Genomic DNA, 72,089 nt, shown 5'->3' with positions numbered 1-72,089 from the left:
GGGTTTTATTCTTAAACCAAGAGGCGGAACAAGAGAAGATTTCTTATTGTATAAATCCTCATAAAGGGGATTGAAAACACAGTTATATGCAGGGTTTGACTCATTTGAATATAGTTTTGTTACATACTGTAAAGCTAATTTTATACGTCGCTGCTCAAGAGATAGTTCATCAGCCTCGACATACAGGCTGTCAACAGGTGAAGTTCTAAAGGAACCAAGACAAAGTCTTAAACCTTGATGATGGACTGAATCTAATAGAATTAAGTTGCTTTTGCAGGCTCCACCATAGACAATGGAGCCATAATCAAGTTTGGAACGTACGAGAGATCGATATAGATGGAGAAGGGTAGCTTGATCCCCTCCCCATTTAGAATTTGAAACCACTTTCAACAAGTCAAGTGCTTTCAGGCATTTAGTTTTAAGTGATTTAATATGCGGTAAAAACGTTAAGTGTGAGTCAGAAATGAGACCTAAGAACTTAGCTTCCTTCACAACTTTAATTGGTGTGCCATTTAGAGATAGTTCAGGGTCTTTATGTGGTTTATATTTACGACGAAAATGTATGCAGTTAGTTTTCGATTTAGAAAATTTAAAGCCGTTTTCAAGACACCATTTATTAATCTTGTTTAAACACAACTGTAGTTGTCGTCCAATGGTATGCATATTTTTACCACGACAAGAAATATTAAAATCATCCTCAAATAACGATCCATCAATTGAATCGTTTAAAACTTTTGATAAACTGTTTATCTTTATACTAAAAAGTGTGACTGATAAAATACTGCCTTGTGGAACACCCTGATCCTGATTGTAATGATTAGACAGGGTAGAACCCACACGGACCTGGAATTGTCTGTTATTTAAAAACTTGGCCATAAATTCAGGCAAACGACCTCGCAACCCGAAGTCATGTAAATCTCGTAAAATGCCATATTTCCAAGTAATGTCATATGCCTTCTCAAGATCAAAAAAGATAGACACAGCGTGTTGTTTGTTAATTAGTGCGTCTTTTACAAATGATTCCAAACGCACTAAGTGATCGATAGTACTTCTGTTCTTTTCCGGAAACCACATTGTATATCTGTTATGAGGTTATTAGTTTCCAAATACCAAACAAGTCGATTATTTATCATGCGTTCCATGGTCTTGCAAACACAGCTTGTTAATGAAATCGGCCGATAATTGGATGGATCCGTATGATCACGTCCAGGTTTAGGTATTGGTACTACTATGGCATCAAGCCATGAAGAAGGAAATTTCCCGGAAGTCCAAATATCATCAAATATATACAAGAGCGTCTCTAAACAGGATTCTGATAAATGTTTCAGGAGTTGATAATGTATGTTATCAGCCCCTGTAGCAGTGTCATGAGCTTGATCAAGAGCAGTATGGAGCTCATGAATAGAAAAAGTTTCTTTATAATCTTCCCCATTATCAGAATTGAAATTAATAGTTTTCTTTTCTTGTTGTTTTTGATACTGCTGGAATTCAGGTAAATAATTTGAAGAGGAAGAGTGTTTAGCGAGGGTTTCGCCTAGTTTATTTGCGATATCTGATTTATCAGTAAGTAACTGATTTCCATGTTTAAGATGATGGACGGTAGATTTAGTACCCTTGCCTTTAATTTTTTGGACCATGTTCCATACCTTGGACATGGGTGTCCGAGAATTTATTTTGGATACATAATTTTGCCAAGATTGGCGTTTGTTCTGTTTAAAAGTACGCCGTGCTTTAGCATTTAAAATTTTAAATTTATTTAAATTATGCACCATAGGATGGCGACGGAAATAATGTTCTTCTTTTTTCCTTGCCTTCCTAGCTTGTTTGCACTCATCGTTGAACCATGGTTTTCTTATGTGTGGAACTGCAGAAGAATTAGGTATACACTCATCAGCTATGGAATTCAGTTCATCAGAAAAGTTCATCACAGTATTTCATATAAAGCCCAGTTAGCTTTTTTAACATTTCGTCTTGATGATGGAGGAACATCGGATGGAGTTACAGCTTTGAATACAGTAGGAAAATGGTCACTTCCACAGAGGTCATCGTGGACTGACCATTCGAATTCAGTGAGTAGTTCTGAATTTGTCAATGACAAGTCAAGAGCAGAATAGGTCCCTGTCCCAGGGTGTAAATATGTGCTGGAACCATCATTATAAATACATAAATCATTGTCAGAACAAACATCCTCCAACAATTTCCCTTTAGTGTTGTAGTTACACTACCCCAGAGTGGGTTGTGCCCATTTAAATCTCCCATTATAATACAGGGCTTCGGGAGTTGGTCATACAGGGCTTGAAGATCAGTTCTGGCAAATGTCGAAGACGGCGAAATATAGAGTGAGCATAGTGTAAACGCTACATGTAAAGTAATTCTCACAGTAACAGCCTGCATATTAGTATTTAGTGAAACAGGGCTTTGAATAACGATTTGTCTGACTAGAATGGATGACCCGCCAGTGGCTCTCTCATCCGGAGGTGAGAAACAATGATATGCATTAAAATAACGAAGGTCAAATGTATCTGTTTGTTTTAAATATGTCTCATGGAGACATATCGCTGAAGGTGTAAAATCCTGGACTAATAGCTGTAATTCATGCAAATTAGTCCTCAATCCTCTACAGTTCCACTGTACAATATTATTGGAATAAACTATCTTTTGGGGGGATTTATTGGGGATCTACCCCGCACTCTTTTGGAGGGCGACAAGCTATGTGCCCTAGAATGGACGTTTTCAGAAATGTCCATGTCTTCAAGAGACCCATACTTATTGTACAACTGAATTTTATTTTGTGACCCTTTAGGAGCTCTGCCACTTTGTTGCTTTGAAGCATCAGGCTTTGTCTTCGGTTTACTTTTCACCGTTTGTTGACTATCAGCTGTCGATTGAGACTTTGAGTGTGACTGAGATGATGATGATTTGTGATCAGAGGAAGACTTTGATGTACTAGGAAGTGATTCCTCAGTCTGAGATGATATGGCAGGGTACAAAGGCTGTGGAGAATCGCATTTTACCCAAGTCAAAGTAGTTTGGCAGGCTGTGGTTGATTTTGTTATTTTAGACGTAGACTCTGATGATGTTTTTGCTACTGTAGCATAACTTTCTTGAAGATCAGACCTCTTTACCAGTTTTTTTGCCTCAGAAAAGGAGATATATTGAGTAAACTTTATTCAGTTTATCTCCATTTGCTCTTTCCAAATAGGACACTGTTCTGAAAATGAGGAATGCTCTCTTGAGCAGTTGGTGCATTTTTTGAGGTTACTGTCACAATGTTCTGTTGTGTGTGTCTTTTCACTGCAGTGAGCACACACAACAGACAATGTGCAAGTATTGACACCGTGGCCGAACTTTTGGCATTTGAAACACCGAAGGGGATTCGGAATGTACTTTTCCACACTGATATTAGAGTATCCAGCTTTAAGTGATGTTGGAGCAGTAGGTGATGAGAATGAAAACAGATAGGTACTCGTTTGAATAGTTGTGTTGTTTTTACGGGTTGTAAAACGTTTGACATATAATACATCCTGGTCTTTCATTTCGGAAGCTATGTCAAGTTCAGACATGTCTGCCAGTAAGCGATCTCGATCACGTACGATTCCCTTGCTCGTGTTCAGTGTTTTGTGGGCCGTGACAGTAACCGGAGTGCCAACGAAAGTATCAGTGTTCAAAAGGTTCGTTGACTCTTGCCTTTTGGCGCACTCGATCAACAGAGCACCAGAACGTAATTTTCTAATGTTCTTTACATCACCGGCAATGCCCTGGATACCCTTAGACACCGCAAAAGGGATTAACTTTAAAGGTGCATTATCTTTGGTCTCAATGACAATAAAACGTGGCCAGTAGTCAATGTGTTTAGACGGTCTGAGGTCATCAACAGGGTCATTTTCAAGAGGACGTTTGCTCTTTTTAGTGAGGGTTTCGTAAGCCACGGTGAGTTATTTAGGTTTCATCATCCGAGCTACCCACCCACCACGGAGTATCACAAGGACAATGCTAAAGCAAGCGGGCCTCCAGCCTGCAGCACCAATGATACCCGGATGATATACTCCAGCAGAAGAATTATGAATAATTGATCCACCAGGTTGGCCTGTGAGCCATCGGCTTCTGGGCATAAGACTCTAGGCAAAGTTCTAAACGTCATAATTCAAATCAAACATGTTTATAAAAATGTAACCAAGACCAAAATTACATCAATTTCAAATTATACTTGTGCAGTGATAAATATATATAGATTCCATGCACAAGGCTTGGCATGACCAGCCGATTGGTTGAACCGGGCCCATTCAACCTCCCGTCTAGGTGAAGTAAGGGTCGAAGGGGTGTGTTGAGCAAAGGGAACGCAGTCACAGGTCCCCAGTGCCCTCAACCCCCAGGCTCCCGTCCTCCACCGACACAGGGCCGCAACCCACGGCAAACGGGTTGGTGGACCAAATATCCCCCCGGGTCCACTACGGGGGTGTCGGCGAGCTCTTGGCGTTACCCAGCACCCACCACGAGGAGGTGGCTCGCCACGGGTGCCACAGACACAGGAGACGTCACAGAAGATGACTCGACAGCGATGGAGTTGTAACATCAGCGATTCCATCACTCAACAAGTATGGACTGTTGATTTATGTACTGATAGAAATGGTCACATGCAAAGGTTATTGACAACATTTCCTTTTCAATTTGCGCGTACGTTGTTTCAGCACTGATAAGAGATCTGGAAGTATAAGCAACAGGCAGCCAATGGGAACCATCCTTCTGCAGTCGGACAGCACCTAAACCACTCTGGGAAGCGTCAGGCGAAAGTTTGTTCTTCCTCAGGACAGGTTCCTGCGATATAACTTGCATCAGAGACAACCATGTTTATTCCTGTTGAGGCAGCCACTACAAATCAACAACCTAATCCAACAACTGTCTGAGAAAAATGAGGGATGAATTTACATAGGTATTTTATCATACCCAAATAGCTCTGGACATCTTTCTTACAGGTAGGTCTGTATTGCTTCAACCTTCCGGACATCTGACTTCACCCCATCACTGCTGATCAAATAGCCATGAAATGCCAAACTGGTGATCCCCAAAAGACGTGTGTCTGCTTTACACTTCAAGTTATTCTGACATGGGATATCAAGAATCTGAGAAAGATGTTTATCATGATCGTCAGGCGTTGAGTCTAACACAATAATGTCATCCATGGAGATATCTACACCTTCCACTGAATCGAACAGGACATGTATCGTCTTGTGATATAATTCTAGGGCAGAAGACATGCCATAGGAAGCCATAGGAAGCTATATCTTCCAAGGTGTGTTATGAATTAACAGAGCTTAGAATTCTCCATATCCATCTTCAGTTGCCAAAATCCAGCTGATGCACCAAGTTTGCAACATGCAACATGCATCATGCATTCGAGTTTGCAGTGATTTCCTCTTGTGTACGAAGTTTAAAATCGACACGTTTAATGGCCTTGTTCAAGTCTTTAGGGCCGAGGCAGACTCTCAATTGCTTGGTAGGCTTTTCATCAAGTACAAGAGGACTCACCCAGTTAGTTGGCTTATTCACCTTGGTTATCACGTCACGCTCCTCCATGCAACTGAATTCTTCCTTCAATCTGTCATGCAAAGCAAAGGGAACTCGACGACATGCTTGCACAACAGGCGGAACATCATTGTCTAGCTTGATATGGTGAACAGCTGGCAGATTACCCACACCCTGCAACACCTCTGCATAGTTCTGAGACACTACATCTCTATCTAGAGGTAACTCAGCATCAACAGAGACATCACGACGTACCAAATTCAACTGGTCACATGCTTTCAGCCCTAGAATAGACTGGAGTTAAAACAAACATGAGATCAACTTGTGTGTTCTTGTAACAAACTGTAGCTGTAAACCGACCCATTACAGGAATATCAACATGAGAGTATTCAGTGGGTTCCGCTTGGGACGCAGTCTTAGCTTGTCAAGTAGCATGTTGAAGCATTTCTCAGAAAAGATATTAGCTTGATCACCTGTGTCAAGTATAAGGGCAAGGGCACCCGTGGCGAGCCACCTCCTCGTGGTGGGTGCTGGGTAACGCCAAGAGCTCGCCGACACCCCCGTAGTGGACCCGGGGGCATATTTGGTCCACCAACCCGTTTGCCGTGGGTTGCGGCCCTGTGTCGACGGAGGAGGGGATCCTGGTGGTTGAGGGCAATAGGTTCCTGGAACCGCGTTCCTCTTGCCCAACACACCACTTTGGCCCTAACTTCGCCTAGACGGGTGGTAGAATGGGCCCGGTTCTACCAATCGGCTGGTCATGCCAGGCCCTGTGCATAGTGATTTATAATTGCACAAATCTAATATATTATTTGGTCTTGGCTTTTTGAAATTATTCCTGATATTATATTGCCTAGAGTCCTGTGCCAGAAGGCGGTGGCTCATGGGCCAGTCTGGTTATTCCTCTGGATTAACTGGAGTATACCATTCCTGTAACCCTTTTCTGTCAGTTTGCTGGAAGTCCGCTTACGTATGACATCGCCCTTGTTGGCGCTCCATGGCGGGCAGGGAACAGGTTTGCTGAACCAATATACAGTTCAACATGGGTAAACACGATCCAAAAAAAACAAAACGTCAACTTTCAGAATCCGATTCTGAACTTGATTCTGATGAAGATGACATCGTTACCAAATTATTGTATTCTGAAAGGTATACTTGGCCACGCTTTCTGGTGCTTGAAGCAAAGGGTGAGCGTGCCCTTTCTTCCTACTCACCATTCCTTTTGGAAAAGGGTCTACAAGGTAAAGCTGGTGTCTTGAAAGATGTTACAAAAATACGCTCTGGAGGTCTTTTGGTTGAGTGTGCCAGGAAATCACAAGCTATTAATCTTATGACTTCAACGAAATTAGCAGACATTTCAATTACCTGTTCTGCACATAAAACCCTTAATTTCTCTAAGGGCCTTATCCGTGATAGAGACCGAAGTCTTGCTGATGCATCTATAGAAGGAATCGTATCAGAGCTTAGAAGTCAAGGTGTCATTGATGCAAAGCGGTTTACTTATCGTAAAGATGACCGTGTTTTCCCCCCCTCAAATACATACCTTTTGACTTTTGACACGCCAGTGCTGCCAAGTTCTATTAAGGTAGGATGTTTCTCTATGCCTGTGGATCTTTTTATTCCACGCCCTACACGTTGTTTCAATTGCCAGAAGTTTGGTCATGGGCAAAATTCTTGTAAGAATAAACTGACTTGTTTCAGATGTGGAGAATCTGATCATGATGGGAAGATGTGCACTAACACCATTAAGTGTTTACATTGCAAAGGCGATCACATGGCATCATCAAAAGACTGTCCCATTTGGAAATATGAAGCCAGTGTGCAGAAACTGAAATATGAGAAACGAATCAGTTACTCTGAAGCCAGACAACAAGCACGACTACTTATACCTGAAAATGCTGAACCGAGATCTTATGCTTCAGCAGCCAAAAAGGTGACCGCGTCTGTTCCGTGTCAAACTGATTTAACTTGGGTCACATCGGACCATCCAACATCCCTTTCCGAAACAGTATTGATTCAAAAAGCAGCCTCAGATTCAAAACAGCCATCGTTAAAACCAACAGGAACAACATCATCTACACAAACAGAATCCCATCAAATCAAAATGTCAAAGTGTGCCAAAGTAGATAGTAAGAAACAGCAGAGTCAGTCAGATAGATTGCCGAAGGCACTAAAAGACACTGTGCTACTTCACAATAAATACGGATTGCTTGAAGATATGGATACTGAAGTATCCACCCGTGTGAGCGCTGGTGGCCATTCAAGTGGTCACTCACCGAAAAAGAAAGGGAGAGCAGTATCTCCTGTTGCTGCTCCTTAGATATTTAAACCACAATGGGTTATTCATCTGATCTATTACAGTGGAATTGCAGAGGACGTAAACATAACTTAAATGAAGTACAGTTGTTGGTTCAAGACTTTAAACCGTCAGCACTATGTCTCCAAGAGACGTATCTCAAACATACCGATGCATTTGATTTAAGGCAGTATTGTTCTTATCATTCATTTTCTCCTACTGGGGATAAAGCGACTGGAGGTTCAACTATATTAGTTAGACAGAATATCATTCATAGCGCTGTTCGCCTGAATACAAAACTCCAAGCCGTAGCTATTCGCCTCAGCTTGCACATTGCGGTCACTCTATGCTCTTTGTACATTCCACCCTCGTTTGCTCTTCGACAAACTGATCTTCAGAATCTATATGATCAGTTACCAAAGCCCTGTATTATCATGGGCGATTTGAATGCGCACAACCCTCTGTGGGGAAGTACAAGTACAAGCAATAAAGGCAAGGTTATTGAGGATTTTCTATCTGAAAATAGCTTATGTGTTTTTAATGACGAATCAAACACCTATTTACATCCTGGTACAGGATCGTATTCTGCACTTGATCTGTCCCTTGCTGATTCAAACGTGTACAACGAATTTGACTGGTCTGTTCATAATGACCTTTGCGGAAGTGACCACTTCCCAACTGTCCTAAAAGCTATCAAACCTGACGATGACCCACCTTTATCACGGTGGAATTTTAATAAGGCCAATTGGTCTTTATATGAAACATTGTGTATGGAAAAATTAATACCAGAAAAATTTATCAATATATCAGACCCGATAGAGTTGTTTTCTGCTCAGTTAAATGAAATTGCTGACCAGTCTGTTCCTAAGTCCTCTGCAGTTCCTCACATTCGTAAACCGTGGTTCAATAATGAATGTAAACAGGCAAGAAAGTTTAGAAGGAAAGCTGAAAAGTATTTTCGCCGACACCCTACCGTACATTATCAAGATAAAGTAAAACTTTTAAATGCTAGACGGGCATTCAAACAAAATAAGCGTCAGTCGTGGAGAAATTACGTTAGTAAAATAAATTCACGCACGCCAATGACAAAGGTGTGGAACATGATCCAAAGAATAAAGGGCAAAGGTTCGAAATCTACTGTTCATCACCTAAAGGATGGTGATAACACCTATTATTAAGTAACAAAACTGATATTGCAAATAGACTTGGTGAAACTCTCGCCAAGCATTCATCCTCTTCCAATTATGTCCCTGAGTTTCAAAAGTTTCAGAAACAACAGGAGAAGAAAAGATTAAATTTTAACTCAGACAATGGTGAGGATTATAATGAATTATTCTCAATACATGAGCTACATACCGCCCTTGAGCAAGCGCATGATACAGCAACAGGGGCTGATGATATCCACTATCAGCTCCTGAAGCATTTGCCCGAATTGTGTCTGGAAACGTTGCTAAACATTTTTGATTCAATATGGACATCAGGAAATTTCCCACCTTCCTGGCGTAATGCCATTGTGGTCCCAATACCAAAGCCTGGCCGGGATCATACAGATCCGTCGAATTACAGACCAATATCTCTCACTAGCTGTGTCTGTAAAACCATGGAACGAATGATGAATAATAGATTAGTTTGGCATCTTGAAACCAATAACCTTATCACAAGTATTCAATGTGGTTTCCGGAAAAATCGTAGTACCATTGATCATCTGGTACGCCTAGAATCCTTTGTTAAAAATGCTCTAGTAAATAAACAACATGCAGTATCGATTTTCTTTGATCTCGAGAAGGCCTACGATACTACCTGGAAGCATGGCATTTTGAAGGATTTACATGACTTCGGTTTAAGGGGTCGTTTACCTCTTTTCATATCACACAAGGCAGTATTTTATCTGTAACACTTTTTAGTATCAAGATAAACAGTTTATCCAAGGTTTTAAATGATTCAATCGATGGATCACTTTTTGTGGATGATTTTAATATTTCTTGTCGAGGTAAAAATATGCATACTATTGAAACACAATTGCAGTTGTGTTTAAACAAAATAAATAAATGGTGTCTTGAAAACGGCTTTAAATTTTCTAAATCAAAAACTAATTGTATACACTTTTGTAGAAAATATAAGCCGCATAAGGACCCAGAACTATTTTTAAATGGTTCTCCCATCAAAGTTGTAAAGGAGGCCAAGTTCTTGGGTCTAATTTTCGATTCCCACTTAACCTTTTTGCCGCATATCAAATCACTAAAAACAAAATGCTTGAAGGCACTCGATTTACTAAAAGTGGTATCCAACTCAAAATGGGGAGGGGATCAAGCAACTCTCCTACATTTATACCGATCACTTGTCCGTTCAAAACTCGATTATGGCTCCATCGTATATGGTGGTGCTTGCAAAAGCAACATGATACTTCTTGATTCTGTCCATCACCAAGGTCTAAGACTTTGTCTTGGGTCTTTTAGAACATCACCTGTTGACAGTCTCTACGTTGAGGCTGATGAACCATCTCTTCAGCAGCGCCGTATAAAATTAGCTTTGCAGTACATTACTAAATTGTATTCTAATGAATCTAACCCTGTATTTGATTGTGTCTTCAATCCCCTTTATGAAGATTTATACAACGAGAAATCTTCTCTGGTTCCACCTCTAGGGCATAGAATTAAGCCATTTCTTTCTTCAGCCGGCATTCAACTGGAAAGCATAGCTCCCTTTCATCTTCTTTCTTCTCCCCCTTGGCAGATGGTTAGGCCCCAAGTGGACCTAACATTAACATCATTTAAAAAAGCAGAAACTAAGGAATTACAATATAAACAGGAATATAACCAAATGAAGCATAAATACAGCAATTATAAATCTTTATTTACAGATGGGTCCAAGGACGGTGGCGCAGTGGCCTGTGCCACTGTCATTGGATCCGAAACAATATCTTCTAGATTACCAGATAATAGTTCTATTTTTACAGCTGAAGCCAACGCCATATTAACAGCTCTCAAATATATTCAAAGACACCCTAAACGTAAACAATATATAATCTATTCAGACTCTCTTTCTTGCCTTCAGGCGATCAAAAATATTTCTTGTAAACATCCACTTTTAATTGAAATTATTGAATTGTATAATAATCTTGCTACTGGCCAGTGCGACATCGTCTTTTGTTGGTTACCCAGCCATGTAGGAATCTCTGGGAACACATTGGCTGACCTCGCTGCTAAAGCAGCACTCAACAAATCTGTGACACCACTTCTTATTCCTTACAGTGATTACAAAGCCACCATTAGATCTTATATCCGTAATCTGATGCAGAGGAAGTGGGACAGTCAAGTGGGTATAAATAAATTACATGAGATAAAACCTTACATTGGTTATACCCACTTGGGTTGTCAGTCCAGATTTGAAGAGGTCATACTCCGACGATGTCGTATTGGCCATACAAGATTTACCCATAACTACCTGTTAAAAGGTGAGGGTCCTCCATTTTGTATCCCTTGTGATGAGAGAGTCACGGTCAAGCATATCCTTCTTGACTGTGTGGAATTCTCCATCACAAGGGATAGATATTTCAATGTCAGAACCATCAAGGATCTTTTTACCACTGTTGCTTCTCATTTAGTTATTGGTTTTTTAAAGGAAATTGATTTTTTGGTTGAATTTTGAGTACTATGTTTTGTAAATAAATGTATTTTAAATATTGGTAGCTTAGATTGGTAACTTGTATTGTTAGTGGCTGTACCCTCAAAGGGGGTTGAAGTAGTGTAAAATTATTGTCCTCCTGAGAGGGTACGTAAGTCCCAAAACATTGATAGTAAATTTAAGTCTACCAGGTTTTTAATCGTAGCATTCTTGTCATTTTATATTTGGCTAGCATTTCGTATACTCGCCAGCAGCTGAAGGGATGGTGTAAATCCAGCTTGGGTCCACGCAGGTAGCAAAGGTAATGTAAGTCCCCATGGTCCCTAGTATGTTGATCTACTTTCGGTTGTTGGCGATCTATAGCTCGTGTTTTATCATGTATTGTCTTCTTTACTTACAATGTTTTAGTTTTTCATGCTGGTTTTATATTCATATCTGTGATGTTCTAGTGTTTTTACTCTCTTTCGTTGACAGGTTTTTATGTTCTCGTCACGATATGGCTGAAATATTGCCGATGTGACGTTAAATGTTACCTCACTCACTCACTAAGGGCAAGAACTTGATTTTGACTTGTAGTGAGACTATCCAAACTTTGTCACAACGGCATCTGTATCAGCTGAATCCACAAAGAGTTAAGCTTCGGTTTCCTCAACAAAGGGAACTTTACTTTTCAATGACTGATTTTTGGACCTGCAAAATCTAGCAAGGTGATTATGTTTCCCACAATTATGACATGATTTTCCAGATGAAGGACATCTGAGAGCGTGTGTACATCTTCAGTGGCCACATGTATCGGATTGCTCAGAGGAACCGGAACTAGCACTCTAGGACATATATACAGTGCCGACTGGATGTCTAGTGCATGAAGTTTTTTAAGTTGGACTTTACTAGCTTCAGCACCTCAGCACATAGTAACAGTCTTATCTAAAGTCATGTCATCTTCACGCAAGAGCCTTCCCTTTACTGCATCTTTTGCAATGCCACAAAATACCCCACTTATGCCAGTTCTCCGCGCAAGATTACCAGTCAAGGTGAGGGTGGATGCAGTTTGGCCATTCTCTGACAAAAGGACTCCATGTAAGAACGTGAGGCTACTCCTTGACAAGTATTAGATGAACCACGACCTGACAAATGACCCCACTTTGCAAACATGAGAACGCCCTCCAGAACATTCAAATTGAACAAGAGAGAAACATGTTGTTGTCTAAGTATTGTAAAATTCAATTTCCTCTTGCGGATTGTGTTTTAATGGTGTTTTGCTGAATTAAATCGCTCTACGAGGCACGTTTTAAACAGTGGCTGTATTGGTTTTACGCCATGGACAGCATATATTGCACGTGCTTAATCGCCATTCTACCTGTAGCAGCCAAGCTTATTCGTCCAGATTACTTGCCTTGCCTGCTTATTGCAAACGGATTCACTGCGCTGGCTCATCTAATACCTGTCAAGTAGTAGAACCAACCATAGAGGACTGAACAGCACAAGTTTACTTGAGACACTGAATGCGATGTGTAAAGGTGACAGGGTTCGCGAGAAGCACTTGTGATGCAGGCATATCCGGGTAGGGTCCGCCTGGCTAGGTATGTGTGGACTGTGTGCAAGTCTCTTATCATTACACCTAGTATACTGGCACTGAAAAAAGGCATAACCATATGTATCTTTGGAAGAACGCATTGTCATGTACCAGTGACGACAGCCGCTATGCAATACAGACAATCACGTTCATGTTCATGTTTGCTTATGGTTAATTCTACGTAGGTTCGCAGTTATTGTATATTTGTAGACGTGTGGAGGGATCTTTAACTACTGTACTACGTGAGAAAACTTTGTTGTTTGTGTGAATTATACAGTGTGCGTATTTGAAGCATAATATTCCACTTACTGTTTTGAACTGTTATGTATACTCACACGCAAAAGAAACGCAAGTTTCTATCTGAACTGAAGAACCAAATTTGGACCCCTAATTTCATAATACCTTCGGTACATAGTGATGCATGGCGATGCTTGGAACATTTTCTGTATCATTTTATAAGATCAATGTGATCACAAGACGAAAACGAATCGCCAAAATGCACCACTCAAATGAAGATGTGGACATGATGCACGCTTCCCACGTGGAATTGAATATGCACGATTTTTCACTACCCGTAGTGGGTATAAAAACCGCCAAGAACTTTGGCATATCCTTCATTGTTCAACAATGCCGCGACTAAACCAACATGAGAAGAATCAGGCTATCGGACGTTTACACCCTGGAGAGTCTGCCCAACACATTGCTCGGCACTTTAACGTCAACATAACGACAATCTACCGTCTCCAGCATCGCTATAACACAACACAGACAACCAATGACCGTCAACGAAGCCGCCGACCAAGGGTCACGACCCCTAGGCAAGATCGTCTCATGACACGGCAACACCAGCGTGATCCTTTCTTAACAGCAAGCCAAACTGCTCGGGATACTGTCGGGACACATAATCGACGCATCAGCCGTGACACCGTTATCCGACGACTGCGCGCCACCAACCTACGATGTCGCCGACCAGCACGTCGTCCAATACTCCGACCACACCATAGACAAGCACGACTTCAATGGGCACAGGGTCATCAAAATTGGCGTCAGCGTGAGTGGAGACGTGTCATCTTCTCTGATGAGAGTCGCTTTTGTGTGTCACATGCAGATGGACGGGTCAGGGTTTGGAGACGTCAACGAGAGCGTTTTGCAGACCGAAACGTGTTGGAAAGGGATGCATGGGGTGGTGCTAGTGTCATGATTTGGGCCGGAATTGGACTTAATGCTAGGCTTGGACCAATGTGCTTCCAGAATGTGGGTCAAGGTCGAGGACGCGGCATCACAGCTCAGCGTTACATTGACCAAGTCATCCGACCTCATGTTGCTCCATTTCTTGCCCGACATCGGAATCACATTTTCCAGCAAGATAATGCTCGTCCGCATGTTGCAAGACTTACCATGGCCTTTCTTCAACAGACCTTAACCCCATCGAGCACTTGTGGGATGAGATTCAGAGGCGTCTCCACCAAGTGCAACCAGCGCCTGCAACTGCTGATGACCTGCGTACAGCTGTACTGGAAGTGTGCAGAATGATCCCAAGGGCCTTCACAAATCGTCTGATCAACTCTATGTACAGGAGATGTGTGGCAGTGATCAATGCTAATGGTGGGCACACCAGGTATTGAATGACGTAATTCAAATGATCGAAATCGGAAAATGCAATTGCTGACACAAATTGTAAAGGCCTATTGAGTATGGATACCAATGAACTGTTTGCTCAAATTTCTGTACATCTGACTCCACTCGTATTTGTATACTTAACTGTTGAAAAAGAAATACAGTGATGCTACATGTCAGACTTGCGTTTCTTTTGCGTGTGAGTTTATATATTGAAGGAGGTATTAAAGCACACTGGGTTGATGTGTACACCACTAAAGTATGATTATGTGTCGTGTGCACAATCTACTTTGGTCACTCATTCGATTATTAATATCTTCTATTAATTGATTGTAAGCTATAGTATATTATTTTGTGATTATGTACACAGATCCCTCTGTGATTGTTGTGTAATAAACTCCTTGTATATTTACTATTGTGTCGTGTGGCTTTTGCTATATAGTCAGACCTCCTGCCAAGACAGTTGATTCTCCAACTTGCATTTTTAATATTTTTTGCTCTCAAAACTGAGAGTGATTGTGCGTAATACTTTATACGTAGTAATACTGTAATTAAAACATACACTATTTCCCATTAGAATGCCATACCAGCCTACCATATTTCTTCGTTCAGGGGTGAGGAAACATTTACAGAACCACGCAAGGGATGTAAATTTATTTGAGGAAATGCGATAGGACCCTTGACACAAGCAATAAGCCTTATGTGTTCTTCAGTATGTGGGTCAGACATGCCTCTGCACAATCACAAGGTCTTATCAGCAACTTTCGAAGAACGCGTGAGGGAGATAGTAACTTCTAAAGAGTGTAGATATGCTAGAGATCGCGCAAATATAGCATGTTGAGAATTTAAAGCCTTCTTTTATACCGTCACTAACAAAGAGGTGTAGTTCATGCGGTCACGAAGTCAAGGACACATCCATGTTGACACAAGGGTGACATCAGAGAACTTATCTGGTTGAGCTTTTTCTTTTTACTCGGGTGGTGATGAACGCCACTTGATCTTACGGTTAGGAAGAAGATACCCCAAACTGCTACTCAACAATGTTGTCCATAACTTTGAATTTTCTTTATCCAAAGACAAGTTAACAATGCAAGTAATCACAACGATATAGATAGTAAAGATTTGAGGAAAAATACAGTTTCTGTCTTTGCTACTCTACTGAAGGGCTCTACAGATCTAGTCTTCTCGATAGGTTGTGCTTCTACCGTGTCTTCCATTGTTATGCATTCATAAGGACTCTCCAAAGTATATCACACATCCACCTTGTGAGAAACGTTTGGAATTAAATGTCGTATGTACTCTATTATATTCGTGTTCAATTTCAGATCACATCTTACCGCTCTCAACCTTCCTCCCATTCCCCATGTCTTTTAGTAATTGGACGAGGCTGAGCACAGCGCTTCCCACGTGTGATTCTCAGTAGTAGCATATAACTTTTATTATTGCAAAGTGTGCTTTAGGGGGATAATGATAATGTTTCACCACGTGTGGGAAATACTTGCGAACATAGTTCGATTCACAGGCTATGGAATGTCATTTGATTTTTTGTGGAGGGGTGGTTGGGGAGGTTGTTCTCTAACGGTTGAAACAGGACAGTGCAAAACAGCTGGCCGTTTTTCCATTGTGTGTGACTCATGGAATATAGTTCGGTGATAATCGCGGAAACGTAGTAGGAGTTCCATATACGGGCATTCGTTGTACACCCCGATTCACCTTCGTTAGAACTCCGTCAATGAATTGCACAGCTGTAACGTGATTACAGAATTCCCTTCGACCTTTCTCACCAGTGAACTCCCTTCCACTCTCCACACTAAAGGCTCCAGGCACTCCATTCATCAAAACACTGCCGCCCTATAGTCCCAGCAGAAATGTCCCATATATGTCTCTTTTTTGATTTAACATCTTGCAACCTTTATGTCTGTTTCTTAGAACATAATTTTATCATACAAATGATTGGAATCTGCATAGCGAAACGATAACATTGTATATTTCACATATGAAAGCAAAGCATTGTGGGATAGGGAGAAATCATTGTTTCTTAATCTTAAAAGGGAGGTAATCATTGTGCATATGAAGCGTTTTAAAATGACATTTTTGGTAATTATCTCGTCAACGATGTTGTTGAAATTAATATTTAATAGTTTTACCTGTGTGGATATTGTAATATGTATCATCAGTACTATGCTTATGTGGAAGGTTACTATTAGTTCACGTTAAAGGCAGATGGCTAAAAATGTTTGCTTCAATGTTATTTGAACGTTGTTTGTTGATTGTAAATGTCCGAAAGTCTGACAAAGAGGTTGCAAAGAAAAAGTGACGTACACAATAGAATTTACATACATCACCGCAGAAACACTTAAGCAAATATTCTCAACTGCGCACAGACTGATCGTTACGTTATGTGGATGTACCTGTAAGAATAAACAACAGTTAATTTACCGATGTTACTCTATGAGATGTGACTGACGGGTGCTACACTTAGGACAGGACACCTTCATTATTTTGGTGAACAGCTTGTATCATGAATGCACCTTCAATCATTCACAATTTCCAACATGAATTGTTAGAAAATGTGCAATGATATATCTTTCTACCTTATTAATATATCATTAGAATTTAGTTTGTAAAATTTTTAGTATGCGTATATTCTTATATAGCGTCGCTATTCATCCTTATTTGTTGTGTATTACACACACACAGAGACACACACACACACACACACACACACACACACACAACATACATGCACATATATATGTGTATATGCTATAAAACAAAACATATACACATATTCGGTAAGGTTTATTATCCGTTGTCTTCTAGCAAGTATGGAGTAAGACTTTCTCAAAGAGGCTGGTGTGGAAATACACAGTCGGACACATGACCCCAGTCTAATTACACCCATCAATGTGGAATTCATTACTGTCGGGTTAGTCCTCCAGCTGTTTCACTTCAAACCAACCGGGAACACCTTGAACAGCTGGTTAATAAAACTTTGCAACTACAAAGGACCCATCTGTACAAACAGGAACCTTCATACAAAAATTAAACAACTTAACAACAAGAGGAGGACAAGAGCAAGACCCCATCTCAGAAAATTAAATTGGCGCAATTTCTTCAAGACCCTTTTGATATGTCAAACGGAGGACAAGACCCTCCAAAACTACCCTAGTCCATCCCAGCCCAGACACAAATACCCCTTCACCCCCATCAGGACCTCCGCATCAAAGTCTCACCAATATTATGCACGCTCATCCAAGGTATATATAAAGTTAAAATTACAGAACAGGAAATACGCAAAGAAAGTGAAAGAACAGAAACAATAATTATTGCTTCATCAACATCAAAAAGATAAACGCACTCCCAACGTTCACTGCAAACAGACTGACTGTAAGTACTGTGACAAGTTACAAATGGATATCGACAAGCTCATTTCAGACGTTGAATCGACACCCCCTTTGGAACCCTACGGTACCAAAAGTAATTCTAAATTAACTGACATCGACTTAATGAAGGGGAATGCTTATAGTGACGAGACTCTTAAGTGTGTTTTGCAATCTGAAAATGTTGTGTATTCACACGTAGGACCTGTTATAAAAGCCGATCTTAATTTAGTGGGATTTCAGCTCAAGGCAATTCCATCAGTAGCTACAGTAGCTGAAATGGCGAAAAAGAGAGCGCCTTTAGACAGCATGTTTGCTGCACGACAACTTTCGGATACGATGGACACAACACTTGACAGTGACGAAACTTCCAAATTTGGGCAGAGGGTTCAAAATTATATCGTGACTGACGCTGACGACAATACCATTTTGATAGGTATGAGACAAATGGCTGATAAGTCGGCCAATTCTATTCTTTCGAATCTCAAAGAAATAGACTCTGATTTGGACAGTGTAAATGACGTGCCAGACACTGCCACAAAGATAGTAACCAATATCAAAAGTACAATGTCAGATCGTACAGCAACAGAAAAACCCTAACTTTCTGTTGAAGGATTACCAAACGGCTCTTCTTTCGGAAATCAGACCAGGGTAGCATGTCCTGTCCAAACGTGAGGAAGGTGGCATGTCCTGTCCAAAAGTGAGCAAGGTGGCATGTCCTGTCCAAACGTGAGCAAGGTGGCATGTCCTGTCCAAACGTGAGCAAGGTGGCATGTCCTGTCCAAACGTGAGCAAGGTGGCATGTCCTGTCCAAACGTGAGCAAGGTGGCATGTCCTGTCCAAAAGTGAGCAAGGTGGCATGTCCTGTCCAAAAGTGAGCAAGGTGGCATGTCCTGTCCAAACGTGAGCAAGGTGGCATATCCTGTCCAAACGTGAGCAAGGTGGCATATCCTGTCCAAACGTGAGCAAGGTGGCATGTCCTGTCCAAAAGTGAGCAAGGTGGCATGTCCTGTCCAAACGTGAGCAAGGTGGCATGTCCTGTCCAAACGTGAGCAAGGTGGCATATCCTGTCCAAACGTGAGCAAGGAGGCATGTCCTGTCCAAACGTGAGCAAGGTGGCATGTCCTGTCCAAACGTGAAAGGTGGCATGTCCTGTCCAAACGTGAGCAAGGTGGCATGTCCTGTCCAAACGTGAGCAAGGTGGCATGTCCTGTCCAAAAGTGAGCAAGGTGGCATGTCCTGTCCAAAAGTGAGCAAGGTGGCATGTCCTGTCCAAACGTGAGCAAGGTGGCATGTCCTGTCCAAACGTGAGCAAGGTGGCATGTCCTGTCCAAACGTGAGCAAGGTGGCATGTCCTGTCCAAACGTGAGCAAGGTGGCATGTCCTGTCCAAACGTGAAAGGTGGCATGTCCTGTCCAAACGTGAGCAAGGTGGCATGTCCTGTCCAAACGTGAGCAAGGTGGCATGTCCTGTCCAAACGTGAGCAAGGTGGCATGTCCTGTCCAAACGTGAGCAAGGTGGCATGTCCTGTCCAAACGTGAGCAAGGTGGCATGTCCTGTCCAAACGTGAGCAAGGAGGCATGTCCTGTCCAAAAGTGAGCAAGGTGGCATGTCCTGTCCAAACGTGAGCAAGGTGGCATGTCCTGTCCAAACGTGAGCAAGGTGGCATGTCCTGTCCAAACGTGAGCAAGGAGGCATGTCCTGTCCAAACGTGAGGAAGGTGGCATATCCTGTCCAAACGTGAGCAAGGTGGCATATCCTGTCCAAACGTGAGCAAGGTGGCATGTCCTGTCCAAACGTGAGCAAGGTGGCATGTCCTGTCCAAAAGTGAGCAAGGTGGCATGTCCTGTCCAAACGTGAGCAAGGTGGCATGTCCTGTCCAAACGTGAGCAAGGTGGCATGTCCTGTCCAAAAGTGAGCAAGGTGGCATGTCCTGTCCAAACGTGAGCAAGGTGGCATGTCCTGTCCAAACGTGAGCAAGGTGGCATATCCTGTCCAAACGTGAGCAAGGTGGCATGTCCTGTCCAAACGTGAGCAAGGTGGCATGTCCTGTCCAAACGTGAAAGGTGGCATGTCCTGTCCAAACGTGAGCAAGGTGGCATGTCCTGTCCAAACGTGAGCAAGGTGGCATATCCTGTCCAAACGTGAGCAAGGTGGCATGTCCTGTCCAAACGTGAGCAAGGTGGCATGTCCTGTCCAAACGTGAGCAAGGTGGCATATCCTGTGCAAACGTGAGCAAGGTGGCATGTCCTGTCCAAAAGTGAGCAAGGTGGCATGTCCTGTCCAAACGTGAGCAAGGTGGCATGTCCTGTCCAAACGTGAGCAAGGTGGCATGTCCTGTCCAAACGTGAGCAAGGTGGCATGTCCTGTCCAAACGTGAGCAAGGTGGCATGTCCTGTCCAAACGTGAGCAAGGTGGCATGTCCTGTCCAAACGTGAGCAAGGAGGCATATCCTGTCCAAACGTGAGCAAGGTGGCATATCCTGTCCAAACGTGAGCAAGGTGGCATGTCCTGTCCAAACGTGAGCAAGGTGGCATATCCTGTCCAAACGTGAGCAAGGTGGCATGTCCTGTCCAAACGTGGGCAAGGTGGCATTGTCACATACCAAAGTAACCACAACAGAAGAATAGTTTGTTTTGCAAAACTTTATTCCTCCCCTTAAGATATAAGTAACCCCAATACCTATACTAAACTAATTCTACAGGTGCAAATACAACTAACTAATCTAATTACCTAACCTAGCTACATATACAGTTCTGTCTACCACTTATATTGCTAAAGTTCTAATAATACTACTACTACTACTAACTACACTAAAATCCTAATACCCTCACTAATATAGATAATGATTACATATAATCCCAATCAGAAACTAAACAATTGAACTAAATAACAATAAAGGAATTAGCCACTCAGAGAGAACACTTTCTCTTTACAATGTAATCAGAATGTCAGTGCACTGTGGTTCCACTTGGTGACGTCATGGTATTTGTGTGGTATCCCTCACACCCAGGCGATGGTTTCCCTCACGGAGTTTAAGGGGCCTGTGTAATGGTTGATGGCTGTGCCATCCACATCTCACATTACTAGGAGATACATGCTCCTTGTACAACAGGGAAGACTCTTGTCTGTCTCCTTACAGGCGGAGATAATACCCCTCTCCTTACTTTAAGGATAACCGGCCAGTTCCGGGACACTACAATACAATATAAGTAACTACAGTTACTCAGTAAGACATGTGTCAATGTCTTATACTTTATGCATGTACTTTACTCCGATTTACATATTTGAAAGTGGAACAGTTTTTGTGGAACGATAACATTCAAATTTTGAATGGCTTTGTGGCTATATAGTGTTACAATATGCACATATATCTAGAAATACTACATCAGTAAAACAATTTCTTGCTACATCTACTCAATCAATAAATACAAAAGTAATAATGATAATAAAAACTTACGCCAGCCAGCGTGAGATGCAATCCCATACAAAAGTTGAACCCATACAGGTGAACACAGTGGTGATTCTGGCTGACTGTGCAGATTACTACCCTTCCTCACTATTTATATTGACCTCCCATACCCAAGCTACTCTACACCTCTCTATTGTTTACAAATTAACACCCCAGCTCTCTGGCCATACCTGGTCACGCTTCCCTGAACATAACCCTGTTCCCATAGTATTACCGAACATAATCTAACAACAACTCCCAACAATATATAACACACTCTAACAATACCATACTACATCTATTTACAGTACCATAAACTAATTATATAAACGAAATCATCTGTGATCTTGACAGGCATGTCCTGTCCAAACGTGAGCAAGGTGGCATGTCCTGTCCAAACGTGAAAGGTGGCATGTCCTGAACAAACGTGAGCAGGAGTCTCTTGGCAACATGCACAGTTTTTATTGTGGTCTTTACCTTTTGGTCAATCTTGCCGACCAAAGTGCGTCCACTGTTAGCCAGTACGAGGCTAAGGTTGCTAAAACCTCCCGGTCGGAAAGTGAAGTTATAGGTTTTATTAGGATGTACTGCAAAGCGTTTTCACGTAGAGGGGATGACAAAAGCGGTTGCTACGAACTTATGACACTATTCTTAGAATCAAGGGGGTAAACAATGAATTAACAAATTTCCGTGGCAACCGTTTTAATATCCTGTTCTACAATGCCGCAGTGGTATATTATTTACATAAGCATTTTGCATCTTTCTTGGATACTGTGAATGCTGGCTCAAATAACCTTTTGGCCTCCATCAAACAATCACTTCACAGTACTGTGAATTTAGCAGGGTGTCGAGCTTTAGACCTGATTTCAAAATTTATCACTACCCCTCTGTGGAATATTCTGGAGGGGCGTGATCAACGCATGCTGGACATGAGTACTACCATCTACACAACTCTCATACATAACCTGCAAACTCTTAACTACACGCAGTTCATTTCAGGGGAATGCAAATTATTCATGACTAACAAAGACAAAGACTGTGATTCAGATAACAAAAGACAAACAGCGGACAATAGCGATGACGACAATGACGGCGGTGGTCCTGACGATACTTCGGTTCCCAAACAGACAGAAGACGTGTCAGTGACTGAACTGACAAAAAGTGGGGACAGTGACGCCGACACTGAACACATTCTGGAATTCTTAATTCCAGATTTGACGACCCTACTGCAACGACTTCTGACAGACCAACTCCCTGGCTGCGAGCATTCTGCAAAAACAAACCTCACCCATCCCTAATGTAAATATGTATTGAAGCATCATAAACTACCAGAAACTGTTTTTGCCCAGTTAGATTATTTACAGCATACCAAACCATCTTCCTCTATTTTTTCACAAGAGTCCCATATTATGTTTAATTTTAATAAATTAAGCAGCTGGATCAGTGCTATGTCCGACCAGGAATAGACCACCGTCCTCGGTCACGCATCAAAATTGTACAGAACTACAAATGCAACTTTCATTACACGCAAAAAAGAAACTCAGCAAGCAAAACACAAAAAACACAGACAAATACAAGAACAAAGGGAAAAGAAAAAACAAAAAAATAGAGAACATGCACAACTTCTACAAGAAATATCCTTTGAAGGTCTTTGGCAAAGCGTGGTCGAGGTTGACAACCGACTAAACGATGTATATTTTTAAAAAAACAAAACACAGTAGATGAACATAATAAAAAACAGAAAGAATTCCGCAAATTTGTGTTGTAGCAAGATGCACCTTCAGAACTGTTCACATTTTCTATATCCTCTAAACCTCTAACTATCAACCAATTATCTACTAACTTGAAAAAACTCATACAACTTAATCTTGCACTTGAAACACCGGTGCCAAATGAGGGTCAATTTCTGGTGGGGCAAACAGTAAATCATTTATTTAATGTAGAAAATAATGTTAATGTTATAATAACGTTAATGTGGTAACTATTTATACATATTTCAGTAACTAATTGTTAGTTAAACGCACGTGATGATCTTCGTTTATATTTATCGTATATTTAATGAATGCTCCCTGTGAGACAAGGAGCGCTCATTTCAATATGCAGAGTGAGGTCAGCCTAGCAAGGAGATGGAACGTGGCGGGTGGCGGACGGTCTTTGGAAATCGTCAACACAGATAACGGTAAACACTTTCGAAGCTTATAAAAGTAAACTGACTGGATAATCTGCGACACACTAAAATGTTTTCATGCTAATTAAACCATGATCTACACAAATATATCTTTTTGGTACGTTTGTTTATTTTTTTCAAATTTCAACCCGAAATACCTAAATATAGCTCTTGTGTAAAATCAAATAATATTAGAAGCATTGTTCCATTGTTTCACAACCATGGTTCCCAGCTGTTTAGATGTATAGATGTGCAATGAGTGTATTGTTTGTTTTTGTGAGTGGAGAGCAGAGATATTGCTGAAAGATTTGTATCTGCATCCATTGTGCTCAGCTTTCTCTGTGTATGTGCATACACTGGTTTTCTTTGCCTCGTGTGAATGGAGATCTTCAGGGATGGTGAATGTGTTGTCACAATGATGAAAGATGCTTGCACTTGGCAGGTCACATGTGAACACATGGTCGAGCTCGTCAGGATCAAATATTAGGCTCTATTCCACAAATGGGTAATATGTATTCTCATTTGTCCATATATGTCTATTTTTATGTACACCTTTCTAGTATCCATGGAGGGTTACCAAATAGTTATCTGGTTGTATGTGTTTATAATTGTGAACTTTATTGCCTGTCAGTGTATGTGTACATATTGCTAAGTTTAACATTTTAGGGGGCAAACTGTGTTACTGGACAACGAAGTATTGATAGTACAACCAATGTGTCATGTGATTATTCCCTTGCTCAGTTATAATGTTGTATAACTTACCTGTGTGATTGTTAGATTACAGAATTTATTGAGGCAAACTGCCTGTGCTGCCTATGCCAACCATTATGTATTGTGCAAATAGTAATAAGAATGTTATGTCATTCCAGGGCTTACAGATATGTAAAATCGGAATAAACCACACCTCACCACCACCATGTAGTGTTAACTATGTAGTAACATAATCTATTTTAGGTAAGTTACTGCTATAGTAAACTAGTTGTTGCTTATGTGGTTCTACTCACATAGTCAGGCACCTTCTGCTAAATTAATCTTTCACGTTGTCCTAAGCCTGTACAGTTGTGTCCACTTTCAAATTTTGGTTATCTCCTTCATAGATTTTATTTTTTAAATGCCATTCACATTGGTGAGTGTCCTTTTGTGGTATGTCGGTTGGGCTTGTTAGTCATGGAGGGACTTGGATGTATCAAGGAGGAGGATCCAGAACAGGTTGATTTAAAAGGGTCAGATGCAATGCCAGATTTAGAAGGTGATCTATGTCTCACTGGTCTTAGTGACATGTTGAAGCAAATGGATGTAGTGCCTGTGGTAGACAGCCCTGAATATTTTTAGTATTGGATGGTTTCCTATTTGAAATCAATAGGTAAATTGCCAGGTGATTCTCACCCTCTAGGTACTGTAGAAGGCCAAGGTTTTCAGTAAAAACCTGATAGTAAATCAGTGGTTACTTTTAGTCAGACTCCTAAACTGTTATCCTTCTTTGCTGAATCTGGTAAAGGTGAAGCATCTTATGATCTGTGACGCTATGAGGTAGAGTGTCTCTTGTTTATCGTAAGAATGTCATATTTGAGGCAGTGCGCCGTTCTCTGAAGGGAAATGGTGGTAAAGTAGCTTCACTTCTAGGTGCACAGTCTACCATTGATTCATTGTTAGCTAAATCTGCAAGTGTTTATGGTAGTTGGGAAGAAAGTGAATCCCTGATGGCAAGATTCTATAGTGCTAAACAGATGGCAGAAGAGGATGTTTCGTCTCGGGGTTATGCTAAGGCTATATATACAGAGTAGCAAGTCGTCACCTAGCAAAACTAATCAAGCCCGTAGAAGTGTTTTCTGGCAGGGTCTAAAACCAAGTTTGAAGGATATGTCTGGTCACAGGAATGATGCTATCGAGGACTCCGACGAGTTGCAAGTAGCAATTAGGAGGATTGATTTTGAGTTGAATCAGAGGAAACCCCAAGAATGTCCTAAGAAGCCAATCCCCTCTAAATTGGCTGCTAATTCCTCTGACAAAGATTACCAGGAGCTGAAAGGCACGTTTCAACAATTAACATCAGAGTTTGGTGCCATTAAAAAGCAACTAAGTAGCATTCCCTCTGTAGCTCAGAGTCCATCTCCTTCCAGAGTTAGAGGAACAAGCATATCTAATTGAGGCTCATTCTCTAGTCATGGCAGATCTAATTCCTTGTCATCCTGGAACCATGCAGAACGTGGACACATTAGGTCTAGGGATCGACCCAGATATAGTCCTGAATACTTACCCTATCAGGGAGCTGTTCCTCACGATGGCAGCCAGGATATTGTTTGTTGGAAATGTGAACAAATAGGGCATCTGTGGCGTGGGTGTAGGATTATTATGGACCATAACTTGACGCAGGCTCATGGAGACTGGCAACACATGGGCCAATCCATAAGCATGCCAGGAACGACGTCCAGCTCACCTCCAAAAGGACTGATTGGAAAAGCAAATGAAGTCAGTGTCACAGTATGTGGTAAAGTATGTACAGCTTTACTTGATACGGGGTCCACAGTATCTACTGTAAATGAATCCTTCTACAGGAATCACCTTTCTCATCTTACATTGCATTAACTGGAGCCTAATTTAGAGATTGAGTGTACAGATGATGGAACATTGCCGTACTTAGGACATGCTGAGAGTGAGTTGGTAGTCCCAGAACTTGATTCAAATGACTCTTTGCTTACTACTAGTTGTAGCAGACAGTCGATATAACTTGTCAGTGCCGATATTGTTGGGTACCAATGTCTTGTCAGCCTTGATGGAAAGATGCAAGTCAACACGGGGGCCTAGGTTTCTTCAAAAAGCATCAGTTCACACTCCATGGTATTTGTCATGTAGGAATATGGCTATTTGTGAGAAGGAACTAGCAAAGAATGATTGGAGATTAGGTTTTGTCAAGAGTGCTGAAGACGCGAACATAGTTATTCCAGCAAACTCACAAGTTATTGTCCAAGGTTATGGTGATAAGGAAATTAATTATCCTCAAACATCTTGCCATACTACAGCAAAGTCGTAGTGCAACTATTAAACCAGACATAGATGTTTCTGTTGAGCAGAAGTGGAAGGCTTAAATACAACAATCTTCAAAGTTCACATAGTTTTACTTGCATACCTTTGAATCAACGAATATTTCAACGTCACTATATCCCCCAATATGTCCTAATTTGACACTGTACACGACACGGTATAGACAATGGTCTAAACGGTCCTTATGTGACCGCTGAACCACCATGTGGTATAAACTGAAGTCCTTTTTTGACTTCTAAAAATTGTGCCCTGATTTGGCACTGTATGTGAGACAATCACCGACAGCATGGCTGCCCTAACGAAAACATATCTAAAACTGTCCCTGCTCAGTGGCCGCGTACACCGAGGCGTCTGCGTGTAATGCATGTTTTTCACGAATCACTCGCCACCGTGTTCAAGTGGTGCATTCGTGCGAATGTTTTGGGTTCGTTCAGACCTTCTGTATAGTTTCCCCAACATTCATGTTGTACAAATATAAGAAGAAGGATCCTATCCAGGTACACTTGTCAAATGTTACCACTCGCACTATTGTGGTTCCACCCAGGTCTATTCTATGTGAACTTCTGCCAGAATCCATAGTAGAGACAGAGCTTAATCAGTCGTCCAATACTGGTGTATTTTCAACATTATTGAAATCAATGACAAAGGACTTACTCCAGAGGAGTTGGATAAAGGTGTTAAAAATACTTTGATGTCTGTTCAAGTGGAGAATTAGATCTTGGTCTTTCAACTGCTGTAGAGCATTGTATTGAATTAATGGATGAAACACCTTTCAAACAAAGGCATCTCCGTATTCCCCCCTCAATGTTTCACGACGTGAAAGATCATCTTAAACAGTTGCTAGCCTGTGGAGCTATACGTAGATCTCACAGTCCTTGGGCTTCCAATATTGTTCTTTGTAGAAAGAAAAATGGGAAACTTGGAACGTAAGTGGACTTTAGACAGTTAAAGAATTCCACTATCAAAGACAGTTTTGCTCTACCAAGGATAGAGGAAACATTAGATTGTCTCGCAGGCAATAACTTTTTTACGAAGTTGGATTTAAAATCAGGATATTACCAAGCTGAACTTGCAGAAGAACATAAGGAGTCTACTGCTTTTACAAGCTGGATGCAACTGGTCACAGGTGGCTTGCTGCCTTTTCAGCCTACAATTTTGATGTACGGTATAGACCAGGAAACTCTAACATAAGTGCAGATGTGTCGCACCAGATCATGCAACCGAACCTGAAGTTAGTCAGATATATTCAGATTGTGTTAAGGCCATCTGTCACTCTGCTTCTGCATCCAATTATGTTGAGTGTTTAAGCATGTCCCCAGAGTCAGTTGACATTACATCAGTCATAATCTGAAGAGCATGTCACCTAGGGATTGGAGACGTGAACAGTTCCATGATCCAACCCTGGCAGATGTCACCAAGTGGATCAGAACATGACTGAAACCAAGGCATCAATATATGCAATCCAGTGCATTTACAGCCCTATCTCGCAGTTTGGACAATCTGAAACTCAAGCAAGGTGTGTTATACAGAGTAACTACTACAAATGATGAGCTTACAGAACAGTTGGTAATACCTTATCTCTGCCCACACATCCTCAGAAGTCTTCATGATAACATTGGTCATTTAAGACGTGATATAACTATGGCTTTGGTGAGAGAGAGATTCTTTTGGCCTGTAATGGCAAGCCAAGTTGAAAAGTGGGTCAAGGATTGTCGGAGATGTTTACGTCAAAAGTTAGTTAACATTGGAACCACCTATCCACTGGAACTAGTTGCTGTGGACTCTCTCACTTTGGTAGCATCAAAGGGAAACTATCAGCACATCCTTGGGATCACTGATCACTTCACTAAGTATTCCCAAGCCATTCCCACTAGCAAAATGACCGCTCGTACAACAGCAGAAGCATTTCTGAACCATTTTGTGGTACACTATGGTCTACCAGCAAGAATCCATGCAGATCAAGGTTCAAACTTTGAAAGTCGTTTGATAGAAGAACTTTGTACTATTACCGGAATGAAGTCAAGAACAACGCCGTATCATCCCATGGGCAATGGTCAAGCCGAGCGTTTCTACCGAACACTTTTGAACATGCTGGGTACTCTTCAACAAGATTGGAAAATGAACGTGTCTCCTCTAGTTTATTCATACAATTGTACCAAACATGAAACTACTGGATATTCTCCATTCTATTTGATGTTTGGACATAATCCCTGACTGCCGATAGACCTTGCATTTGGGATTGACAGGGAGCACACGAACCAGTCGTTGCAATCCTACACAAAATCTCTTCGTGACTGAAAAAGTCCTATGAATTAGCCCTTAATTCCACTCAAAAGTCGAAAGGAAAAAAATAGAACTGTGAGCAAGGAGCAAGGGGAGCAACTGAACATGTTAGTGATAGAGTACTAGTGAGAACTCTTGCATTTGACGGTAAGCATAAGCTAGCAGAACGATGGGAAGAGGATGTTTATATTGTAAGAGACCACCCAAACCTTACTATACCTGTATATGTTGTGGAACCTGAGGGTGGAGAGGGTCGAATAAGAACTTTCCATCAGAATCACCTTCTCCCCATTGGCAGTGTGGATGCAGGACTACGCAGGCCATAACCAAAACCACGGAAAAGAAGCCGGATTCAAACTGTACAAACCTACCTGAATAATCTGCAGCAACAGTCATTTTGTCTGTTTCACAGTGATACTTTCACAGGTAACATGACTGGTTTTGAGGTGAAACAGATGAAAACAAAGAAGCAGGATGAAGGTTGTGCTCGTTGTAACGCAGGAAGAAACTCGAACAGTGGAAGGAAACAGGGGTGATTCTCCCCCAGAATCAGAATCCACGTTGTTAATTGAAGATCAGGATGCCACGGATCTTGCTGATGTCACTCCTTTTACAGATGCTGCTGATAGCACTGTTGATAATGGTTCTAATGTCACAGAGCTTGCTGCTGCTTCTGATGTAGACCATGTCACTGATGCTATAACTGGTATTGAAAGTGTTTTGGAAGACACTGAAACAGAGACCAATGTCGAGAATCCACAAGTGAGTGACACAAGTCAAGTTCCTGCTCATTACGTTTCACATGTTCAGATCAGACCTGCATGGCAAACTAACAGCGCTAGCGAGTTTATAATGTCACAAGCAAGTCGGCCACCAGATTCGTTGGAGAAAGCAAGATTTTTGGGACATCTGGCAACCAGTGGAACATACGAAACATTACCCTCAAAAGTATCAGATGTTCTTTTGTCGGTTGTCAAGGATAACTGAGTGATGACGGGGACGTCATTCCTTGATAGGGGGTTGGTGTTTAGCAGTGACATTTTCATCTTTTTCCTAAATCAGTTTGCATTTTTTTTTCAGTTTTGAACTATTTTACAACTATCTTATATAAATTGGTGTTACGGTGTTTTATTCTTTACAAGCACTTCATTCATCTGTAACGTTTCTATTTCATTTGTGGTTCAGAAAACTGCTGGATCAAGAGTATTGCCTCACTTTGGAATATTGTTTATCACTTGACCCGAATTTATAGCTCCCAATTGGCTAATTTAAAAATTGCCATAATTCCTATGCACCAATCTGGGTGCACATCTAGCAATACTTCAGTATAGCACAGTATAGCAAGAAGGAATTAGGTCCCGGGGCATACAGTTCACATCAAACAGGTCACTTTAATACTTTAACACGATGTTAAGTTCAAGTATGTATGTTTTTATAACTTCATTAATTAATTGCAATATAAATGTTATTTGATAATTTCTTACATATGGTAATGTTGTAAACTAGTTGATAACTTATGTTAAAGTTTATGTTGTATTGTATTATAGCTCTTGTGCAAAATCAAATAATATTATAAGTATTGTTCCATTGTTTCACAACCATGGTTCCCAGTTGTCTAGAGGTATATATGTGCAATGGGTTTATTGTTTGTAGTTGTAAGTGGAGAGTAGAGATATTGACAACGTTTTCAAATTGCTGAACGATTTGTATCTGCATCCATTGTGCTCAGCTTTCTCCGTGTATATGCATACAGTGGTTTATTTATTTATTTATTTATTTTTGCATTGTGCGAATGGAGATCGTCAGGTGAATGTGTTGTCACAATGGCAGGTCACGTCCCTTACCATACCCTAAACTCGTGTAACGTTGATCTGCATGTATATCACGGTGGCCTTATGTCATCCTCGCCTTCATAAACGCCGGCTAGACGAGAGGAGGAAGACGTTAAATTCCATAACTTGTGTCCTCATTGTGCGCTGGTGAGGTGCAAATGGTGAGGTATCTGTCGATTTACCTCACCGTTTGTCCATTACGGCGTTTTGAAGTCGTGATTGCATGTTCATTGTGCTAACCACTGGATTGTCAAACCCATTAGCTCGTGTCTTTCTGTCTGGATGGATGGATGGATGAATGGATGGATGGATGGATGGATCCATCTCTGTGTCTATTTTGGGACCTATCTAGCGATTTAAATTCAACATTAGCCTTTGACGGCGTTTTGAGAGCATGGTTGGATGCTCCTACTTTCAACCACTGGTTTGTCAAACCCTTTCGCTTCAGTCCGCTTCATTCTTTCTGTTTATTTATCTACATGTCTGCATCTCTGTCTGTCTAGCAATTTTAACCTGCTTGTCTGCATGTCTGTCTGTTTTTGACAGATCTCCGTGCTGATGCTGAAACTGCAGCGTAAATCAACATTCACTCAAGATCGTAGTTCGTCGGTTCTCGCTCTCCTAGCCCCTGGACCACTCCCACCACACCTATACGTCCCAAGTGCCTGATCCCAGATCGACCACACCCAACACGGTATGCTGACACACCTCGGACGGCTAGCTCTCTGCCGACTTCAATCTGCTCTCTACATACAACTACAATCTTTTGTGTGATGATCTTTTAACCAGTACAACAACCACTGTATTGCCGCCTCCCATTGCCCCAGGACGAATATATCAAAGCCTTGTCTTGAATCACAACCAGATACGTTCCCCCATGCTAAATCATAGCTGTAAAGACAGTGGGTAATGAATACACCGTTTGCCACAATTCTGTGACCCTACAAATTTGCGTTTTGACGATAACTCCAATATTTTCTGATGTCATCCTCTCTGCACTCTGACACTACCCAGTCACTTTCCTTCAGTAAATGCTTGGCAGCTGGTTCATCTGACAGTGCACACATCTTATTCAACACCTGTAACAGAATGGGGTTTGTTTTCACTGAGAGAATATCTTAAAAGGTCTACCAATTGTTCGTTTGGAACAAGCGATACTGTCAGATTGACACATAAATATGTATTCCCAAAACGTCCTTGCTGCAGAAGAATACCTAAAACTTGGATTGCATTTGCCACGGGCACCGTACGACACTGCACGGAAATCATACGGAAATCGTGCGGTTTCCATGCGGTCTCCTCAGCTACGGATATCATACGGAGTCCGAGCGACGTCCATGCAGAGGCAGAACGGAGATCGTATGGCCATCGTGCAACTGCCGTGCACGTCTTTTAAACTCCTTGCGATGCCTCCTACGTGCTACGAGTTTATGATTTTTTCCAAATTTGTCGGACTTCGCTGTTGAGCAGTTGAGCGGAAGGGAGAATAACGTGGTCAGTGAGAGAGACTTTGGACAATTCTTCCAAGCGAAGCTGAAGACACCTGGACGTTCAGTTCATCAGCAGGGGTGTCTGATAAAAACTTCCTTTTTTTGTCAGTGTGAAATAATGTTATAAGTGCGGTGTCTTTTAGGCCTTGTTAGTCCGGGTCTTACGTATGGTTTAAGACACTGTGCATTTTGAAACGACTTTGAAATAAACAGACACAGAAATAAACTATTATATTATTATTATCATTATTATATCAGCCCAACATTGACATCAAAGTCCACGTCCTCCAGCACGAATCTACCCATATCGGCTGTGCATGGTATCAGTGTCCTTAGATGGGTCAAGAGACAGTTGTGCAAAGAGAGGAGAGGAAGCTCTTCGGACAAGCTGCAGGACACGTCGCCCTACGTTCCGACTGCAGACGCTGTTGAGAGTCGTCGCAGCAATGTGACGTCGTCGCTACGGAGACTATCGTTGTATCACTTATCGTTGAATCCGGCTGGAATTAACTATATTGACGTGCGAAAGAAAGTATACACTGTTACGTGTGTATTTTCTGTATATTTTTGTTATTAATTAATTGATAATTATTATTGGGTCGAAACGTTTAGTGTTTTGAATAGTAATTATGATGTGTCACATTTCGTGTAATAGATGATCCGCATTTTTAGGATTTTGACAGCAGGCTTGTCCGGGAATTATCTGCCCTTGACTTCCTGTTTGTTTACTTCCGGGAGACATTGTTTCGAGGGCATTCTACAGTTTTGGCGATGGCAGTAAGTGCTCGAACTTTCGGGAGGTGACTGAGGGTATATATAAAGGCTAGTTGCCGTGTTGTGAGCGACACAGATACACACATTCACATTTATTCACTGGAGTTTACATCGCCAACTAATCCGTCCAGGCCCGAAACTGCTGTTAGACCGCTCGCCGTGTTACATTCTGCATGACTGTTTCTCTCTCACACTGAGACTATTGTGAGTTTGCTGTAATATATTTTGTAACCTTTGCCTTAGATTTTGTCGCAGTTGTATAATTGTATTTGATACTGATATTGTGATATTGACTTGTGACTATGTTTAACTTGCTCTCATTGCCTTAATACAAGGTTTGAATATTTTAAACTTGTCTTTGTCTGTTTTGCTGGTTCACAGGGGATTTCTTACATTGTTTGTCACGGTAAATTCTTAACTGTAACAACACCCATGTATTCTACTGACTAAAGATGAAAAATACAAGAAATTGTTAATTGTCTCGTCCCACCTCGCTTCACTCCATTTCATCTCAAACCAAAACCACAACTTCAACCACCCAACTTAACCCAAACTCACCTCGCTCTACCTCACCTCACCTCACCCCAAGCAAAACTACACTTAATCTAATCTAAATATAACCATATCTCGCTCTGTCTCGCCTTTTGTCGCCTTGTTTCACCTCACCTCACCTCACCCCAAACCCCAACCACACCTAACCTAACCAAAACTCACCTCGTCTTCTCTTGTCACACTTCACCTCATCTCGCGTAACGTCCCCCCTCAAGCAAAACCAAACTCTACCTTGTCTCACCTCGCCTCAACTCACTTCTAATAGCCCCTGACCCGTGAAGGTCCGGGGTAAAACAGGCCTGCAGCAACCCATGCTGAATAGGCCTTCAGCAACCCATGGTCCAGACTCGATTATTATAACATATATATATATTTCTTTAGGGCGGCGTAAAACTCAACTCACTCCAATAGCCCCAACTTTAAGGATCGGGAAGAATCAGATTCGAACCCGACATCAAAGTTGATAGGCGTCGATTGGCCTTACACATACATTGTTTTGAGGTTTCTTGTGCTTCCAAATGGTTCAACTGAAATATGGATAAATTCCACGACCTAAGTTGTATATCTGAATTAAATCAGCTATAAGTCTATAGAAAATATAAAACAAAATCTCAAGACAAATGTTAAATAATTAATTGCCAGAAAGCAAATTAATAAGCTCATTTGCAAGACGTATAGTTGCTTCGACGAGGACGACCCATGAACCTGATACAAGGCAGTTACGGCTGTAGGCCAGATGAAATCTACAATAGCTCATTTACGCCCATCGATTTCACATTCATTCAGCAAACACAACCGTGCACGATTTTCCCGCCCATACATGAACGGTGTCTGACAGGTAAGAGGTTTATTCCGCTACACAAGGACAGATGGCGGGAACAATCCGTGCGTTGCCAGGAGACACATCAGAAACTTCACAATCAATCGTTGTCTGATGAGCGTATGGAATTGATTGCACCGTGGTTTATATTTACGCCTCATATCAGATGTTACGTTTTTGGGCAATCCTGGATTTTGATTTATTCCAGGATTTAACTAAGAAAATTGGGGATGTGATTTATGACATTGCGGTAAGGACGGATTTGGTCGATTCACTTCACTGATGTGGTTATTTTATTAAGAACGGAATTGCTGCAGACCTTAAATTATTTTACAGTGAAATAAAAATTGGATAATTGGTTTTGGTAAGCATACTTTCCACCACCAGTTTTCATATCTCGGCTGATATCGGTTTTATACGATTCTTATACCATTTTGTAGGTTGACATAGATAGGTGAGACGACAGTCATTGTTTAATCCTTCAAGTACCAAACGACAGGTGCGGCAACAATAAGTCCCACGTTTTAACATGTTTTGGCAAGACAGAATTGGGGATGGTACCACATTACCCTATCCGGACAGTTGTCCTTTCGAGTATTTCCCGGACGCGGCACTGTGGCCGTCATTCTTTAACTTGTGATGATTCAGGTGAGAACTGGTCTTCAGTAACCCTTCTGTCGCGTAAAAATCGATTACCGGCATCAAATCCAAGTTGCGTAGACAGGTGTACATTGCTGCACTTCATCCACTGATACAACCATCATTGAATAGTCATTCAATAACTGTAATTTGACAAGCAAGAAGGGTGTGCCCGTTCGAACAGGTGATAGTCACGTGACCGAAAGATTCCCCGCCACCCACCCTTTACGACATATCGCATGCTGTAAGGGAAACTGTCGTGGTATGTGTCATAACTTGTCACAGTATTTTTCAGATAGTAAAGCATAAAAAGATACTTGACGAATTATCTGCAACCAGGGATAATCTACATGTACAATCTTGTTGCAGTCTCCCTGCTACAACGGCACAACCCAATACTAAACTGAAGGACGAATTCACAAGTCAACCATTCGCTCCTAATTGAGCAATGTGTCACGAATGATATCAGAAGCTTTAATTGGCTATAACTGAAACATGAATATTATCTTTTTAGAGGATTTAGATTATTTCATGAAATGGTGTTATCATCAGTTGATAGTGTTCTGTATAGGTTAGATCACGAGGACCTGGCGTCTAATCGTTGAAGTTGTTAGTTAGATCACGAGGCGCTACTAACTAACAACTTCAACGATTAGACGCCAAGGTCCGAGTGGTCTAACCGACTTAAATCATGACACATAATTAAATGTGTACATGTACATTAAACGTTATCAAAACAATGATAAATTCAATGCGCTGTTTTGCTGGGCTCTCACGTTTTATTTTCACCCATCAGATCCTTGAAGATTTCGCGTTGCACGTGCTTTCACATGTGACTTACAGCACGTGCCGTCTGATATATCTGAACACGATAGGGGCTGTTTGACAACGTAATGTGGCCCGGAATGCGCAGAGTAATTGTAGCAATTGATATGTTATTCTCGGTTAGTGGCGAATGGTTGAATTATTGTTTGCCCCGAACGGGAGGTATTCGTGAATAATTTTCCCGCATGCGCAAACATTCATCAAGATACATGCTTTCACATTCACCGCCATTGCCAGTGTCAGCCACAAATGTGTTCAGAATGTCTGAAGAAGAAGATTTTCCGTGCTCACAAAGGTATTTGAGCTCAAGTGTTTATGCAGTTTCTGCGACAAATTATGCTACTCTGTACAGTGATATTAGCGACAACGACGACAGCGTTGGTGAGAATTTGCAGACTGCTGATAAACATCGTGACATGCCGTCAAGTGAGGATGATGTCATGTATGTAGCTTCCCAACAGATTGAGAGTGAGTTGTTTAAGACACAGACAAGTGAATCTCTTATCATGTCTTCGAGCAATGATGATATGATATATGAACTTTCACGAGAGATGGAAAGGCAATATGCGAGGAAATTTACAAATAAACATTTCAGTGAACCTTTATCTGATCGGGAAGTTACGGAAATGAGCAAGAAGACTGTCAAAGAAAACTCAGAAGTCTATAGAATGTCGTCTGTTTGAACCTTGGCGAATTTCGAGGAATGGAAGGATACTAAATGGAGATGCATCAGGGCATCAACTTAGTTTGATTCTGCATGATCTAAAGGATCTTAATGATGACGAACTTAATTATTGTCTGTGTAGATTTATCATGGAAGTGAGAAAGTAGAGCGGTGAAAACTATCCCCCCAAAACTTTACGACAGTTGGTGTTGCTTATTCAAATGAAGTTGGTGAATTTGGGAAGAAATGTGCAGTTCTTATCTGACTCGGTTTACACAGAACTGAAAAACACACTGGACAACGTCATGAAAGTGAGGGCCTTGGAATGCATCCAAGACAGGCAGATGTCATCACTGTGAATCAGGAGCAAGTACTGTGGGAGAAAGGTATTCTTGGCGATTCATCTCCTCAGACACTGCTTGATACTATGTTATATTTGATTGGCCTCAACTTTGCTTTACGCAGTGGCGTTGAACACAGAACTTTGACAGTTGAACAACTTGAAATTGGAGAAAATGACCAGGGTGAATTCATACGCTACCATGAAAAGGTCAGTAAATGTAATCGTGGTTTGAAGGACTACCATGTTGCACCCAAAAGTGTTACTGCGTATGCTAGTGATGTATCTCATAGGTGCATCGTCCAACTGTACCGGAAGTACCGTGGTCTTCGCCCTACTGATGCTCCTACAGATTTATACTTACGTCCACTAAGTAAACCCAGGCCTGATCGATGGTATTCAGTGTCGCCCGTAAAAGAGCACACACTGAGTAAAACTGTATCCAGATTGTGCGCTGCTGCCGGATTCAGTGGTAAGAGTTTCACATTCTTTTATCTAAAAACTGCATTACTCACAACATATTACCATTATTAACTTTACAGTGTCCAAAAAACCACAATGAAAACATACATTTCTACCTTGAAGCATATGTTTCTTTGCCATTAATTTAGTGAGATGTGAATGACAAAGCATTTATTGACATATGTAAATATTGCATCAATTCACCTCCTGACTTGTTTTGATTGGGTTAACATTTGTCTTCTCAGGTTTCTACACAAATCACTCGTTGAGAGCGACGCGGCTGTTTCGCTCAGGTGTAGATGAGCAGTTGATTGCAAAAACAACCGGTCACAGGAGTAACGCCATTTGCAACTACAAGCGTATCTGTACTGAACAAGAGGCGACTCTGAGCAGGATAGTGCAAGGGAAACCAAGAAAGCGAAAAAGTGAAACGGCAACCATGTCATCAAGTTCCTGCGAGAAATCCCGAGCTTTGCAAATGACCAGTACCGAGGGCATCAACATTTCTGTCAACCTTACGGTCACAAAATGAAAGTTTGTGTATGTTCGGTGAATAAAATACATTCTGCAGTATGCATTGCTTTTACTTTTTATGGTTCCATTAACCCATGACTGTCTTGTTACAGCACAGATATTAGACTACTACTGGTACTACGTTTTAAATGTTTGCTCTCATGTTGGAATCTGACATCTGTACTTTACATCGGCGTTTGCCAGTTACAACCATCCAACCAAAAGTAGGTGCAGATTGTTGAAAAAAGGTCTTATGGAACAATTATGCACTGCTGTTTTTTTCCTATTGTTTCATAAGACATTTTCAATTGCAACAATCTGCGCCTACGTTTGGTTGGATGACTATAAGTGGCAAACGTCGATGTGACGCAAAGCTGTCAGATTCCAACATGAAAGCAGACATTTAAAAAGTAGTCCCGGCCGTAGTCTAACTACTATCTGGGTTGGTTAGACTACGAACTGAAACAAAACAGTCATGGTTTAATCAGAATTAAATGTGGTTTTGCCAAATCTGCTCAATCCATTAAAACAGGTTATTGTTTTCATGAATTCTTTGTTAGAAATACGTATGATACAGTGCTGTGTATTATTCGTAGCAAGTTGCTGTTTTATTACCTGTCGATTAGTAGCTGAGGTGGTCAGGTGTTAATACTTAATTAACTCTTTATCTTCTACCGCTTAGTGGGATAGACGCGTGGGCTTCCAACGATGTTCGTGAAAATCCTGGGACTTACCGGTGATACATACAGAGAGAGAATGAGAGAGGAGACAGAGTGAAAAAAAGGTGTGGGGGGAGTTGCTTCGCATTTGGATGCCGTTTTCTGTATAAGACACCACTGCAGACTCAAAACCCCATTTATCTCTCTCTCTCTCTCTCTCTCTCTCTCTCTCACACACACACACAGACACCACACACACATTGTGCACTTTTCCATATGACACTTCATACTTTGGACAGAAACGGTTTGAACGATAAATAATTCTATTTAGCGTGAATTTATGTTCTGATTGAATCAACGTCTTGGTTGAGGAAAGATCAATGTTGATCTCAGAATAACGCCGACCATCATTATCACCGTGTCACCAAGAAATTATGATACAGATATATCAGCGTGTCACGTTGCCCTACGAGAAATCAGGAAAGTTACTAAACTTATTATCGAAATTATTTAAATATTATCGACATTATTATCATCAATAACGTCACACCCGGAACCAGAGAGACATGTGTTCATCGTCTTTGTACATTTCATACAATTACTATACATTTGTTTTATACACAGGATTTGGTGGTTAAAGCTTCAGCTTTTTCAAATCCTTATATGAATCCTCCCTTACACTGACGATAGAAAATTCGGAATTATGATCATTTTTTGGGCATACTTTTGCAAGGATGCTCTCTAACTTGTGTGCAGTTTATATCAAAGAGACAAGACACATCTACATGAAAACTGCATACACCAGTAATACTGACATATATACAAGCAGTGTGCCACTGGGTAGACAGCCCAGACCACTAGCTGGAGGAGGGTTTCCTGCTAGGCGTGATGGTGGCATAGGTTCTGAACTCCCCAGCTGATGACAAGATGCTTAGAACGTCCTTCTCGGCTCCCTAGGGGCGGGAATCTTCGGACTGTATCTCGCTGAAGGCTTCTCCGAGAAATTTCTGAAATGAAAGGCCAGACCTGCATTTTGGATTTTGATATCACACATTTCTTACCTAAAATATCATCCCTACAGCATTTTGTTCAAAGAATGTCATAATTGCCATTGCTGATATTCGTGGGTATAACATTACGTGTACTATGGTCAACACGACGGTGCACATTGTCCATTTCGACCTGCACGGGACAACAAGACGTGACAGCACGTAATAGATCGTAGCAAAGCGGTATGTGTATTCCTCGGCATATCACGGTCCTTTCAGGTTTTGTAACGTTCGCCCACGTCTGTTTGGCGTTTTGTCTCGACTGTTTAACCCTTGCTGCCCGTTTGTCACGGTTCTCACGACATGCAAGGATGCTGGTGGCCCATTTGTCCCGTTCTATCACATCTAGGAGTGTGACGGTCTACAGCGTTCTACTACGGTCTGATTTCCGTGCACGTGGTCAGGATACAATGGCTGCTGTTGCTTGGGAGGACTTGTTCTAAAACCGTAGGAACAAATGTTTTTCAACGTTCACCGGACTTAATGTTTCATCCGTAGAAAGTCTGATAGAAAGGCCACAGACGTGTCAGAACCCTGATCAAACCGTGAGAAACGTGAGGGAAGTCATCACAACACGACAGGTCGGGAGGAAACGTGATTTCATCTGTAGTGGACTTCGGGCCGAGTCCTAGTACACATTTCAACTTCCGGGACTCGGCAACCCGTTGTCCCAATGGCCCATCATTGATACTGTGGTAGACCGTGAGAAAACCTGGCCTTGGATAACAAAATCGCCAAAACTCCACGGGGCACGATGTTCCAAGGAAACGGGGCTGCCATGGGAGCCGGGAACACAGATTAACCATAGCATTAACACAACAACCATCCTGAACCATCACTTACACACCTACATGGTAACTAAGTTGGGCTCCTGCGTCTGTGTCGAAACTTTGTAGAGAGTAAATATATGTTTCATGTCTTATCATGTATATGGCGGTCACACTATGTATGCCCAGTAAGCAGTTTTCGAGACGTCGTCACAAATACCTATAGTGTTTTGTATTACTGCGTCACAGTGAATACAAGAATAGTACAAACTCTGCTCAATATCAAAATGGCGCCAGTGTAACGTTTGTAGTACAAAAATATATGTATATCAACTCACAGTTGTCAACAGTGTCAACTGGGTTTATTATGACTACAGTCGTGGTGAGAATGTCATGGGTTTCCCTCTTCCTACGGTTGTGATATCGGTTCAGACAGGTAGGAATACGTTCCTGCCAGTCACAGGCAATCGCCTTGCAGTAAATTCTTATCTACAACAGATGCAAGAATATCATTGTTAAACATTGCATTGTCATGTCATGTCAATTAAAGCTATGGTGTTGGGCAAATGTCCAATAATGTCAACGAATATTAATTCAGTTCACTAATGTTCACGTTCAGAATGTAACCGACAAATTAGCTATAATTTTGGACAAACTGCACCTTTCCGTACCATTATCAGGCAATCGGGTGGTCAGAGTCTCTGGGTTTACACATGCCCAGTTGCAAAGATCGATGCTCATCCTCTTGATCAGAAAGATTGTCTGGCCCAGGGTCGATTATTTATACACTGCGCCGCCATATAGCATGAACATTGCAAGGACCACAAAGTGTAAGGGACAGCATCTTCTTTACAAATATTGTGTTCCCTTGATGCCACATTAACGTATAGATTTTCATATAGTTGATTACGTGTCATACTTGTAAATGGTAACAACATGTCGGCATATTACCTTGTTGATGATCCCGAACTGGAAGACTCTGTATTTGAATCCAAACCTTGTGTGATTTACGATGTGCCCGACCAAAGTCTTCTCTTCAATTGTCCTGGAACAAGAGTGGAGACAATCTGTGGACAAAGCTGGATCACAGCACTTCTGTGCGTGTCTAATGGTGCTCCTTCCGGAAAATAAATAGCGCCATAGTTTTGCAAATATTTGTTTCAAAATTTTAAATCGATCCGGTTAGTCGTTTCTAAATACAAGCATGGGTGGCTGAGGAATAATTCTACCCCCAAGTCATCACGAATCTGGAAGTGCACAAACTTTTGTTTTACAACATCGACGTGCCGTGTCTATACAGTGGACCTGCGATTTTCACAGGTATAAGACGTGACTCTGCCACACCGCTTGGAAGTACTATGATGTCACTACGTAAAAAATCATAATCGACGCTTGTTTTTCCGGCACATACCTGCATAATCGAGCACTCCCAGGTAACTCCAGTTACCCCCAGTTCACACTAACTACCCTTCACCACACACAAGCTTACACCAGCACGCTCCAGATCACACCGGCACACACAAGTACACACCAGATCACACCAGCACGCATCAGCTCACCCCACCTTACACCAGTTCACACCATCTTACACCAGCTGCGGCTAGCTCCAGCTCAAACCAGCACAGACCAACAAACTTCAGCAATCTCCAGCTCACACCAACAAACACCAGCACACAACAGCTTACACCAGCTTACACCAGCTTACACCAGCTCACACCAGCACACAAGCAGACACCAGCAAACACCAGCTTACACTAGATAACCCCAGCTCACACCAGCATACACCAACATACAACATACACACTAAGGCACACTCAAACATACACGCACTTAGTTCAGCGTTTTCCTGCACAATCCAGAAAGCGCCTATACATACAAGCACCAGTACACAAGCAGATACCAGCAAACACAAGCTTACACTAGATAACTCCAGCTCACACCAGCATACGCCAACATACAACTTACACACTAAGGTACACTCAAGCATACACACACTTAGTCCAGCGTTTTCCTGCACAATCCACAAAGCGCCTATACATACAAGCACATTCAAGCACAGAAGAGCACATATCAGCAAACATAAGTTAGCACCATCATACTCCAATACTCTCCGCAACACACCATCACTCTACAGTAGAATTCAGCACTTGCAGGAACACCCGGAACCATACCTGTACCGTGCTAATGCACAAACCACCACAAGTCAGTACAAACTGTCATACATCAATCCAAAATACTGCTGCTCACTCTATCACATTAAGCTCCAGCAAAATCTGAAATCCCAAATGAATACCTTCAAATTCATATGTTCTAATAACCAATAGAAGACGTACCCGTTCCTGATTAGATCAGCCGACTGCCCAGGAGGCTTGTCCGGTTCTGGAACCACCCAGCAGTTTGGCACCACCACTGTTAGATCGCGGTTCCTAGTGATAAGGTCCACAGTGACGTTCAAGTAGTCGTTAATGTGGAGGTTCACTGGACTGCTATAGCGCTCGAGGAAATCGTCTGATTTCCACAAGTACATCTTGAAACGAAACTCCCCCTTGCCAACAATTTCAATTGCTTGAGTGACAATTTCTGCGGAAATGTTAAGCCTACCTTCTCTTTCGAAGGCGCACATGGCATCCACGACATACGCTCCTCTCCGCGTTATACCATCGCTGTCACTCACTGGACTGTGAATCAGCTTGGTCTCATAGAGCAGATGAGTCTCATTTCCCTGAAAGTATATACAACTTTCGGTAGATTTTACAAAATTATTTTGGCCTTTGTTTAGCGTTATTCAGCAAAGAATATCTTTTAGACATATTTATTCTTACGAAGGGAAAGATATAGCGCCTATTCTCAAATCCTTACACTGACTCCATCTTACATTTCGTGTTGACTTTAAGCTCATCTGCATTGTCTGTAAGTGTCTGCACAGTTTGCCACTCTGTCTCACTAATGTCACTGATCTGACAGAATACATCCCAACCATAACTCTTCGGTCCAAGAAACAGCTCCTGTTAAGAGTCCCATTTTCCGATCTTTCCGACATGCAGTTCCTGCCGAATTCTCCATATGTCAGTATTAAACTTTCTTAATTTCGCAAGTTCTAAACCTTGGTAGAAAACCTATCCCTTTAACAGTACCTCTCACAAAATCGTCAAACCCACAATGTATTTTCTGGCGTATGTTATCTTCTGATTTATTGTAGCGCAGTCAGTGCACATTTTAAACGTCCAACTCAATATTTATCATTTGGGATAAACTGTATCAGCAAAGTAAATTGAGAGACTGGATTCGCCTACCGACGTCTTGACACCACATGCATCTAAAGCAATGACAGCCGACACAACTTCATCTCCAGACCCACGGTCGTAATTGAAGGTGTTGATGGAGCAGTTATGAGCCATCGAAGAGATGTGGGCTGGTGTGAGATCCTTGTCGTTCACCTTCCTGAAATCCACTCTCATGTGCGTGTTGTTGCACGAGATGTCCGGGGCATCAGCTGTGGAAACAATATCTCACTAAAACACACTTTACTTCTTCAAGAGTTAAAAAAGAGAAATACACATATCACCAACAATGGCAGTGTGACAGTTACATTTGTATATCTGGTCGACTGGCATTACAATCAAACAGGTTCTGTAAGTTTCAGTTTATTCTTATTATACTCACGTTCAGACACAGTGCTCAGGATGACAGGGTGTATATACTCGCGTGCAGACACACAGTTATCAGGGTGACAGGGTGTATATACTCGCGTGCAGACGCACGGTGCTCAGGGTGACAGGTTACGTATACCCGTGTTGAAACACACAGTGTTCCAGGTGACAGGTTATATAAACTCACTTTCAGACACCGTGCTCAGGATTACAGGGTGTATATACTCGCGTGCAGACACACAGTGCTCAGGGTGGCAGGTTACGTATACGCGTGTTGAAACACACAGTGTTCAAGGTGACAGGTTATATAAACTCACTTTCAGACACAGTGCTCGGGATTACAGGGTGTATATACTCGCATGCAGACACACAGTGCTCAGGGTGACAGGTTACGTATACTCGTGTTGACATACAGTGTTCCGGGTGACAGGTTATATAAACTCACTTTCAGACATAGTGCTCGGGATTACAGGGTGTACATACTCGCATGCAGACACACAGTGATCAGGGTGACAGGTTACGTATACTCGTGTTGAAATACAGTGTTCAAGGTGACAGGTTATATAAACTCACTTTCAGACACAGTGCTCAGGATTACAGGGTGCATATGCTCGCGTGCTGACACACAGTGCTCAAGGTGACAGGTTACGCATACTCGTGTTGAAACACACAGTGTTCAAGGTGACACAGCGCTTTGGGTGACAGGGTACATATACTCTCACTGAAACACTGTGTTGAAGGTGACATGATGCATATCTTACAGTCAGATTATGAAATGACTAAACATTTTAGTCATTTCGTGAAATGGCTGTGAGGGCCAGCTATTTCGCGTTATTTTGTGTAACAACAATCAATATACTTCAGTGATTTCATGAAATTTTATTTCATCGATATATGGTGGACAGTGGTTCGTGAGGTGTGGCTGCTCTGGAAAAAGCATGTGTCAAATAGGTGTAAATGCTTCAAAGCCAAGCTGGAGTGCAACTGTCGGTGCCACTGCTAGTCTTATCTGCTAGTGAACATAAGTGATATTGAAACTGCGATCCACATGTATTAAGTCATTCAGTGATATTTCATGAATTCATGAATTTCATGAATTTTATTTTGTGTAACAACAATCAATATACTTCAGTCAGTTATAATTCCATGAAATGACTGAGGTAGATTGATTGTTGTCACAAAAAATGACGCGAAATTGCTGACACACATTGTCCAAGGTTAAAGTAGTTTATATACTCACATTCAGACACACAGTGTTCAGGGTAACAGGGGTTGACTTCAAGACACGTCATGTACACAGCGTCAGTGCAGCCATCGACGTTGGAGGGCTGGCAGTCAGTCAGGCTCGACTCTCCTCCGTGACAGAACGGTCCGTAACTTACTCTAAGCCCTTGCGGCAGCGTTCGGTTTTGTAACATCAACGGAGTGGCATATGTCTCACTGCAATCAGTGCGATAGTTGTGTAGCGATAATTGTCAACCAGTGTGATCGTTATGAAGCAATACTCGTCACCCAGTGTGATAGTTATGTAGCGATAATCGTCAACCAGTGTGATAGTTTTGTAGCGATACTCGTCAACCAGTGTGATAGTTATGTAGCGATACTAGTCAACCAGTGTGATAGTTAGGTAGTGATACTCGTCACACTTTGCTCCATCACAGCAATATCGCGAATCCGACACAATATTGAACGGGGATATTACGTAGATTTGTCACTTCTTATTCAGTACGTCTAGTACACCTTCCTAGAAGGCTTCCTTCCTAAGACAGTCATCATATTGATTGGAATCCCACCACATCTTTGATGGGCGATCAAAGATGTGTAGAATCACCAAGAAAACGATACAAATCCAATTATTTTTATGTTTTATTTTTCGACATCTGTCAAGCTCAAGAACTTTGGTTTTGCTATGTTCCAGCCTGACAATCCAGATTTTGTTTGAACTTTTATCGCAGTACATTAAAAACCTCAAAATCTACAATAAATGCATCACAAACAGTACTAGCTTAATATTCTTTACACAGTGGTTTTGGAAGACTGAAACGGAGGTGTCCTAAAACAGCCCACGACTAATTATGAATTAAACAGTCCAAATCTGGGACTGTTAATAACTACTGAACATGCTTTATGTGGTATACACTGAGGGCATACCATTTTATCCAAATGACAGATCGTTTTGCAGTTTTGTTAGAAATATTATACCCCAATGTGATGTGATGGCCAAAATCTCGTTAAACACTTTACCCAGATGTGGCACCGGTGATGAGCGACACTCGTCGTGGTGGGTGCTGGGTACCGCTAAGAGCTGTTCTAACCCCCGTGTCGACCCAGGTCAACTAGGTCCATAGCACCCCATTGCTGGTCGCAAGGAACGACGGAATTGGACAACCTATTTGCCGAGGGCTGCGTCCCGTGTCGGTGGAGGACGGTAGTCTGGTGGCTAAGGGCAGTAGGGGCCTTCTACCGTGTTCCTTTTGCTCAACACACCACTTTGGCCCCTACTTCACCTAGACGGGTACTAGAATCAACCCGATTCTATCAATCGGCTGGTCACGCCAAGGCCTATGCATGGTGACTGTATTTTCCACATTTCAAGTATTATTGGGTATTGGCAATTTCTATGTCAAATATATACACTATCTATTTCCTATAGTCCAGAAGGCGATAGCTCATGGACCAATCTGGCACTATTGACCTCCAGGTTCAAATTGTCATCAAATAAATGTAGGGGCCAAACCAACCTGGCTTTTATTCTGTTTGGCAATATTTGCTACCTGTGTTGATATTGCTTGAGTATAAAATCCTTGTAGCCCTAGTGTTTGTCGTTGGGTTCCACTACAGCACTGTCCTTGTTGACACTCGATGGCGGGTGGTTAGCAGGGATGTCGAATGTTTTATCTTTCAACATGGCTTCCCCACAAATCACTGGTTCTCGGTACACAACTAAATGACAGCATAATGATACAAACAATATTTCGTCTTCAGATGATGAAAGTTTTAAATGTAGAGTCATGGCAACGATTTCTGGTTGTGGAAGGTGACAACGGTCTCCCACTTCAGATAAACCCTTTTGTTGTGTCTAAAGCGGTGGAAGGAATATGTGGTACTGTGCAAAATATCACTCGTCTACCTTTTGGATCTTTTCCATTGAATGTACTAAGCGGTCTCTACATTTGCTCAAAGCAAACCATTTTGCTGATACTGAGATTGTTGTATCTGTCCACAAGTCATTAAATTCGTGTCGAGGCATTGCTCGAGATCGTTCGAAATGTTTGTCTGACATGTCAGAAGAGGAGATTGTGGCAGAACTCAAAACTCAAGGGGTGACATCCGTGACACGTTTCACCAGAAAAGATAACTGACAGAGTTATCCCTACTAACACCTATCGGTTTACCTTTGCACTTTCAAAACTACCCAAATCTATCAAAGCTGGATATCTTAACATCGGTGTGGATACATATATGCCGAATCCACTGTTTCAAATGTCAACATTTTGGTCATGGGGCAAGTTCTTGTAACAACTCCACACTTTGTTCACGCTCCAGTGGAAATCATGAGAACACCGATTGCACAAATGCCATAAAATGTGCAAACTGCAGTGGTGAGCATATATCTTACTCTAAGCAATGTCTAATGCTTGAGAAAGAAACTAAGATTATAAAAATCAAATATACAACAACATTTCGTTCTCTGAAGCCAAGAAATTGGCTGCGGACCAGACATGAACGCCAATGTCAAAGGTATGGAACATGATCCAAATGAAAGGTAAGGGTAGCAAATCAAACATACACAATCTCAAATCAGGAGATCAATTGCTGACTGAAACATTTGACATTGCAAATAAACTGGGTGAAACACTTGCGAACCATTCTTCTTCAGCTAACTATATTCCTGAATTTCAAACATACCAAAAACAGGAGGAGAAGAAGATTTTCAATTTTCATTCAGATAACGGGGAAGATTATAACGAAATCTTTTTATAACGAAATCTTTTCTAAACATGATCTTCCTACTTCCCTTGAACAATCCCATAACACTGCTACAGGAACCGATGGTATACATTATCAACTCCTAAAACACTTACCGGAATCTTGTTTAGAGACACTACTAAATATTTTCGATGAAATTTGGACATCTGCTAAATTTCCTTCATCCTGGCGTGATGCCATAGTTATACCCATTCCCAAACCTGGACCTGACCATACCGATGCAGCAAATTATAGGCCCATTTCTTTGACTAGCTGTGTTTGCAAAACCATGGAACGCATGATCAATAACAGATTAACTTGGTATCTAATAATTTAATCACAAATATCCAATGTGGTTTTCGTAAAATTCACTGTACGTTGACCATTTAGTTCGACTGGAGTCATTTGTTAAGAATGCCTTTATCAGCAAGCACTATGCAGTGTCGATCTTTTTCGATTAAGAAAAGGCTTATGATACCACCTGGAAGCACGGCATCCTAAAAGATTTATATGACTTTGATTTAGGAGTCCGTATGCCTCAGTTTATATCACAGTTTTTAGCTGACGCAGTTTCAAGTCCGCATGGGTTCTACCCTATCTGATCATTATCATCAGGATCAGGGTGTCCCACAAGGCAGTATTTTGCCTGTCACTTTATTCAGTATTAACATCAATAGTTTAGATAAAGTTTTAAATGATTAAGTTAATGGTTCACTTTTCGTGGATGATTTTAATATTTCTTCTCGTGCATACTACTGAAGGGCAATTGCAACTGTGTTTAAACAAACTAAATGATTGGTGTCTTGAAAACGGCTTTGAATTTTCTAAATCAAAAACCAATTGTATACATTTCTGCCATAAATATAAACCACATAAGGACCCAGAATTGTTTTTAAATGGCACTCCAACCAAAGTTGTTAAGGAGGCCAAGTCCTTAGGTCTGATTTTCGACTCACATTTAACTTTTCATCCGCACATCAAATCCCTAAAAACTAAATGCCTGAAGGCATTATTGAAGGTCGTGTTTAACTCAAAGTGGGGAGGTGATCAAGCTACCCTTCTACATTTATATAGATCAATTGTCCGTTCGAAGCTTGATTATAGCTCAGTTGCATATGGTGGAGCCTGCAAATGCAACCTAAAACTATTAGATTCTGTCCGTCATCAAGGTCTAAGACTTTGTCCTGGCTCCTTTCGAACTTCATCTGTTGACAGCCTGTACGTCAAGGCTCATGAACCATTAACCACATGTGAAAGGTCAGAAACTAATGAACTACAATATAAACAAGAATTTCATCAATTATGTACGAGATATAATGCATATAAATCCTTATTTACAGATGGGTCCAAGGACAGTGGCGCAGTAGCCTGTGCCACTGTCATTGGATCCAGAACAGCATCTTCACGATTAGCAGTTCTGTTTTTACAGCTGAAGCTAACGCCATATTAACGGCTCTTAAATATATTCAAAGACACCCTAAACATGAACAGCATATAATCTATTCAGGCTATTAAAAATATTTCTTGCAAACACCCACTTTTAATTGAAATCATTGCATTGCATAATGATCTTGCTTCTGGCCAATACGACATCGTCTTTTGTTGGTTACCCGGGAACGGATGGATTTCTGGGAACACAATGGCCGATCTTGGAAGGCAGCACTCAACAAACCTTTGATACCACTGCTTATTCCATACACTGATGATAAAGTCACCATTAGATCTTATATCCGTGATCTCAGGCAGAAGAAGTGAGACACCCAAGTGGGCATTAATACATTACATGCAATAAGACCTTATATTCGTTAAACCTACTTGGGTTGTCAGTCCAGATTTGAAGAGGTCATCATGAATACCTATTGGAAGGTGGGGATACTCCGTTCTGCATCCCTTGTGATGAAATAATCACGGTCTAGAGATATTTCAAATCACGAACTATGGAGGATCTTTTTAGTAACATAAGTTGTCGTTTAATTCTTGCATTTTTAAAAGAATTAGATTTGTTAACAGACTTGTAAATTGAAAAATATTTTATGATTGGGGGTTTAAATTGATAACTAAGATTGTTAGTGGCTGTATCCTTGAGGGGGATTAAAGTACCGTGAGACTGTTCTCCTGAGAGGGTATATGAGTCCACAAACATTCAAAGTAACTTCAAACTCTCCACTAACTTAATCGTAGTATATATGTCCTTTTCAATGTATGGCTAGATGTGCCTAAATTGCTAACGACTGAGGGGATGGTGTAAATCCAGCTAGGGTCCATTCAGGTCGCAAAAGTACTGTAAGTCCCCATGGTTTCTAGTGTGGTGATCTACCTTCAGTTGTTGGCAATCCATAGCCCGTGTTTATATTGCATTGTCCTCTATAGTTAAACTGTTTTAGATTTAATTACTAGTCTTAAATGGATATCTGTGATACATACTAGTGGCTGTACTGTTCTTCGTCAACGGGGTTTTACATTCCTATATTCATTCATTCTACAATGTCATTACTACTTGTTCTCGTCACGATATCGCTACCGATGTGACGATAAATATTAACTCACTCACTCACATCCACATATTTAAAGTTTTAGATATGACTTTGGCAAAGATTCCTTCAAAATGAAACAGTCGACATCGAGAACACAGTTAGTCTACGTACTTTTTCATCTACACTTGTATAGCCAGGCTCATGACTGAACACATCTACGCCATGTGCTTACATAAACTCTGTTCTTTTTATCTTATATGAGAACCACAAAACTATGTTGTGAGCGTATTCGCGTTAACGAAGGAAAACACCGCAAAAAGACCGGCATTGAAAACGCAAGAACATTTTATTCCTACAGGCGAAGAGAGAGCGTGTGTCTAACGAACAGTGGGATATGTCGAACTCCGACTTTCGTGAATGGCGTGAGGAGAGGACACAAAGCTTAAGCGAAACACATGGTCATCCAATACGAGTTGAGCACGGTTCATCCCCATAATAACTATCATACAAGGGTACGGCGAGGGAGACAGTGTCCTCCAGGATGGCAATACTTACTTGAAACACAGCATCCTGCACACGATCCTTGCTGCCGCCACATCAAAGTTGTCAGAGCAGACTAGCCCCCACGAACCATTGGCGGGGTCCTTCACCTCTAGAAACCCAATACCAGCCGGTCCGCCATCGTTAAACAGACGTACGTTCTGGTCTGGGTCTGTGGAAATAACAAGTCTACACTGAGTTACCCGTCAGAGACTGAGTAATGCTCCAGCTATATCGCAATGGTTTATTAATAGTTGAGGCTGAGCAAAACAATCAGAATCAATTTATCAAAAGCATTGGGCTGCGATTTTTCAGGCGCTTCATTGTGGGTTCTTAGACTCGGACGTACTATGTGGTCAAATGTAGCAAGGTGGAAACAATGAACATGCATTTGTTCTGTCTGAAGTAGCATGGGTGACCCAGTCGTCAATTAGTTGTGTAGAGTTGCGTCCCTTTGCACGCCGGAAAAGTATGACTGTGTGTTTAAGTCCGGGTTCACTCCGATTACATTATCTCAGTTTACCAGCAATAGGTTTGTGCTTTCAGGTTTAACCCAAGTGACACATGTCTACCCTACATTTACTCAAAAGCGCTATCTGAGTCCACTTTATCCATGTGCAGAGGTGAATAGGTGCGTCTTGAGACAACTTTTTAAAATGTGATGGTTCTAAGGATGGATGGTAAATTGTTCCAGAGGAAGGGTCGTGCTCTAGAGAACGAGCCGTCACCATATGACTTAGTTCTAGTTTGTGGTATTTCAAGGAGAGACTGGTCTCTTGAGCTTATTCAGCTTAGTCAAGAGACCATTTTATACTTATTCACTCAAAGCGGTGTTAAACTCAACGCACTCACTCATTCACTCAAAGCGATGTTAAACTCAAATCACCCACTCATTCCCTCGAAGTGATGTTAAACTCAATGCACCCACTCATTCACTCACAGAGATATTAATATGTATCTCTGTTTACCTGAACAAGGCGACAGGACAGACACCACACCTGGAACAAACGAAAGGAAAAGTTTTTCTCCTGCGTACTGGACCAGTGAAGGTCTAGGATAGGATAGGTCTTAAGCAATGCATGCTTGCCACAAAAGGCGACTATGCTTGTCTTAAAAGCGATTAACGGATCGGGTGGTCGAGGTCGCTGACTTCGTTGATACATGTCATCGGTTTCCAGTTGCGCATATCGAACCTTCATGTTAAACTCAAAGCGATGTTAAACTCAACGCACAAACTCATTCACTCGAAGCAACGTTCGAAATCGTCCACTCATTCCCTCAAAGCGATGTTAAACACAATGCACCCACTCATTCCCTCAAAGCGATGTTAAACACAATGTACCCACTCATTCCCTCAAAGCGATGTTAAACACAATGCACCCACTCATTCCCTCAAAGCGATGTTAAACACAATGTACCCACTCATTCCCTCAAAGCGATGTTAAACTCAATGCACCCACTCGTTCACTCATAATGGCGTTAAACGCAAGTCCCTCTCTGCGTCACCACAAATGAATCTGTACTTACTTGGGCAAGGCGACTGGACAGACACCACACCTGGAACAAACGAAAGGAATAATTCTTCTCTCTCTTGCGTACTGGACCAGTGAAGATCCATCGTAGGATAAGTCTTCAGCAATGCATGCTTGCCACAAAAGGCGACTATGCTTAAACGGTACACACATGTCTTCGGTTTCCAGTTGTGCATATCGAAGCTTCATGTTGTTGGTCATTGCGTTCTCTCGTCCAGACTTGATTATTTACTGACCGACACCATATAGCTAGAATATTTCGGAGTGCCCCCTAAAACTAAACTCACTCACTCTTGCGCATTGTTTGCCTAACTAACCATGCAATCGTCTCTGGTAATACGAAAAGAATTTTGGCGACTCAGATGTGGAATAATATTCCGCTGTATCTCTGGCGACATGACATGAGCTTCACAACTGATGGGCCCAAATGTGGAGGACAGAGAAGTTCCTGATATTTAATGGTTTGTCCCTAGGTTATCTAGTCAGTATCGATTTGTATACACAATTTGTCAAATAAAGAAAGGGGTTTCTTCACTTCCTGGTTGCCGGTTTGACAAAGTGACATTATTTACAGTACGAACACCGTGTGTTAATATCAGCCAACGTCATATGAGCTTTCCACCCCGACAACGCGGACAGACTGCAATATGAGGGAGACAGTATTAGAATTTATCAGCCAGTTTTCTTGTCGCCAACTGTTGCAGAAAGGAGATTAATAAACCACAAAAGTCTATTTTTCTAAACATGCGACAGCTACCACCAACCGGTAGATAAATATGGTGTAAATATTTCATTCCATCTGTATTATTGTTCATTATGTTTATGTCTCAGCTATATCAAACAGTGGAATTGCTGGCTTAAAATTTCAGGTCACATGATTGCCATGAGTAACCGTGCGACATTCCACTTCTACAAGTTTTACCGATAAATGAAACAGAAAAGGAAAAATGTCCATTGGTCGTAATGGAGGTCTATGTTCGGATTCAGTGGACATAAAATATCCACAAGGCTGCACAACAATTTTCACCTTTGTGTGGAGCACCGTAAGGCGTCCACGTCTCAGAACCTCCGAGATAAGGTGAAAATGTTTGATCGGGCTTGCAATATTCACGGCCTAATTAACTTTTTAAAACGTATGGCAGGCAGATGGTGGACGCTCTGCACAAAGGGGCTGATGATCATATGAAGTAGTGTTCGAATGCCCACTGATAGACGGACAGGCTCCGGCTATGTATTATTGTCAAGAATGGTGTCGATATATAGCTTTCGCCAAATATTTCACTGTTTCTTCAGCCATAAAGACAGACTATTTTCTTGGAATATATCTTGTAACTATTAGTTCAAACGATATGCGGAGATGATGATGATGATGATGATGATGATGATGATGATGTTGATGATGATGATGATGATGATGATGATGATGATGTGTGGTAATATTCTCGAGCGCCACTCCTAGTGGTAATATTCTCGAGCGCCGCTCCTAGTGGTAATATTCTCGAGCGCCACGTATGCGCATTGTGTGTGGAATCAAACGCAATGTACTCGGCCGCTGTGGTATTTGCACAAGAAAATCAGCTCGTTTGCGGATTAAACCCAAAAATACTGAAACTATGAAAGGTCAAAATCTAAATCGATTTGCTACTTTGATTCCCCAAACAACCAAAGTTATTTTTGGATTACAAGCAAAGAGAAAACAATTGTGAAACATACATACATCGGTAAATATTTCATGTCCAGTACCAACGAATAAATACTGTGGGTATTAACAAAATAAAAACTACTGGGAAGAACTGAAAAAACGTTTGGGGTTACAATCTATGGGTCAAATGTATCCAATTTAAGCACCTATACCCGTTGCCCTTCTGTGTGAAAAGAAGTGGTTGTCTTATTGTCACAAAACTATAATGCGAAAAACACGAACACAATCAGTATTATGTTTTCTATGAGTAAATAGAAGATTTACCTAAGGCTGCCAGGCAGATCAAGATCAACAGGTGCAGGGATGTCCTCTTCATAGCTGGAGAAGTGTGACAACAGACACAACACTCAGTGGTTATGGGGTGGATTGGTTGTGTGCACTGATGATATAAAGACAGGCTGAGGTTATATGCGCAGATTGTATGCGCAGAGTGACATCACTGTTTAGAATAGTCTCCCTCTTTGAGTAAAGACCCCGGATGAGAGACACTGTGCATATCAATCTGTATAAAGTATGCAGTCGTTACAGGCGTTAAGCCGGTTTGATAACACTTTTTGGTCATGAAACAGTTGAATCTCCATGAGTTTCATCCAGTGCTAAACAGTCCAACACTGCCGTATCGAACTTATGGTTGTACCGAAGTAAATACATTCTTTTGTCACCATTTAGCGGTTTATGTCCAACACTGGCGTGAGCGAGTTTCCTTTTACGCCGCACCCAATATTCCAGCTGTATGGCGGTTTGTGAATAATCTGGACCTGACAATCCACTGAACAACAGCATGAGCCTCAATCCACGTAACTGGGATACGAGGACATGTGGCAACCAGGTCGGAGTGCCTGGACACCTGATCCCGATCGAACACTGGATAACTCGAAGTATATACGTCGAACCCTTCGACACAATGTGATCGACTGTACTTCTCTTGATTTGGCGATTCGCATGTAGCCGGGGGTAAACAAATCAATCAACGCTTTAGTGTTTGTATATTACTACCTGTAAATGCAGTCATGCACAAGATTAACGATGCTCCAAAATGTAGTACATCACTCACTCACCCATAATGACGCCACTGGTCCGACAGGTTCAAAGTGCACATGCATGCAATTACAGCAGACAACTTTGTTGCCAAGCAACGACATGCCCACAACAGTGTCATGTCAAATAACAAGAAACTAAAGTACAATAAAGCGATTATATTAATCAACACAGTCATGTTTAAAACAATATCATTGAAAATAGTTTCTATTACTTCCATGCTTCAGGGCCACATTTCATAAAGCTCTCGTAGCGCTACGACTGTTGTAAGAATGTTTTACAGTATAAAAGGTGCGACAATCGTGTACACCTTTTGTAGACTCACTGCAGCCTATCACACTGTACATCCTTTTGTGAGATATTCACGACTGGAGACCATGAGAAAATGACCCCTGTTATCAGAACTTTACAAACGGTTCATCAAAGAACGGGTTACCCAAACTTGCCTATCTTCAGTTTCGTCAGCTTTGTTGATACAGGTTGTCATGTCATATCTTGTCATATCATATCTTTATCATGATGCTTGAATATTTCTGGGTGCCATGTTAAACAACATACACACTTCATAAAAAGTTTCAATATTTTCATCATGAAAAAATCATTCCGATTTTAGTAATTCATGCCATTAGTAAGTACCGTGGTATGTTGACTAGAGCGTCTATCCAAATAACGGAATATCAGTGGTTAGACCCCTCTCATCTATGTCACACCAAAAGACCTAAAATATGGTACTTTTTGATACCCTGCCTGGAACTGTTTGCAAGGGAACAAGACAATATCTAGTCAGCTCAGAATCAATTTTTAGAATCCATTCCAAACCGCGCCATGCATTAGTCGGGACAACTATTACCACCAGTCACATCCGTGTACAATGTAGTATACGTGAATTATACGTGAACAGGTTCAAATTCCATTTGACCAGATTTATCTTCCCCCGTTCCCCCTGTTCATGCCTCATGACGTGTCCTCCACGACGGCCTGAGCTCAACATAACAATCATGGGATTGTCTGGTCCACGCTGAAGTATGCTAAACTGCAAGTAGATTTCACGGAACATTGTTGAGTGTAGCGTTCAACAACACAGTCAAAACAGGGAAGGTAATTCCATATGGTAAAAAAACTTATTTATTACCATGTATGCCATGTTTTTGCGTAGATGCTCAAACTGTAATCAAACCAGCAAACACAGTCAAAAGTTCTCGTTGGGAAAATGTTCACTGTATCATGAAAGTGTGTGAACGGACGAATGAATCATAGGAAGACACGATGTAAAAACAGAAGTACAATAAAGCTGCAATGGTTCACTGACGTTTCCAAGTTATTGATGATCTCCAGTGTGTGATCACACTTTGAAGGGTTAATATGGGCGGTGTAGCATCATTGGTTATCCATGTAAATCGGTGGATATTCGTGGCATATGCACACATTATGAGAGAAATACATGAATAAATGCGGACATTAGTGCAAGCTTATCATCAATGGATGTGGATGTGTTATTCGAAACCCAGAAAATATACAGTAACTGAAGAGCACGATACCCACAATTTTCGAACAAAAAGAAATCTCAGAAAAGTAAGCCTTCATGTTTATGTCTTCTGTTTAAAGATATATCGTCGAAACTTCATTTGCGTTTCTTTTGCTGTTCAGTATATATGTAACTGAGGTTCTGACTACTTCTGTTCAGCCATAGCAACAATACCTTCATGGACTGTGCATAAAGTGGTATATTCCTGATAATGTCAAATATCATTCAAACATTGAGACTATCCTTGTCAGAATCATCAAGTCAAAGATTGTCAAAGACAACTGATACGTAGACATACAGTGTATGTCATTATTGTTGAGATTCTTTCGTCTCTTCGTCCGCCAGATCCAGGTGTTTCTCTATGACCATCTGGTCCTTCTGGGCCCGGTTCCTGTAGTAGCAGCAGGTCGCCGACACAAGGAACACCAGCCCCACGCTGTTGGCAAGTCCAACCACTGCTGCTATTGCGGGAAGGACGCGGGGATCCTCAGGGGAAGCAACTGCAACATGAAATATAGTTTTGCAAAGGGAGACAACTTCACCACGAACGACCATGTGTGGACAGTAACATACTGAAACCCGTTTTCAGAAGATATGTGTGTAACATATATATCTATAGGATTATATATTTCCTCTCTGTGCGAAATTGCATGTGATTCATTTTCATTGTAAGCGAAATATTACTTATTGTAGTGAATATCGATTTCTGTTACTCTTTGTCCTCTTGCAATGTGTTCATTAACATGTTCATAAACTTACACTAAGGTATGTTGTTTATCTATCAGACAATCACCACTTAGACTCAAGTACGCCGTTTATCTACTGGACAATCGAAACTTACACTAAGGTATGTTGTTTATCTATCAGACAATCACCACTTAGACTTAAGTACGTCGTTTATCTACTGGACAATCGAAACTTACACCAAGGTATGTTGTTTATCTATCAGACAATCACCACTTAGACTTAAGTACGTCGTTTATCTACTGGACAATCGAAACTTACACTAAGGCATGTTGTTTATCTATCAGGAAATCATAACTTATACTTAGGTGAGTCGCGTATCTATCAGACTCTCTTGTGTATCTTTTGGATCTTGCTGTTTTTGCTGAATACAAATATATTGAAAATATCAAATTTCCCAGTGTTATATATTTTGCTGGTTCTGTGGGGATTTCTTACACCTTTTGTCACGGCAACATTTAACCGTAACACAATCGCAACTTACACTTTGGTACGTCGTCCACATATCTGACCCTGAACCTGCTAGTTTCAGAGTGAGGGTTTGATGTAAACTTGAGTAGTATGGCGGAATTGGAGCTGGTCAAGGTGGTGTTGCTGGACGTGCACCAGGACGCCAACACAGGGCTTGTCGTGCTGTTACCTGGGAGACAGGTGCGCAGAGTGCAGAAATGAATGCGTTTGAACAATATTTCACTAAATTCAGTTTTCCTGTTACCTGAATAAGTGATTTGTATATTTTATGATGCTATTAAAGAAACCAACAATTTCAGTCGACTAGCAGTTCCTTGTGGACGTTTAAAAATTGCGCCATGTCTGAATGTAAGTTTCCCGTCGCCTGGGCCTCGTCGTGAAATGAACGGCCATTCAATTAATAGAAACCGTCTGTAGTCATACCATCAAACACGGTGATGTTGTCGGAGCAGTCAGCAGGGAGGGAGTGGTCGAGTAGCTCCAGTGTGACAGCGTGACCTCCCGGGGAGGTGACCAGGTAAAGGCAAGTCAGATTCCTGGAGGCAAAATGTGGTATTAAACTGAACCGTCAGTCAAGTCATGTGTATTTATTCATGTCTTGTAGCAGTTTGCCCATATGGGCATTAGTGTATCACTGTCGTCATGAGGCGCTTAAACATGAAGATATTTGGGTCACTATAAAAATTATAGAAAATATATTTTTCTTGTCGTTATAAGGAAATGATATTCGTTTTTCACGACGCAAAGTGGACATATTCTTAAACAATAATCAACATTCCACCATCTGCCTTCATTTACTTTTAACCTTAGAAAACCTGATCTTAATCGTGTATACAATATACCATATTTCTTTACAGTGATGGCCGTTTAGCACTTTTCTGGAAATAAAAGACTTTTGTGCTCCTTATATGATCTCTATCTCGTGTTTTGAACCTATTAGCATCAAACAAACATGAGTGTGCATAATAACACATGCGGTGTACCCATGCGCAGAATCAAACCCGAGCCTTCTATCTGAGGAAGCCAAAGCCTTAAACAGACTTTAACCACCTGCCCACTCTATCGTTCACTGACGTGAAAGGACTTACCTAGCATAGGAGGTCGGATAGCCCGGTGATTCCAGGAACTGGTCCTTCCCCGATGATTCCAGATCAGTAGTTCCGGAGCACCTGTTATCTGGAAAACATACATGTCATATTGTCTGAAAACGTCATGGAGTAACTTTACGTGGGTAGCATGTAAGCCATGAAATATATCCCGTGGTACGATAAGGCCTAGCAAAGGTTTTTCTTGACTCTCCTCAGTTTACAAAATAGCTAGGTTGGTCACTGATTTATTTGCAGATTGATATTCTATTAACTAGATAAGATACATTGAGTTTATACTTTATATTCAAATGAACATTTCTGGTTACGGCGTCAACGAACATAAAACATTTTTGTTTAAATTTAAACTTATATATATTGGCGTAATGGGTATCGATCGGATAACGATAAAATGTTTCGTGAACGAAAAATAAATACAATCTTTTAATATCGTACGGCCTACCTTCAGACAAGATGACGTTTATGTCATAAACTGTTATATTCACAGGCATATCACGCATTTGCTATCGTTAATCCGCCACTGCTGTTGAAGCAATCTCAAAGTTTCGCCGGACATGACGTCATATGTTTTCGATCCTTTCATTGACTGAATAGTTTTAGCAATGTCATGATAGTATGGCATGCCCATTGTATTAAAAACTTGCACTGTACTGTCAAACATTTCAAATTGCAGAGATAATAAAGGTTTTGCCTTTCTAAATTTCTCTAAACCAGTTTTAAGTCTAGCCGTGAACAAAACACCTGCGGAAGTAGATTTCCCATGTCATTTATCGTGGTGAGAAGCTAACAGCCTTATCATCATTATCTAGAGACTCATAATTACTGTCAGTAACTGTCCTTTTTGCATTGAAACCTTCTGTAGACTAAATAATATAACGGCACCAGTGCCTGTTTGCAAATGAATTTTTCAATTCATTGCCGATATTACGTAATCTATTTTGCGGTTTTGGCTTGCCATGAAAATAAATCAATCAGCGTGGTCACATGACTAGTAACGTGACCTTGTAGGGTAGTGTGTAAAGTAGGCAGGCGAAACAATAGCATCTTTGGAGTAAAGATTTAGGATATGTATGCGTTTGATCACGAGGTAGATATTGCATTAATGATTCCCGAGTTAAAATTAATCTTTCTTTGAGTTTTTACTGATGTTGACGCCTGAGACTTTGATTCATAGTATATTTATGTCCCAGCAATAGCGGGGGTCGTCTTATTGACATGCATGCCCGCATTATTCAAGCTATAAATGGGAATCGTAATGGCCGATCGAAAACATATGACGACCGTATAACGACATAAGGTATTATCATGTTTTACTTGGTAAGAGTTCAAATTAAATACTGAATGGCCATTAAAGTATCATATCTGAACAGACTGTAAACAGAGCGAAAATGGATATCTTGACACAATGTATATGAAAGGATATAATAGGGGTGTCTTTGAAAATCAGTCCCCGTCTAAATGTAAGTCAAGCAAGTGTTGTTTGGAGTTTTCTTTATAACATCATTATTATGAAACACATTTTAACGGGGTGTTGTGTGCACGGAAACAAAGCGCTCACAGACGTTGGTGGTAGTGATGTAGTTTGTGTGGCGACTTGGACCAGAAATCGGGTCTATTTACGCCTAACACATGAATTGACGCTGAACGGCATACACTACCTAAATACTTTCCTTACATGACAGAATCTTCTACCTAATGATATGTATTAAAACATCAAGCAAATAATTTTATTTTTGAAAATATATAAATACAAACAATGTACATAAAATATTATGTTCGTTCAACAAAAAGCAGAAAATCAAACAGAAAGAGAAATGTTATAACGATTTAAAATCAATACATATATTTGGCTTAATGTTGCTACTGGGGAACATATGCTTAGACTATCTAATATTTGCCTGATGCGGTAGCGTACTCTCATATCGGGCTCGATGTGGCAACAAGGGAGAATATCTCGCATTTTTCAAGCACAGTACTTTTAAAAAATTGTCTGATGTTGATATAACGGGTAGCCCAGAACTGCGTCTTATCCCTGTATTGGTCACACAGGGGTGATACTCAATCAGAAATACGTAGGCATTAAGCCCCACAGTGCCCAAGACGAAGCCTAGTTAAAAACCGACGGCGAATTTTACAACTTTGCATTATTAAAGACCGAGTCTGTACATCTGTCTTCCAGTAGATCTGCCATCCCACAAATTTTGCCACTGAATGGAGACCGACTTCCCAACGGCACATTCGAAATCTTTTTGGCAGGGCCTGAATTTAAAATTATCAGCCTCGTCCTCTAGTAATCCTGATATGGCAAGAACATCAGCTGTTTCATTACCTTGCAAACCAATATGAGTTGGTACCCATACAATATCACATGGGAAATATTTAGCATTCAAATTTGTGTCCACAGTTTCAAAAGTTCAAGAACAATATCATTTCTGGACCCACTTACACCAGACTCAATAGCCTTTATAGCTGACAACGAATCAGGAAAATTACTGGACGTAGATTTTCGAAGAGCTAAGAGAGCTTTGAAAATCTAAGCCCTCCTTCGTGAATATATTTATCCACAATCTCAGAGCTTGCAGAATTGCTATGAGTTCAGCTGCAAAAGACCGGATATATAATCATGAAGCCTGAACATCTCGGAGGTACTCTAATCAGGGATCCAGAAGGACCCAGCAGTACAGATCATGACCAAATCCTTGGAAGCGTCAGTATAAATGTGGGCAAAACCTGCATAAAATCCTCAGAAATCGCTCTCACCACATTCAGCTTCATATTGTTTTGGAACTCAGTTCAGAGTATAGCCATGGCTTCATAAGAGGCCAGGGAGCAGTTTCGGGAGGGATAGATAAATATACCGGACTCAAGTGAACAACTTCATGTTGACCTGAAAATTTCAGACTGTATAAACCAAACGGAATCTTGTCATGAGACCAGTCACTCATGATACACTCCACACTGTCATTACGTATATCCGTCACTGATTGATAGCTGTCCATTGTCATCTTTATTTCTGGGATATATTTTGGTCCTCTGAGAAACAAGAGCACACCAAAAACTCAAGAGCCGAGACTGGAGTAGTTATAGAAGTTCCAGTGCATATTCTAAGCACTTCAGGGTGAATCAGATCAAGTTTGAAGACTTTCAGAAGCAACATGTACAATTGGCAGTCATAGTCAATCCTCGATAACATAAGTGCTTTAAATAGTAATAACATGGTCGAGTCATCCGTTACCCATTGTGTTATGACACACACTTCAATAGATTAAGGACATTCTTAGAAAGACACAATATATGTCAAGACCATGTGAGACTCTCATCAAATGACATATCAGGAAGTTCAATTCTGATACAACATCCAACTTTTAATTTTTGAAGGGTGATCATAGTTACCGAGTTTGAATTGATTCTGGAACAAACTCAGAGCTACCAATTCGTCTCCCAAACGAACTGTCATCTGCAACCTTAGCAGCATCAACACTAACAGGTAGGTCGATGAAATAGCCAGACTAATTACACTTCCTTCTAGAGTGCCACTTTCTATGATGTGCATACCAGAAAGTTCAGAACCAATACTACCCTGAATGATCCTTTCAGGGAGAAATCATTGAATCCATCTAAACTTGTGACCTTTATTCCAAACTTTGAAAGGCAAGCCTTTTACCAGATCATATCATATGCCTTTGTAGTATCATAGAAGTTACATACCGATAGAAATATCTCCCTTGGTCTTTCCAGCAAAATACAAACATCATTTAAAGAAGTTACGTGAAAATATTGACATAAAGATATGACTGCATTGAAAACAACGTATCCTCCAGCCAATATTTCGTCTGACTAGATGAATACCATTCTTGATTTGATACATCAATTCGTAGTCTATCTTGTTAGTTATAACATGACCTTTCAGTTACTGCACCTTCAACTGCGGAGTATTCCCACGTCACGTGGACGAAGTGCCCGGCTGTTGAGGCTATGAGTTCCACAAATAGGTAGGCAGATGTACTTGTGAAGACCGGCGGCCGAGTGAATCGCTGACCGCAGTACTCCCCCAGTCGGGGTGACGACCGGTTGTATCCTGCGTGGTGAAGTGAGTGAGTGAGTGAGGCTTTACGCTGTTTTAACAATATTCCAGCAAAATCCTGGCGGGGTCACCGCAGTTTTCAAATGTTACACCCATGTTAGTTATCACACCCTGGTCTTCGGGAAGACGGGCGATACTCTATCACCTGATGAAGTTGGGAGTCTTCGCTTGGTTTGTTGTTTAACGCCGCTCATAGCACTATTTCATCTATATGGCGGCTGTCTGTAAATAACAGAGTCTTGACAGGACAATCTAGTGATCAACAGTATGAGGATTGGGATGGCTTCCGTACCGGAGTACTCCGTCCGCAAGTGTGTCGAGAAGTACAGGCATGTGCATACGTACGTGTCGGATGTAAGTGCAGGTTATCACTAAACCACATTTTACCTCAGAAACTTAATATATGAACATTCTGTTAATGAATATTTTAACAGCCTACTGACCGTCGTACACCACGAAGTGCTCGCCCCTGCACTGTACACCTTCCCTTCGGACCAGGTTGCTGTCCTTAAATGTTAAACTGACCAGGTTGTCCGTTCCTATCGCCTTCAGCCTGAATGTACACTGGGCAGAGCTGAAACAGAAGCTGGTCAGGTAGATGTTTCTCCTATACTTTATGGTACATGACACAGGTGAGTGGCTGCGTGATGTTGTACGTTGTGGTATATACACACTTGAGTTGTACACAAGGCTGTGGGGTAGCCGGGTGGTAGACGTTCGTTCGCCAGGCTTAAGACCCAGGTTCGATTCCCCATATGGGTCAAATGTGTAAAGACCATTCCTGGTGTTCCCCGCCGTAATATTGTTGGACTATCGTTAAAAGTGGCGTAAAACTAAACTCCCTCAAACACACAAGACTGAGTTAGCTGATCCACGAGTTAGTGTATTGACTGTTATCCGGAGCTCACTGTTACGCTTGGCGATGAATGTGAACCCATAAGCTCATGACGACACAAGACTAAACATAACGACAGATGACAGCACTCACTCACTCACTCACTCATTCACTCACACTCCGTCGCTCACTCCGTCGTCACCGTATTCACACTATCACAGGTGTATCGCGCTTTGTGAGTGGGGTTGGCGTGTACCTTGCCGTTCCCTGGAAGACAGGGAGGTCCATGCGCAGGGTGTTGGTTTGTCCTGAGACCATGATATCGTTTGTCTTCTCCTTACACCTGTACCCTGAAATGTGTGAGGTCGTAAATGAGACACACATACTCTACATGTAATCTGTAAAAGCAATAACAAGTCTCACACTGGACTTTGCTGATGACGTCTATACCCGTGTGTAACGAGAGTAACAAGGGCTATGCAAGGTAACAGATACATTTAACATTTAACAAATTAATACCACCACCGTTATGCGCGAGTGCGTACATGCTCCTTATTTGCCCAGCTTTTCACAATGCGCCTGAAGTGAGGTTTTAAGAATTGTAGACGAATGCCAACCAGATCCGCTCGCTATTGTTGGCGACCAGGAAGTATCAGGATATCACCTTCTATATTATGAGAACACAACGTTTGGGAGTTAATGCTTACCCCTTCAGCAGGTGAATGAGAAGGGGGTACAGAGCTATATTTATAGGTACAGGTAAACAATAACAAAGTAACAAGTGGAATGAATTAACGAAAGATGGAAGCTAGTATAAACAAGCACTGATAGGAAGGCGACAGTTATGATAACAATGATGGAAGCCAATGGTAATTACATTACACATGATAGGATTATGTATACATAACACAGATTGGGGATTAAGGACGATGTACATGATTGGGGATTAAGGATGGAAGCCAATGGTGATTACATTACACATGATAGGATTATGTATACATAACACATGATTGGAGATTAAGGATGATGTACATGATTAACACGTTCGGGGATTAGGGATGAAGGATGATGAGGTACAAACACAAGTTGATAAGGATGTACACGGGTAGATTGGCCATATGTTGGCACAATGTTGTGTAAACCGAAACGTTGTGTTCTCATAACAAAGAAGTTGATATCCATAAAAAATACTCTATCCAGGAAGTGGTTCACCTTCGGCCTTGACCTCCACCAGGTATCTGACGCCAGGACCATCCATGGCTTGCCCAATGACAAGCTCCGTCTCTTCGGCCCGGTAATATGGCTGCCCCTCGTCCGAGCACTTGGGTTGGTGCAGGAAGCCCATAGTGTCAGCATCTGTAAGAGTGAGTGAGTCAGTCAGTGCTGTGTGTTTAGGTTTGTCAGCATCATACCTATACTTGTAAGTTCTCCAAACTCACAGACGCCGGAGACCTGCATTACTTCTGGTATCAACCCAGTGAAGACAATATACACGGCATACACACAGACGCGCGCGAGCGCATGCACGCACGCACGTACACAAACACAAACACACCCAATGACCATGCTTACGAAACAAACAGCTACATGTATATCAATTTAATGTCATGTTTCAAACGAAATTATCATTCACAATTTATTAAATAACGTTTGTACTCTAAAGTGTGTGCCTACCAACACCCAGCAATTCACCTTCAGGTGAGAACAGCTTGATTAACTGGGGCGGTTGGGTAGCCTACTAGTTAAAGCGTTCGTCACACCGAAGATCCGGGTTCGATTCCACCCAAGCGTCTATGAAGCTCACTCCTGGTTTCCCCCGCCGTGGTATGGCTGGAATACTGATAAAAGCGGCGTAAACTAAACTCACTTTTGATAAACAACAACTGAAGCGGCTTTACAAATGACCAGGAAGAGACTTTAACCTGCCTCCTTCTTCATGCCCGCTCTTCTAGAAGCAAATACGATGTAACTCTGAGATTATCCGTCCTTTTTGTGTGTGCCTTATCTCCAACCTCACCCCGCAGAAACACAGATATAACTGGAATGTTGCCATCACAAAAAGGAGTAACTTGCCACGACGGCTGAGAAGTTTGAGGTGAGAAAACGTCACGGAAACGAAAACTGAGGGATGGCGTTAGATGGGAAACGCAGAAAGAATACCCATATCCTTTTAAATACCACAGGTACTACGAGAACCTCAATCCCATGGTGTGTTTCACTGACGAACTTAAATAAAACTACAGATTTTACAACTGCATAGTAATTATAGAGCCTAGTCACACTTACAGGAAGACACTTGTATGTAGTTGACGCCGCACTTTGGGGGTGTCATTGACGTTGACCCTAGAACAGTGATAACCAAGCTACTGGATGGTCCGAGTGAATGGATACCGGCTGACACGGGGCAGGACTGGCCACTGCGAAGGATGCAGTCTATGGTTAGACAGATCAGGAAAACTTTTACATGCTAGTACATTTGCAGATGGTCCTTGACACGAGTTGTAACAACAGGTGTATATGACCTTCATATATTGTAACCGCATCGCGGCTCGAACCCATTTCTTCGGGCTCAGCTATAACTGCACATACTGCGTCGACACAGCGGCAAGTAAAGTTGCATCCCTTAGATAAGACAAGATCCGCCTTGTCTTCGATTTCGATTCTGAAAAAGCGATTGTTTGGTTATCACATTGGTTTATACCCAATACTGACATTCTTCTACGATGTGTTGAACCACATACAATTCGTGTAGGGTTATGATTTTAATAATATCGCAATGCGTCCACCTTAAAATTAATATTTTCCATGAGAGAATTATCTGTGTACCCGTTTAGTCCAAACATGCACCTGAGCAGTAATTGCCGATACATTATACTGATGTGGTCTGTAATTGAGGCTCTCTGAACTTGCAACATGAGTAAGTCATCATAAGTAACTGCCTTGACTTTGTTGAAGCAGATTTAGTCCCATTGTGAAGCCATAACGGTATACTGGTACTCACTCCTGTCTGAAGGAGAACGGTATCCACATGTAAACTGGGCTGAAGGGAATCTGGACAGTCGGGAACACACTGCTGTCACAACTTCCTGGAACAGCACGGGTCATCGCTGAGTCTATGTGTAGTGAGTGTGGGTCTGCTCGCTGTGTGTGCATGTAGAATTATGAGATTGGTAACTTTGAAGTTTCGTTTTCCAAGACTGCATGTAAATCCTTAATACTTTCCCTAACACCCATCGATCTCTCAAAATCGTCTCAAAACCATCTCGTCTCGAGACAGGTTGATGTTTGAGGAGTGTTTGTAGTATCTCTGTTTCTCCAACAACACCCAGGTCCGCGTCAGGTGATGTGAGCGGTAACAGCGTGTATTTCTGTATTTCTTATGTTGTTTTTGGCACCAAGGAACAGTTTGTCTTCTGTCTATGTTCTTCCAGTTACCTGATGCTTTGAGCTGTCTGTACACCATTAGACCAAGCTGCGCTGGGCTACGGCTGTTCACTCTCTGGGCAAGTCTGGTTTGAAGGAGCAACGAGCTCCCGGAGCTGTAGACGGTGGTGAAGCCCGTTTCAGTACACCACAAAGCAATGGGGGCGCTGTTATTTGACGACCCTGCAATATAATTGATACTGAATAACATTCCAATAGTATAAGGCCGGGGGAATCCCGAAGTGTGCTTGGCATATATCAATATCAACGTGCTTCACAGCATATCGTTCCACCACTACTACCACCATCACCGACACCAACTCCATCACTAACACTACCAGCACCAACGACAACACTACTACCACTACCACCAACAGCAACACTACCACCATCAACAACACTACCACTACCCCAATCACCACAACTGCAGTCACAACCGCCATCACCACAACAAACGCCAACACCACCAACACCATCGTCATCGCCAATAACAACACTACCACCACCAATCACCACCACAACAACTACCAACACCATCACCACCAACAACAACACCAACACTACAACCACCACCAACTACGACATCATCACAACACCACCCTTACCGTCGTAGACTGTGATGTGGTCTGTTGTACAGTTAATATCTGCAGCCGTTGTCCTCGACACCGGCCTCAGTAACAACACGTTGGCCTCGTCGGTCTCAAGCTGGAAATTACAGGTCGAGCCCCTGGAACAGCCAAATAACAGTTGTATTAACAGATAGTGACATACCTTTACAAACCGATCTTGTAAAAGCCCCTTGAAAACCTTTGACAGTCACTGCCTTCGATATTCAATATCACCACGCAATAAAATATTCCAATGGGAATAGGAAACCTGTTGGACACCAACTCACCACGCTGTATAAAACATGACTTCAACCTTTACCTATATTACTCACCCCGCACTGTAGTCGGGTAGTTCCAGCCTTACGGGTGTGGCACCTATCCCCACCGTCTGCACCGTACCGGGTATACACCTAGGGTAGTTCACACCACCATCCCCTGTGGGAAGACGTGTGAGAATGAATACTTTGAAAATCCGATGTGAGCACTTTTCCACGGACCCCGTGAAGGTCCGGAGTAGAACAGGCCTTCAGCAACCCAGCTTGTCGTAAGAGGCGACAAACGTGGTCGGGTGGTCAAGCTCGCTGACTTTGTTGACACATGTCATCGGTTCCCCACTGAGCAGATGGATGCTCACGCTGTTGAACACTGGATTGTCTGGTCCAAAGTCGATTATATTCCATATAGCTGGAATATTTCTGAATGCGGCTGCACTCACTCACTTGTCCAGGTATATTACAACGGCTTGTATATGCATGTAGATGTGATACAATGACATACAGTGAGCAGAATATGGCACGACCTCCTACGCCTCTGGCGATCGATGATCAACGCCGGAACACAGAAGGGTTAGGGACGTTACAGTCAGTCTTATACAATTACTGAAGAGGAATTTCACACCGCGTGATACTCATGTATCGATATATTTCATGAGTGAGATGAAAATGCCTTACCTTCATTCACCTCCCAAAATCTGAGAGCGAATCCCCGGCCCACAATAGCACTGTCAGTAGTGAAGGACATGTACATGGACCCCCCGGGCTCTGACTTCACCAGGGTAGGTGCAGGTCTTCCACATAGTCGTTCCAACATGCTTCCCCCATCGTCAGCCCCTGTATCAAACATAGCACACTGATATTGGTCACATTGTCTTATGCATGTTAGTCCCTGTGTCAAACATAGCACAATGATATTGGTCAGATCGTCTTATACATGTCAGCCCCTGTATCAAACATAGCACACTGATATTGGTCACATTGTCTTATACATGCTAGTCCCTGTGTCAAACATAGCACAATGACATTGGTCAGATCGTCTTATACATGTTAGTCCCTGTATCAAACATAGCACACTGATGTTGGTTACATTGTCTTATACATGTCAGCCCCTGTATTAAACATAGCACACTGATATTGGTCACATTGTCTTATACATGCTACTCCCTGTATCAAACATAGCACACTGATATTGGTCACACTGTCTTATACATGCTAGTCCCTGTATCAAACATAGCACAATGATATTGGTCACATCGTCTTATACATGCTAGTCCCTGTATCAAACATAGCACACTGATATTGGTCACATTGTCTTATACATGTCAGCCCCTGTATCAAACATAGCACACTGATATTGGTCACATTGTCTTATACATGTTAGTCCCTGTATCAAACATAGCACACTGATGTTGGTTACATTGTCTTATACATGTCAGCCCCTGTATTAAACATAGCACACTGATATTGGTCACATCGTCTTATACATGTCGGCCCCTGTATTAAACATAGCACACTGATATTGGTCACATTGTCTTATACATGCTAGTCCCTGTATCAAACATAGCACACTGATGTTGGTTACATTGTCTTATACATGTCAGCCCCTGTATTAGACATAGCACACTGATATTGGTCACATCGTCTTATACATGTCGGCCCCTGCATTAAACATAGCACACTGATATTGGTCACATTGTCTTATACATGCTAGTCCCTGTATCAAACATAGCACACTGATATTGGTCACATCGTCTTATACATGTGAGTCCCTGTATCAAACATAGCACACTGATATTGGTCACATTGTCTTATACATGCTAGTCCCTGTATCAAACATAGCACACTGATATTGGTCACATTGTCTTATACATGCTAGTCCCTGTATCAAACGTAGAACACTGATATTGGTCACATCGTCATATACATGTGAGTCCCTGTATTAAACATAGCACACTGATTTTGGTCACATTGTCTTATACATGCTAGTCCCTGTATCAAACATAGCACACTGACATTGGTCACACTGTCTTATACATGCTAGTCCCTGTATCAAACATAGCACAATGATATTGGTCACATCGTCTTATACATGTCAGCCCCTGTATTAAACATAGCACACTGATATTGGTCACATCGTCTCATACATGCTAGTCCCTGTATCAAACATAGCACACTGATATTGGTCACATTGTCTTATACATGCTAGTCCCTGTATTAAACATAGCACACTGATATTGGTCACATTGTCTTAAACATGTCAGCCCCTGTATAAAACATAGCACACTGACATTGGTCACATTGTCTTATACATGCTAGTCCCTGTATTAAATATAGCACAATGATATTGGTCACATTGTTGGTCACATCGTCTTATACATGCTAGTCCCTGTATTAAACATAGCACACTGATATTGGTCGCATCGTCTTATACATGATAGTCCCTGTATTAAACATAGCACAATGATTTTGGTCACATCGTCTTATACATGCTAGTCCCTGTATCAAACATGGCACACTGATATTGGTCACATTGTCTTATACATGTCAGCCCCTCTATTAAACATAGCACACTGATATTAGTCACATTGTCTTATACATGCTAGTCCCGGTATCAAACATAGCACACTGATGTTGGTCACATCGTCTTATACATGCTAGTCCCTGTATCAAACATAGCACAATGATATTGGTCACATTGTCTTATACATGTCAGCCCCTGTATTAAACATAGCACACTGATTTTGGTCACATTGTCTTATACATGTTAGTCCCTGTATTAAACATAGCACACTGATATTGGTCACATTGTCTTATACATGTCAGTCCCTGCATTAAACATAGCACACTGACATTGGTCACATTGTCTTATACATGCTGGTCCCGGTATTAAATATAGCACACTGATATTGGTCACATTGACTTATACATGCTAGTCCCTGTATTAAGCATAGCACACTGATATTGGTCACATTGTCTTATACATGTCAGTCCCTGTATTAAACATAGCACACTGATATTGGTCACATCGTCTTATACATGTCAGTCCCTGTATTAAACATAGCACACTGATATTGGTCACATCGTCTTATACATGCTAGTCCCTGTATTAAACATAGCACACTGATATTGGTCACATCGTCTTATACATGTCAGTCCCTGTATTAAACATAGCACACTGATATTGGTCACATTGTCTTATACATGCTAGTCCCTGTATTAAACATAGCACACTGATATTGGTCACATTGTCTTATACATGCTAGTCCCTGTATCAAACATAGCACACTGATATTGGTCACATTGTCTTATACATGTCAGTCCCTGTATTAAACATAGCACACTGATTTTGGTCACATTGTCTTATACATGTCAGTCCCTGTATTAAACATAGCACACTGATATTGGTCACATTGTCTTATACATGCTAGTCCCTGTATTAAACATAGCACACTGATTTTGGTCACATTGTCTTATACATGTCAGTCCCTGTATTAAACATAGCACACTGATATTGGTCACATCGTCTTATACATGTCAGCCCCTGTATTAAACATAGCACACTGATATTGGTCACATTGTCTTATACATGTCAGTCCCTGTATTAAACATAGCACACTGATATTGGTCACACTGTCTTATACATGCTAGTCCCTGTATTAAACATAGCACACTGATATTGGTCACATCGTCTTATACATGCTAGTCCCTGTATTAAACATAGCACACTGATATTGGTCACATCGTCTTATACATGCTAGTCCCTGTATT

The 72,089-nt window shown here is 41.5% G+C and overlaps 2 protein-coding genes across 4 annotated transcripts in view; both read right to left on the bottom strand.

The window, feature by feature from the left end:
- Positions 1-38,834: 38,834 nt before the first annotated feature.
- LOC137287401 (uncharacterized) lies at positions 38,835-55,536 on the bottom strand. 2 transcript variants are annotated; one of them, XM_067819670.1, is made up of 10 exons: positions 54,477-55,536; positions 52,506-52,535; positions 51,947-51,976; positions 50,994-51,150; positions 45,236-45,435; positions 43,639-43,838; positions 42,679-43,067; positions 41,297-41,390; positions 40,684-40,834; positions 38,835-39,536 (listed from the first exon to the last, which is right to left on the bottom strand). In XM_067819670.1, coding segments are annotated over exons 1-10 (1,305 nt in total). In that variant the 5' UTR covers positions 54,529-55,536; the 3' UTR covers positions 38,835-39,534. The 2 variants fall into 2 exon arrangements, with proteins under 2 accessions (XP_067675771.1, XP_067675779.1); XM_067819678.1 differs by lacking the exon at positions 51,947-51,976 and having other exon boundaries at positions 54,477-55,286.
- Positions 55,537-56,357: 821 nt separating this feature from the next.
- Positions 56,358-72,089, bottom strand: part of LOC137287387 (cubilin-like) — a 25,318-nt gene continuing 9,586 nt past the window's right edge. For both annotated transcript variants that reach the window (XM_067819658.1, XM_067819650.1), the window contains exons 4-17: positions 68,997-69,155; positions 68,379-68,481; positions 68,044-68,165; positions 67,451-67,621; positions 67,017-67,101; positions 66,302-66,432; positions 65,228-65,371; positions 64,272-64,365; positions 63,624-63,754; positions 63,016-63,174; positions 59,079-59,166; positions 58,414-58,526; positions 58,004-58,159; positions 56,358-57,275 (exon numbers count right to left, since the gene is read on the bottom strand). In XM_067819658.1, the coding sequence (XP_067675759.1) occupies positions 57,085-57,275; positions 58,004-58,159; positions 58,414-58,526; positions 59,079-59,166; positions 63,016-63,174; positions 63,624-63,754; positions 64,272-64,365; positions 65,228-65,371; positions 66,302-66,432; positions 67,017-67,101; positions 67,451-67,621; positions 68,044-68,165; positions 68,379-68,481; positions 68,997-69,155 (1,847 nt within the window). In that variant the 3' untranslated portion in view covers positions 56,358-57,084. The remainder of the gene's footprint in view (positions 57,276-58,003; positions 58,160-58,413; positions 58,527-59,078; positions 59,167-63,015; positions 63,175-63,623; positions 63,755-64,271; positions 64,366-65,227; positions 65,372-66,301; positions 66,433-67,016; positions 67,102-67,450; positions 67,622-68,043; positions 68,166-68,378; positions 68,482-68,996; positions 69,156-72,089) is intronic.

This window comes from Haliotis asinina, chromosome 1 (genome assembly GCF_037392515.1).
Source record: "Haliotis asinina isolate JCU_RB_2024 chromosome 1, JCU_Hal_asi_v2, whole genome shotgun sequence".
Taxonomy (NCBI): domain Eukaryota; kingdom Metazoa; phylum Mollusca; class Gastropoda; order Lepetellida; family Haliotidae; genus Haliotis; species Haliotis asinina.
This window is presented reverse-complemented; position numbering and strand designations above follow the sequence as displayed.

Coding starts and splice junctions, on each gene's coding strand:
- LOC137287401 (XM_067819670.1), bottom strand. CDS start 54,528: ATGAAGAGGACATCCCTGCACCTGTTGATCTTGATCTGCCTGGCAGCC. Junction 43,839..45,235: donor TGAACACTGTGTGTCTGAAT/GTGAGTATATAA, acceptor TTGTTTCCACAG/CTGATGCCCCGGACATCTCG. Junction 41,391..42,678: donor GCTGATCTAATCAGGAACGG/GTACGTCTTCTA, acceptor CTCTTGTTCCAG/GACAATTGAAGAGAAGACTT.